Source organism: Sminthopsis crassicaudata, chromosome 3 (genome assembly GCF_048593235.1).
Source record: "Sminthopsis crassicaudata isolate SCR6 chromosome 3, ASM4859323v1, whole genome shotgun sequence".
Taxonomy (NCBI): domain Eukaryota; kingdom Metazoa; phylum Chordata; class Mammalia; order Dasyuromorphia; family Dasyuridae; genus Sminthopsis; species Sminthopsis crassicaudata.
Window position 1 is genome coordinate 556,122,423 of NC_133619.1, and position 72,089 is coordinate 556,194,511.

Sequence of the window (72,089 nt, forward strand, 5' to 3'; positions counted from 1 at the left end):
ACTAAGTCCATTCTTAGTCATCCTTGGAGCATCAGACTTTGTATTTGGTAGATGTTTAAAAATCTTTTTTGAATGACCTCAAACTCCATGGTAAAAGTCTTTAGTCGATGGACAGATGATTTCAATTTCTAGGCTAATAAAACTCAAGAATGGACTCAAAAGATCGTTATAATTGCTGATTATGTGCCCTTGTTAAAATCAGAATGAGAATGTGGCAGAATTATTTTTGTGCTTTATCTTCTCCAGTAGTTTCAGGATAAATACAATAGAACTACACATTCATTTGATTTATCTTGTCAGATAGCAGTGGACCACATTTTCTTAAGTGTGTCTGAACTAATCAAGAATCAGTGATTAAGATAAGGAGGATATTTTTGTAATTTTGTCCATGCTAAACTTTCTCAGTATCCATTTGTAGAAGATTTTTTCAAAGCAGTTAGGCAAACAGAAGAAAGCAACAGTAAGACCCTATAATACCATACTTACAAGGCAGTTGAACCATGGTGAATTATAATGATTGAAATGGACAATTTCAGTTCTTGAGAATTAAAGAAAACATCCATCTTCCTCTCAAAGAGGATGGAACTATGGATATTAGAACTTTATTTCATTTTTTTCTCTCTTGATTGGGTTCTGAAGGGTTTCTCCATCCCAGGCAGATGGAGAACAGTACCAAGGGGTTCAGCATTCCTGGCACCATGGTGGGCAGCAGGGGGAACTTATATAGAGCCCATCCTTTTAAGTAGCTGGCTCTGCTCAAGGAGAAGCTTCATTTTAGCTTAGAGTGATAGATATTTACTAAATCCCCATTTCTGCCAGCCAAATCATAACCAAGGATTATTTGTTCAATCATCAAAACAGTTCTGGAGTTCAAGATTCCCCATTTATTAATTTCCAAGGCTCTTCTGTTGGTTATATGCAGTTGAGCAGCTAGAAAATAGTCAAGTGCCCTGAGTAAACACATTGACTCTATCTATAGTCAGCGCTTAATGTTTTTCATACATATATAGTTTGATTTTGTCTTTGAAGGTTGTTCAGTCAGCAGAATTATTAAAGCCTGTCAAAACTTTTACACAATACATCGAAAAATAGAAAGTTGGCAACTTAAGGGAAATGACTAATATAAAAACAAATCAGCAACAAGTCAATAAGCATTTAGTAAGCTCCTACTATGTACCAGGAACTCTGCTAACCCCTGGGATATAAAGAGAGATAAAAACAGCCTCTACTCTCAAGAAGTTCACAATCTAATAGGGTAGGCAAAATGTGAACATCATTTACAAATAAGATATATGCAGAATAAATTAAGGAGGACTTAGAAAAGGTGTTTTGTTGTTGTTGTTTGGCAGAAGGTAGAATTTTAGTTGAGAATTGAAAGAAAGTAGGCAATCCAGAAGACAAAGATGAGAAAGGATATTATTCCAGGACTAGGGATGTAGTCTTCTGTAGGAAGAGAGGTTTATGCCTAAGATAATTACTGAGAAAGTTTAGCAAAGACTTTTCCAAATGAAGCAGCTATTACTTTGCTTAACACTATATAAGTCTAAATACTTTTTTCAGATGTTAGGAAACAAATTTATAATGATGATAAAAACTTTTCATATGCTTTAGGGCCTGGTAAATTTTCTCTATATTAGGTCTTATCTATCACTTTTGAAAAAGACAAATTGAGAATTATCACTGTTAGAAAATCAATAAGATCTCCTTTTTGTAATCTAAAATCAAAAATTCTCTAATAGAAAAAAAATGTACTATTCTTGACTTACTTTTGTTCTTTCTCTCTTTACTTTTCTTGGTAGACACACATATGCCTATGGATCACTGTATTTGGGAACAACTTCAGCTTTATGTGGATTATTTGCAAACCACCTTTTCAGGCATTGTATGAAGGTTAAACAGCATCCTTTTAAAACTTTTGTGCCGTTGTCTGCAATTCCATTTTTGACCACTGTAGTGACTTATAAGTTTCTTGTAACAGATCCCATAAGTTCTGGTGAGTATACATTTAGGAATGCTTAATTTGAGAGCTACCATCCCAAACAAAGTTATGTAAGTAGAATGCCAAAATTTTATGCATTCGGGGCATTTAGCTTAATATACATATAGGGTATCCAAAAATACCTTTAAATAAGCTATTAAAGCTTAACACAGTACTTCAAATTTTGAAATATCTTGAATGGATGGATGGCTGGATGCACTTATCCCTGTACCTGAGCCTTTAAATTTTTATCAGTTTCAGAGTGTGTTGGTCAGCTAATACATAAAACTTCCAAATTATATAAGTGACTGGCAAAAATCATGAATTCCATGTAATTGTGGTCATTTTATATGCTAAGGAAATTGCCTGCCTAGAGCAGGACTTTTAAAAAGTTTTTCCACTTGGAATCTTTTTTTGCTTGAAAAAATTTTATTTGATTCCAGATATATAAATATATAAAATAGGTATCCAAATCAGAAACTTACTAATAATATGTCATAATTTTGTGGACCCCCCCACATGGGATAGAGAGCAATAATAAAAGAAGCTAGGAAATAAAGGACAGTATGAAGTAGAGTTGAGACTTAGAAGGTTTAGGAAAGGAAAAAAAAAAAAAGCTCCTTTTGGTCTGCTGAATCTTTTATGTGTTTGTAAAAATGCAGTTATACAGCTGCTCTTTAATGGGAATGTGATCTATTCCATGAGTCCTGCCCCTGCTTCCCTAGGTCTCTACACTCATACTCCCCATCTCAAGCTGGACCTCATTATGCCCAGTGTATTTTTGTGTGAATTCAGCTTTTAGGATCATTTCTACCTTGCCTTAGACATTTAGCCTTAGGCTATTCTTGTCATGGTGCCAGCCTGTACCAGTTTAATAAAGTCTTCCCAGGAAAGTGATCATCCCTTTAGGGTATTTATTTAACCTCAGCTATACATTTAATAGAGGAATGGAAGATGGAGATATCTCTCAATACAGGTAACTAAAACTCATTGCACACGACTTTGCTGATGTATACATTGTTATATTCCAGGTGATTTAACCGTGGACATGAGTATCTTGAGAGGTGCTTTTGTTTCTGCATTATGTGGTATCTTTCATCCCTCTGCTATGGCCTTTTTAAAAAATGGGCGTCTGGCAGTCAAGTAAGTCTCTTTTTTCATTTTGTTTTCTATCTGTCCTCATTCTCTAACAACCAATTACATCATCTTTAATGAAAGGAAAATATTTTTGCATTATAAATTGTTAAATTTAATTTACATGATATACATATATACTAAAAATAAGCCACATGAAGAAACTGAACACTGAATGGATGCCCATCAATTGGAAAATGGCTGAATAAATTATAGTATATGAATATTATGGAACATTATTGTTCTGTAAGAAACGACCAGCAGGATGATTTCAGAGAGGCCTGGAGAGACTTACATGAACAGATGCGAAGTGAAATGAGCAAAATCAGGAGATTATTATACATAGCAACAAGACTATACGACACTCAATTCTAATAGACATGACTCTCCTCAACAATGAGATGATTCAGACCAGTTCCACTTGTTCAGTGATGAAAAGAGCCAATCACACCCAGAGAGAGAACCATGGGAAATGAGTGTAGATCACAACATAGCATTCTCACTCTCTCTGTTATTATTTGCTTGCATTTTGCTTTCTCAGTTTTTCTTTTTCTTCCTTCTTGATCTGATTTTTCTTGTGCAGCAAGTATGTATACATATATTGGATTTAACATATTTAACATGTATTAGACTACCTGCCATCTAGGGGAAGGGATGGCGATAGGAGGGGAAAATTTGGAACAAAAGGATTTGCAAGGGTCAATGTTGAAAAATTAACCATGCATAAAATTTTGTAAATTAAAAAAAATTTTTAATAATAATTAAAAAATAATAATAAGCCACATGGTAGGAGTAAGCTATTTTGACAAGCTATTTGTCTTATATGTTTACAGGGAAACTGATCAGTTTTTTTTTTTTCTTTAGGTTTGAAACTGTTCCATTACCTCCAAGAGGAAGGCATCTATACCACTGGACTTTACTTTGTCAATCAGCTGCAAAGCTAATGGTTATTCCTATGATCCTGCAGATTGTGTTTGGAGCACATCTTGCTTCCCTGCAACATAGAATATGTGACAGAGTACTTGAATTGCTTGAACAGGACTGATTTAAAAATTAAACTTATAATGTATATGATTTGGTTTGGAGTATTTCATGAAGAGCTAAATATAAATCATAAGCAACATAATGTGTAATAGATGTTCAAATAAAAATTATGTGATGTTCCCTGACTAAAATACAGACTCCATGAAAGGACTAAAAATGATAATAATAAAAGCAACAATATGTCGCTCTTGAGTTTTACAAAAAGTTTTGCAAATATCTCATTTCATTTTCACAATAAACCCATGAGATAGGTGCTATTTTTATCCCCATTTTACACATGAAGAAACTGAAGGTGAGAGAAGTTAAGTGACACGTCCAAAGTCACATCTATTAAGTGTCTGAGTCTAGATTTCCATTCATATGGTTCTTGACCCTAAGCTTATCACCCTATCCACTGTATTGCTTTTTCATGTATTTGTTCTCTTTGATGCCTAGAATAACTAGCTAGGAGAAAATGCTGTTGAGTTTTGGGATGTTTTTAGTTAATAATTTTTTCAATTATCTAATTTTCTCTCTCACAGCTACCTCCCATTAAAAAGAATAAATAAAACTTTTATAACAAATATGCATAGTCAAGCAAAACAAATTGCCATATTTACCATATTCAAAATATACACACACTCTTACAATATGTCTCATTCTGTTCTGTAAGTCCATTATTTTTTTGTCAAGAGCTAAGTAGCAAGTTTCATCCTGTCTTCTAGAATCATGGTTCATCATTACTTTGATCATAATTCTTAAGTCTTTCAGAGCTGCTTATTTTTATAGTATTGTTATTTATAAATTGTCCTCCTTTTTCCTGTTTATTTTTCATTAGCTTATACAAGACTTACCAGTTTTTGTTGAAACCATCCTTTGAAGTCCAGCAATTGGGGAATGGCTGCACAAGTAGTACATGATTGTGTTAAAATACTATAGTGCTATGAGATATGGCCAGCATGATAACTTCGGGAAAACTTAGAAAGATTTTAGTGTGAACTGTTGCAAAGTGCAGTGAGCAGAACCAGAAGAACAATGTACACAGTAATTGTAATCTTGTAAGGATGATCACCTATGAAACACTTAAGTCTTTAAATCTACTCTAATAAATACAGTGATCTAAGACAATTTAGGACTCATGATGAAAAATACTGTCCACCTCCCAGAGAGAGAGCTGATAAACTCTTAAGTACATATTCAGACATCCTGTTTTTCTACTTTATTTTTATTGGGTTGGTTTTAAAGGTTTTTTTGCAATATGATTTATATAGAAAAAATTTTTGCATGACTTTCATATGTATAATGGGTATCATATTGCTTGCCTTCCCAGTGGGAAGGGCAAAGACTGCAGGAAAAAAAAAATAGGATTAAAACAATTTTTAAATGATTGTCAAAATTAAATATTTTTAAAGCATCTTCATTTCTTATTACATAATAGTATTCCATTTACATTCATATACTATAATTTAACAATCCCCAATTAATGGGTACTCCTGTAGCTTCCAGTTCTTTGCTACTACTAAAAGAACATCTATAAATATTCATGTACATGTGGACCTTTTTTTCTTTCTTCTTTTTCTCTTTGAGGGATAGACCTAAAAGTGATATAGCTAGGTACAAGAGTATGCACAGGCTAATAACTTTTGGGACATAGTTCCAAATTGCCTGCCAAAATGACTGTACCAGTCAGTTCATAGCTCCACCAGTAAAATATTAGCATGACTGTTTGGAGATAATGTTAATAAATATTTGCTAACTATAGACTATTCTAACATTTCTGAAATGCATAACTATTGTAAAGCACTAAAAATTTAACCAGTTTTTAAAATGAAAATAACAAGGTTTTAAAATTGTCAACTTTAGAATGCATGCCATTAAAAAAAAAAAGTCTAAATGCTATCTTTAATATTCAAGACATAATAACATATAGCACCTTTAGGTTATATAACAGTGTCAGAAATAAATGTATCTTCTCTGTTATGAGAAAGGAAAATTGTTAAGAAATATTGATTGAAAGAGGAATTCCACGGAGAAAAAGTAGGAAAACTAACTTAGCAGGGTTATTATGATCTGTTGGAGATGGTCCACTGAAAATTAGGCAAGGTCACCTCCCACTCAGGCTGTTGCTCCCTGAAACTTCATCCTATAAAGCTAGAAAAATTCGGGAACAGAACCAAAGGCAATTAAAATATATATGTCAAACCTATTGTCATATATTTCTAAGATGTGATTTCTGTTCCATTGTAAATGCCACCAGAATCATAAATTCATGAGGAATTATATAAAAGATAAGAATTCTAGAAGGAAGAGGCACAGCATTTGTAGAAAAGAACCCTGGTTTTAGGGTCAAATGGACTAAATTCAAATGTCAAATCTGTCAAATATCTACCCCTCCCTTGTTAGCTCTCTTCCTTACCTTCACCTTCCTTCTAAAATCACACAGTTTAGGGGGACTAGATGTCTATGGTCCCTTCCAACTCTAAATCTATTATTATTGAAATGTAAAGTAGGAAGTCTAGCCATTTTAAACACTTGATTGAAGGGAAGTGTGTGTATATATGTGTGTAAATATAGGAAGGTAGGGAATAAGAGGATCTAATATGGTTCCTTTTGCTACTTTGGATAAGTAGGGCTTTAATATATGGGTCACTATGATTAAAAAAAAAAAAAAAAAAAAAAACAGGATCCAAAAAAATGAATATATTACTTTTAAATGTTATGTTTTGCTTAACATTTGACCTGTCACTTTATCCATGTGCCCGAAATGATTCATAGCCCAAACATATTTCCAAAGAAGAAAAGGCTAATCTAGATAGAAAAAGTAAATTGAAATGGATACTTTTTATATTTTAACCCAATTTCATTTATACATGTAAATAGTGTTAATATACTTCTGAATGAAAAATTTGGTTCAATAGTAAAAAAATATGTACATATACCAAAAGTACACAGAAAATTGATAAGTTTTTGTAAGAACTTATTCTACTTTATTCCACATGATCCTTCTTCATAAAACAGTGCATGTCTATATTCAGTGTTCCTGGCTCTTAGAAAAGTTGGACACTATAGCTGTCAGTCTGAGTGAAAACTAGGAGAGCCAAAATGAGGGAGGCAGCAAAGCCCTACACTGTAATCCAGACCTCTGACTTCTTTTCATCTTCTTAGGTTATATTTCATCTTATACTTGTTCTTCAGTCATGTATTAGAATTTTCCTGGCATACATACTGCCATTTTCTTCTCCACCTCACTTTACAGATGAGGAAATTAAGGCAAACATGGGTAAGTGACTTGCCCAAGAGCACACAGATAATAAGTGTCTGAGGTTAGATTTGAACTCAGGATCTAGTGCTCTATCCACTATGCTACCTAGCAGCCCTAACATTATATAGTATGCCTGAGCCTAAAGGTATGTAAAAGGGCCTTATATCAAAAGTAATATTGACCATGCATGCTATCTTCTATGAACTAGTAGCTCTCTCTAGTTTCTTTTTCTCTTAAATTTATTTGTCCGTTCAAAAATTTACCATCAAAAGTGCTGTTGCACTTATATTTCCTTTTACTTTTTCCATCCATCTTCTCTCCTTTTTCCAATTTTGGTACATTCAATATTCAGTTTTTGGAATGACCAAATTTAGCCAATTTAAACCAAAATTATTTGGCCTGGTGAGATAGCGTGGAGTAGTGGATAGAAACCTGGCAGATTTGGCTTTAAAATCCCACCTCCAACTAAACTGTAATTTTGGGCATGTCATTTAATTTTGACTTTGTGATGCCCTCAGAAAACAGTCTATGTCAGTTAAACCATATTCATAGAGGGAGCTTCCGCATTAGAACTCCCTCTACTGGTAAAATCATACCTGTAATCCAAAAACCAAAAGTTAATAATGAAAATCTTGTGCAGATCATCAGATCTTTAAAGATGGAAGGGACCTCCAAGCAGTAAAGTACTATAGTAGAAGGAATCGTAGATACTACTCAGAATTATCAAATTGAAAGGGATCTCAGGTCAGCTAGGTCAAGCCTATTTCAAAGTATGAATCCCTTCTACAATATCCCTCCTATAAGTAGTCATCTGATTCCCTGAAGACCTCTAGAGACAGAACTCACTAAACTTTGATGAAACCCATTACATTTAAGCTCTTAATAATAAGACTTCCTGACAAGACTTGACAACTCCAACCAAGAAATTCTCTTTTATAGTAAGTCAAAAATCTGCTTCCTTCTAATCTCTATTTTCAAAATATATGCAAAGATAATTTTCAACATTCACCCTTGCAAAACCTTGTGTTACAAAATTTTTCTCCCTCCCTTTCCCCCATTCCCTCCCTTAGCAAGTAATCCAATAAATGTTAAACATGTGCAATTCTTCTATACATTTTTCCACAATTATGCTGCACAAGAAAAATCAAATCAAAAAGGAAAAAAAATGAAAGAAAACAAAACTCAAGGAAAACACCAACAAAAAAGGTGAAAATACAATGTTGTGATCCACATTCAGCCCCAAAATACTCTTTCTGGATGCAGATAGGTCTGTCCATCACAAGTCTATTGGAATTGCCCTGAATCACCTCATTGTTGAAAAGAGCCACATTCATCAGAATTGATCATCACATAATTTTGTTGGTATGTCCAATGTTCTCTTGGTTTTACTTACTTAAGTATCAATTCATGTAAGTCTCTCCAGGCCTTTCTGAAATCATCCTGCTAATCGTTTCTTACAGAAAATAATATAACATTCATATACCATAATTTATTCAGCCATTCTCCAATTGATGGGCATCCATTCAGTTTCTAGTTCTTTGCCACTACAAAAAGGGCTGCTACAAACGTTTCTGCACATGTAGGTTCCTATTTTTCCCTTTTTTATGATCTCTTTGGGATATGGAACTAGTAGAGACACTGAAAGTTTGATAGCCCTTTGGGCATAATTTCATATTGCTCTCCAGAACAGTTGAGTAAGTTTACAACTCCACCAACAGTGTATTACTGTCCCAATTTTCCCACATCCCCTCCAACATTTATCATTATCCTTTCATGCATCTTAGACAATCTGAGAGGTATGTAGTGGTACTTCAGAGTTGTCTTAATTTGCATTTCTCTGATCAATAGTGATTTGGAGCATTTTTTCATATGACTAGTAATGGTTTTAATTTTTTCATCTGAAAATTATCTATTAATATCGTTTGATCATTTACCAATGAGAGATTGGCTTATATTCTTATAAATTTGAGTCAATTATCAATATATTTTGAAAATAAGGCCTTTTTCAGAACCCTTAGATGTAAAAAAATTTTCCCAATTTTCTGCTTCCCTTCTAATCTTGTCTGCATTGGTTTTGTTTGTACAAATTTTGAATTTCATAATTCAATAATACTCTAGTTCTTCTTTGGCCATAAATATCTTTCTTCACAGACCTGAGAGACTTTCTTTGTTCTTCTAATTTGCTTATAGTATAGTATACTATAGTATAGTAATACTATAAGCATTACTCTTTATGTCTAAATCCTGAACCCATTATAACCTTACCTTGGTGTAGGTTGTTAGTTTTGGTCAATGCCTGGTTTCTGCCATACTATTTTCCAATTTTCCCAGCAATTTTTGTCAAATAGTAAATTTTTATCCCAGAAGCTAGATTCTTTGAATTTACCAAACACTAGATTACTATAGTCATTGACTATTGTGTCTTATGAATCTAACCTATTCCACTAATCTACTACTCTATTCATTAACCAGTACCAAATAGTTTTGATAACCACTGCTTTATAATATAGTTTTAGGTCTGGTATAGCTAGGACACCTTCATTTGCATTTTTTTCATTAACTCCTTTGGAATTCTTGACCTTTTGCTCTTCCAGATTAATTTTGTTATTTTTTATAGCTCCATAAAATAATTTCTTGGCAGTCTTATTGGTATGGGATTGAATAAATAGATTAATTAGGTAGAATTGTCATTTCAGCCTAACCATGAGCACTTGATATTCTTCCAATTCCTTAACAATCTTACTTTATTTGTGGGGAATCAAATTAACTAAAGTTTTATCTATTTTTATTTTCATAAAATTAACTCTTTAAGTTTAGCATATTCAATAGTTTTCTTACTTTCAAGTTTATATTAGTCTCCCCTTTTATTTTCAGAATTTCAAATTTGGTATTTAACTGGAGGGGGGTGGGGTTGATTTGTTCTTGTTCTAGCTTTTTTAGTAGCATACCCAAGACATTGATCTTCTCTTTCTCTGTTTTATTCAAGTAAGGATCTGGAGATATGGCTACACCTCATAAATTTTGGTTATTGTCTCATTATTGTCATTCTCTTGGATGAAGTTATTGTGTCTATGATTTGTTGTTTCACCCACTCACTCTTTCAAATTAGTTTATTTAGTTTCCAATTGATTTTTGAATTATTTTTAACTGGCTCTTTATTATATGTAATTTTTTACAGAATCATGATTTTGAAAAGATGCATTTACTATTGCTGTCTTTCTTCATTTGATTTTGAGGATTTTATGCCCTAATACATGTTCAATTTTTGTGTGGATTCCACATGCTGCCAAGACTTTCTGTTCCTCTTCAGTTTTCTCCAAAAGTCTATCATACCTAATTTTTCTAAAATTGTATTTACCTCCTTAACTTCTTTCTTATTTGTTTTGTGGTTTGATTTATCTAGTTCTGATAGAGTGAAGTTGAATATAGTTTTGCTATCTAGTATAGTATAGTTTTGTTATATATTTCTTCTTGCATCTCTTTTAACTTCTTTTTTTTTTTTTTTTTTTTTTTTTTTTTTTGCTTTTGCTTGATCTGAAACAGGATAGCTACCCCTGTTGGGTTTTGTTGTTGTTGTTGTTGTTGTTGTTTTACTTCCCCTGAAGCATAATAGATTCTGCTCCAGTCTTTTACCTTTATTCTGTATGTATCTTTAAATGTGTTTCTTGAAAACAACATATTGTATTATTCTGGTTTTTAATCCAGTCTGCTATCAACTTCCATTTTGGGGGAGAGTTCAAACCATTAATATTTACACTTAATTACTTACTGTATTTCCCACAATCTTATTTTCCCCAAGTTATACTTTTCTCTTTCCCCCTTCCCTCCTCTCCATTCTTTTGCTTCTGACCACCACCTCCCTCAATCTCCCCTCCCTTTCTACAGTCACTCCCCCTTTTCTTATCCCTTTCCCTTTCTACTTCTATTCTCCTTTCTATTAACCTCCCCCTTTCCTTTCCCCTTTCCCCTTCTACTTCCTGATAGGGTGAGACTATTAAATTATATATGTCTGATATTCTCTCTTTGAGCCAAATCTGATGAGATTAAGGTTCAAACAATGCTCATCACTATCCCATCTTTCCCTCAATTTATAGGTCTTTTTTGCCTCTTCATGTGATGTAATTTACCTCTTTTTAACCTCTCCTTCCCTCTTCTTCCCATACAATCCCTTTTCTACCCCTATATCATCACAATGAAGTCAAATTATATCTACACCCTCTAAACATACCCCTAACAAAAATGCAGTTTTCAAGAGTTAAACATATTATCTTCCCATATAGGGATGTAAATATTTTAACCTTTAAAAATCTTTTTCTTCCCTATTTTACCTCTTTGTGCTTCTCTTGAGTTCTATATATGAAGATCAAATTTTCTGTTCAGCTCTGCTCTTTTCATCATAAATAAATGAACATCCCCTATTTCATTGAATATCCATTTTTCCCCTGAAAGATAATGCTTAATTTTGCTAAATAATTGATTCTTGGCTAACGTCCAAGTTCCTCTACCCTCTGAAATATCATATTCCAGGTTCTGTCGGATCTATTTTCCAGGTCAGTTGGTTTTTCAATGAGGTTTTCTTCCATTTTTTTTTTTCATTTTGGGAGGGGTTTTATTTGACTAATTCTTGATTTGTCATTGAGTCATTCACTTCCATTTCTGTTCAATTATAATTTTAATGAATTATTTTATTCATTTAGCTTTTTTACTTCCTTTTGCATTTGGCCAATTGAACTTTTAAATGAGTTGTTTTGTTCATTGGACTTTTTCCCCATTTCACCAAATTTTTTTTTTTTAGAAAACTGTTTAGAGAACTGTTCTCAGTTTCTATTTCAACAATTCGGTTTTTCAAGGAATTGTTTTTTGTTTTTTTTTATTTCATTAAAACTATTTTTAAGAAGTGATTTTTTTCCAGATGATTTCTTTTTCCTTTTCCAAAGCTCTCAATTCTTTTGCCCATTTTTCTTCTCTTTTAAGATCCTTTTTGAATTCTTTTTTTTTTTTTAAGTTGGACCTTTAAAGTTGGAGAGCAACTTATTTCACCCTTTGAGGTTTCATCTAGAGACATTTTGCCTCAGAGTTTGAGGTCTGTTCTTCCTTGTCTCCTAGCTATCTAAGGTCAAAGTTCTTGCTTTTTTGCTCATTTTTAAAATTGAGGTCTGTTCTTAGGGCAAATGGGAGATTGTCCCAAACTTTCTCCACAGGTGAACCAGGTTTCATACTGCCCTGGAGTCAGTGTTATTGCCTTCTTTCCTCTGCTGGGTGGGCGTGGTCAAGTCCAACTTGCTATGCTGGGGTTCAGAGATTCACTATTTGCCTTTTGTAGTTGTATCAGAGTTTTCACAGCTAGTGTGCTGATCCACTGGCTTTGAAACTAGGACAGAGTAGCCAATACTAATGTATTTTGGCTAAAAGCTCTCACTAGATTCCCCTTGCCCTCTGACCTCTCCACCCTTGACTACCCTGGGCTTCTTTACACTGAGTCACCTTCCCCCCTGCCTGACTAAACAGACCTTTCCTGAAGTTCTTCCAAAAAAAGCTTCTGGGAATTTGTTGTACGCCAAATATTTGTGAGTTCTGTCACTCCAAAATTCATTCAGAGACTTGATTTGGTATTGATTCTAAGGGAAGCCAGGAAGAGCTCAAACCCTGTCTACCCTTCCAACTTAGCTCCACTCCCTCTCCTAATCTCAATCCATAGGTTTCAGCATTGTTTTAGGGGGACCAAACAAAATAAATATAGCTCCTTCTGCATGTGGCACCCCTCTAAATGCTTGAAAACAACTATCATTCTATTACATGCAAAGACTTTTCCAGGAGAAACATCTTCTGATGCCTTCATTTCTTCTCTGTACTTACTCAAAGCTTTCAAAATCCTTCTTAAAATAGGGTGCTCAGACCTGACTGAAATACCAGAGGCAACCTCTCCAAAGCTAGCTATATGTGATCTAGTGCAGAGCACAGGAAGCTTCATATCTGCATGGACATTTGTGTTTTGTTTTGTTTAATGCAACCTAAATCATTGTCATCTTTATCATTAGTTATATATGAGAAAAAGCATTATTAATAATTACTAATATGAAGATTCCAAGTTTTTTTTCCATTTCTATGTCCTCATTTGTTATTATTTGTTCTTCATTCATGAAGATGACCATGACAAGATAGTTGATGCCATGAAATGCAAATGAATTGGATTTGAGAGAGGGAGTGCTGTTCAAATAACCAATCTTACTTTTTCCTCAAGAACCATCTGGATCTAGTGACCAAATATAGAACAGGACAACTCAAGATGACCCTAGTTGCAGTGGGAGACCTTAGGCTTTTTAAACTATAGTCTTTAAAAAGTTTCAATTTGACTGAGGCAACTGTCTATTCAGTGATTAAGGATAGGTAAGAAAAAAATGAAACACTGAAGCAAAAGAATAGCCTTTGTTCCTTAGATTAAAAAAAATAATAATAATAATCAATCTAGGAGAAGACCCTCTTGATTTCTGTCCAAAACAATGATTGCTATTTTCATTCACTCTGAAGCAATCAGGACCAAAACAAAGACCGAATAGGATTGGCCTAAGACTTCTTTTAATGACTAGATCTATGCACTCTCTGAAGGACTAGGATGATGATGACACTGGGTTCAGTCTTAGACAGGATTCCACACATTGGGAAACTTTAGCTAGACTGCCACCCTGACCCACCCCAAAAAGGGGCGATCTGGGTAGAGACTAGTCTCTTTGTCCAAGAGTGATGTAATTAAAGGCAGGTACCCCACTCGGCCACTTATTAGAATAAGCCCATCTTCATTATAATATTCATTCTCTCATTAATTCTTAATCAATCCAAGTTGATGTCTACCTGCCAGGAACACCTCTTCTTCCAAGAGTATTTAAACTCTCAGTGGCACTCCCAAGATTTGACTTTGGCTTCTAAGAGTGCTCCTAATCTAATTTTATTATTTGCCAGTCATAATCAATTGATTGTTAATTACCCAAAAACTATGTCTCTCAGATTTTTCATTTATAACACATAACACTATTGTTTTACACTGGCTAGTGTTGAATTTTAAGTCAACTAAAAGTCACATAAAGTGCTAAATTTCTTTCTCGGAATACATGAGGTTATTTGTCTCAACCTAAGTACATGATTTTGTATTTATATAATAGAGTTCCTAATGAAATATCATCTGATTAAGAGTAAAGACAATTTCATTTTTATGGTCCCCCCCTCTGCAAGGCAGGCACAGGACCCATAGTAGGTACTTAATAAAATACGTGATTAGATTACTCACCTTTGAATGACCTATGAGTGTGTCATTTCCTTTCAATACAGAACTTAGACTACCAGGGCACTGGACCCAGAATATGTGCCTTATCTTTAAAACAATTGCTGATGCTTTAAATATCCTTTAAATATCATTTTAATATCCTGTTTGACACAGGATATTAACAACCCAGTAACATTCTGTGATTCACTACAGTCAATAAAATGCAATCTGTAGGCAGAAACATCAGTCTTTTCTAAGGCTAAAGTTAAAATGATGAAATATAATAGCAGCAGTCATTCAATCAATAAGCATTCATTAAGCAGGCCCATGTGTGTATATTGGCAGGTGAAAATAGATCTTGAGTTGGCTCCAGAATTAAAGAGATTGGGCTAGATTATGTTACCGGTATTGTGCACTGTTATCAATGATTCCTAAGCTACTAACTGCTAGAAGAGTCCTAATTTTTAATACTGATCTCCTAATGATGCTAAAATGGCTACACATCATTAAACGCCTTGATCAAAAGAATCAGAAACAATCAAAATTTCAGGTGGCCTAAAGGAAGTAGAAATCTAGATGGTAGGTAAAAGCAGGTTGCAGCATATTAGCAACAATGACTTGAATGTGATTAGGGTATAAATATTATCATCCTCGTCATCTTTGAACAAAAAAGAAGGATTCATCATTAGATAGCCAGAATCAAGGGTAAAGTGGATAATTCATGAGCTGTAGCGATATCTAATGAGGAAGAATCCCAGAACACTCTGAGGAATTTATAGCTAGGATTGCACAGGATGAGAAAGAATAGATGGCACTGCTGTCTGTAAAGCATGTACATATTAATGAGATCATAGATTCATCAGAGTAGCAAAGTGATTTTCAGGCTATCTTTATTTCCTGGCAAGAACTTTTTAATTCCAGGTTCTGTCACCTTGCATATTACTGACATTTTTTAGCTTTCTGTCTACTGTCAATATAATAAACATGCTTTTTATATCTTTGTCCATCAAGTTACTGATAAAAATGTGAGTATACAAGGACCCTATTAATTCAAGAGACTTTCCTTCCCTTTAGCACTGATTGATGAATCAAAACAATACAATTGTCCAACCAAGTCTAAACCACCTATCTATGTTATCACCCAGGCTCCATTTTTTCATCATGTCCATAGAAATATCAAGGGAGTTTAACTCAAATACTTCCTATTATATATATGGCATTTTCATGACCTACTCTGTATAATTCTATATAAAAACTTCTAGAGCAATCTCTTGAATTCAACTGTGCCCCTATTGCTACATGATCCCTGTTTCCTTCCCAAAAATTTTGAAATGTGATTATTTGATTGAGGTATGAAGCTAGAAGGTATCTGGTACAAGATCAAGAATTAGCCCAAATGAGGGCTATGTGGGTGAGTATGATTAAAAAAAAATTTTTTAATTAAAAAATATGCTAGGTAGAGGTTGACAAGAATTACTCTGTATTGGAATAGGAGACAATTTCATCAAAATATTTAAAGATGCTTAAGGGAGATCATCAGTTTTTATGAAAATATGCTCCAAATAAAGAAAACAGAGAAAGTTATAGTTGCCTTGAAGAAAATAGCACATAATTGTTTTGGCAGCAAACAGTTAATGGTAAAAAGCATCATCTGATTTCATTCAGCTCTTTGAATGATGATGTCCATATCCATGCCAGCAGCACTCTAAGTCCTGTCTCCATTGCCAACTTTTTCTCTTATCAAGGCAATGTTTCAATTGTACAATCATATTTAGATCAGAGGCTGTCAGCCAGCCATTGTTGTCTCCAGGATTTCTCCATCTTTCCCTTCCAAATCTCTGTTTCTCCTGGCTTTGGACTCTAAATCCCTGAAAATAAACTTATGGGGTTGGATGACAATGCCTGCTTTCTCTTCCATGGAAGTAGAAAATGTATATACTTCTGGAAATGATTTCTGGACTTTTTAACAATGCACTATCATAGGTCTTCTAGTCTGGCTCAACAAAAATTAAATTTATTGGCATTAATGGTCCCCTGACCATTCATTGAGAGTTCCCCCTTCATTTCTCCTCACATCATTAAAATACCTTCCCAACTATATCTTCCTTTACCCTGTCTTATGTGAATTTGTCAAGGCAAATCCCTCTGCATGAAGAAATAATTCCATTCTATCCTATCTTCTTCAGCAGATTACTGCTCTTTCATCCTCACTCTCATGAGTCTTCAATATCTCTCCATCTAGCAGTCTAATCACTTTCCTGAAGTCATCCATTTTCTTCAAGAACCAAGGACAAACAGCAATAATCCCTGCTACTTATAAACATGCCCATATCTTCCCTATTGTCAAAAAACCCTAACTTATTCCATCTATCCCCACTAGTTATCATCCTATATGGGGTCTTTCTTTTTGGCTAGAGTGCAATCTAACAATATCACTCCCCTTTATCAAGTAAACTCCAACAGCTCCCCATTGCTTCCAGGATCAAATACAGAATCTTCTATTTGGTTTCTAAAGTCCTTCCTACATTTGTAGTCTTTTTTTCAATTTAGTCATTCTCTATATACTCTCTGATCTAATAACATTGGCAGTCTTGCCATTTCTTGCACAAGATATTCAATCTCTTGACTGATCATTTTCCACTCTGCCAAGGAGAGCTAAGAAGGCTCTCCCTCCTTATTCTTCCCTTCTGGATTCCCTAGCTTCTTTCAAATATCAGCTAAAATCTAAACTTTCTACAATAAGTTTTTTTTTTGCATTAATGCCTTCCCATTGTCAACCAGGCAAAGCTCCTCCTCTTAAAAGGTAGAGAACTCCAAGCTGAGTTGAAAGTAGAAAAAATTTTATTAGGAGGAAAATCAGACACGAACCCAGAGGCACCTCAATAACAATGTACAAGGGAACTCATAGCCCAGGAGAGGCAGGGGAGATTTACGCTTGAAAACCACAAAGAAGGGATTTGAACAGGGGTGGGTAAAAAGAATGACAATTTTTCAGGAATGGATGAGACACAGAAGCAGGATGTTTTGCAGAAACAGTTGACCACAAGGCTGTTTGGGTCAGTTTTGGGGGGCAAAACTCAGCAAAGAAAACCATGTAGCACCAGCAAAGATATCTGGGCATGAGCAAGACCAACTCATTGCAAGCTCCTGATTGGGTCCTTTTGGCAAACAAGCTTAAGCTGTGTCCAGTATATCTGCTCAGTTATAGAAAATAGAAATTATATAATAAGACACTGTGTCCCCCTAATCTTTGGGGGTTGGACTTGGATTAGAAAAACCATCTCCAGAAGCATTTAGTACAGTTCCTGATATATAGGAATATTTAATATATGTTTGTTAACTTGCAAAGCATAATTTTCTGACTATCAGCTTCTTTTGCTCTTCTTCCTGTTCCAATACTATAAAGCAAAGGTTCTCAATCTTTTCATGTATTTTGGGCTCCTTTAATAGATAAGTCCTGTGAAACCCATGGTCCATTTTTTAAAATACTGTTTTTAAAAACATAAAATAAAATATATAGGATTGATGGGGTAAACCCTGAAACTGTGTCCCCTTTAGTCTGTAAAAGAAGGGAGATTCAGGGTCTCGGGCTCTCCCCTGGGAAAAACATATCCTTCCCAGACAAGCCCTTCTCAAGTTAAGTGGCTTCATCCAATCGGAGATCTTGGTCAAAATCACCCTCCATTGAAACTGAGATCTTTTGGGGATGGCTCAGATCCCCTTCAAGGAATACCCAGACTGGGAAAAAGCCTTTAAACTCCCAGTTAAGTGATTTTATTCAATTGGAGATCTCTGTCTGATGGTCTTTTATTGATTAGTCCAGACAGCTAGCAGTCCCAAGCTTCAGAAGGCTAATAAAAGACAACTCTGAACCCCAAATATTTGCAGAAGTCTGAAACAAGATTATGATTGCTAAGGAAGCTCTCTTCTTGGCAAAGCTGCCTGCCAGGACTTTTGCCCACTATGAAGATATTCTCTTCTCAGTACTAACCTTTGTTATTTCCCTAACAGGACCTTACTCACTGAGAAGTCTGTCTTCCTAGCAAAGCTGGCTTCTCAGTGCCAATGAAATTCCCTTTTGCCTCAGATTTTCAGGTTTATGAATTCTTTAGAATTGGACCTCTGCCGAGAACTAAAGATCATTATCGATCAGAAAATAGAAGATTTTGATTACATCAAACTAAAAAGTTTCTGTACAAACAATACTAATGCAAACAAGATTAGAAGGGAAGTAACAAATTGGGAAAATATTTTTAAAGTTAAGGATTATGACAAAGGTCTCATTTCCAAAATATATAGAGAACTGACCCTAATTTATAAGAAATCAAACCATTCTCTAATTGATAAATGGTCAAAGGATATGAACAGACAATTTTCAGATGATGAAATTGAAACTATATCCACTCATATGAAAGAGTGTTCCAAATCACTACTGATCAGAGAAATGCAAATTGAGACAACTCTGAGATACCACTACACACCTGTCAGAATGGCTAAGATGACAGGAACAAATAATGATGAATGTTGGAGGGGATGTGGGAAAACTGGGACACTAATACATTGTTGGTGGAGTTGTGAAAGAATCCAACAATCTGGAGAGCAATCTGGAATTATGCCCCCAAAGTTATCAAACTGTGCATACCCTTTGATCCAGCATTGCTGCTATTGGGCTTATATCCCAAAGAAATACTAAGAAGGGGAAAGGGACCTGTGTGTGCCAAAATGTTTGTGGCAGCTCTTTTCATAGTGGCTAGAAACTGGAAGATGAATGGATGTCCATCAATTGGAGAATGGTTGGGTAAATTATGGTATATGAAGGTTATGGAATATTACTGCTCTGTAAGAAATGACCAGCAGGAGGAATACAGAGAGGCTTGGAGAGACTTAAATCAACTGATGCTAAGTGAAACGAGCAGAACCAGAAGATCATTATACACTTCAACAATGATACTGTACGAGGATGTATTCTGATGGAAGTGGAAATCTTCAACATAAAGAAGATCCAACCCACTTCCAGCTGATCAATGATGGACAGAGGTAGCTACACCCAGAGAAGAAACACTGGGAAGTGAATGTAAATTGTTAGCACTACTGTCTATCTACCCAGGTTACTTATACCTTCGGAATCTAATACTTACCGTGCAACAAGAAAATGGGATTTACACACATATATTGTATCTAGGTTATAATGTAAACATAAAATGTATGGGATTGCCTGTCATCAAGGAGAGGGAGTAGAGGGAAGGAGGGGATAATTTGGAAAAATGAATACAAGGGATAATATTATAAAAAAAAATTACTCATGCATATATACTGTGAAAAAAAATATAAAAAATAAATAAATAAAAATGGAAAAAAAAAAAGAATATTTCAAAAAAAAAAAAAAAAAGAATTGGACCTCTGCCTACCAGAGGGGATTCCCCACTCCAATTATCACACCTCTTCACTACCACTAGCACCTCATCGGGATTATAAAGGAAATAAACTATATTGAAAATACATTTATCAAAATATTTTAAACCAAGCATTATGGTACATGAATATGATGGAATGTTACAGTGCTGTTAAGAAATCATAAATGTGTACAGAGAAAGCTCTACATGAAATAATGCTGAGTGAAGTATATAGAGCCAAGAATGTATGTATGTATATACAGCCATATACATATAACTGCCTGCCTTCCTTCTTCTTTTCCTTCATTCTCTCCCTTCTTCCCTCCTTTCCTCCCTCTTTCCACATAGGGTATCATACTCTTACCTACTGATGCTCTTAAATACATTTTTTTTCTCTTTTGCACCTCAGAAGCCTTCCAAGATATCTTGGGGTTTAGTGGCTAGATTTCTTTCTTAAGGATCATTCCTTAAACCAAAACCAATCTGATTTTAATTGGCCACTAATAGATCCTAGGCCAAGCCCAGTCATTGTTTGGGTCCTGATTGATTCAAATTGAATGTAAATAGCAGTCATTTCTGCTCTGGCCAGAAATCTAGAAGGCTTTCCCCTTCCAATTTCATTCATTCATTCATTCATTCATTTATTTAGACTGTTTTCTTTTTTCGGGACTCCATGAAAGAGAAATTCTTTGCCTCAATTGCAACCCAGCCTTATTCACTGAATGGATGCTGCCTCAGACAAAGGGAGATTGGTGAAGACCTTATCTTAAAAAGGCCAATCTCCCATTTCATTTAGGACCATCTCTAGATCTCTATCTGGCCCTAGACCCAGATACCACCACTGGAGGGGAAAGTGAGGCAGGTAACCTTGTACAGCCCTTCCTCACTTAAATCCAATTTAATTGCATGTCATGGTGTCACCTCCCTGCTGTCATGATCCTCTCTTTGAGGACGAAGGTCAAACAACTACATACAATAACTACAATAATGTAAACAGAAAGGACTATACACTGGGAAGAAAAAAATCAAAAGTGAATATTGTAACTCTAAAGAAGAATCAGGGTTTAAAAGAAGAGACATGAGAAGACATTCCCACTGCACCCTTTTGCAGAAATGGAAAGTCCACAAGAATTGTATATTATACATATTTTCAGACTTGACATCTGATCAGATGATGATTTTTTTCTGAGTTTCCTTTTTCTTTTCTTTTAAAAATATTGTTTATTATATAGATAGCTCTCTATGAGGACAGGGAGAGATGTTAAAAAAAATCCTTGGTGATATTAAAAAAAAAACAAAAAACCATGAATAAAAACATTATCAAAAAAAAAAAAAACATTCAGGAACTCTAGGTTAGGAATCCCTGACCTAAATAACATCTCTAAGATTCTGTCCTTGATCTTTTTGTCACTCTCGATTGCTTCTGATGAGGTTTAGAATTGGGGTACTTAAATGAAATTAGGGTTTAATTGAGGTCTACTGGCAGATTGGGGTACAGGGAGTCAAATAGAGCTCCCCTGCAACCCCTTTGGATTCAGTGCAAGGATATGGAGTTAAATGAGGTCTAATAGCAGCGCAAGAGTCCCCTGTTAAAGGAACTTACAGGCCTGAAAATCTAGATTGATAAAAGAGGTTTATTATGGGCCTTTAAAGTCTAGTTAGTAAAAGGTGTTAAGTAAAGAGAAGAGGGCACTGGAAACAGTGTTCCAGTGGGCAGAGATCCTTGGCAGCCAGGCGTAAGGCTGCCATGTTTGGGACCTCTGCAAAGAGAGGGCTCCAGTCTGGCACTTTTATAATGAGATTTAGCTAAAGGGGCCCATGGGTGGAGTCCCAAGTTGGCTCAAATCCAGTGAGGGCTGGGAGAGCCCAGATTTTCGATTGGAATTCAAAAGGGTGCTTTTGACCAGGATTTGCGAATCAAAGGTCCTAGCTTCTGGAATTGTTAATGCATCAGCTGGGAGAGGCTGGAATCCGAAAGGAATAAATCAATCTGAAAGGGCGAGTTTCTTAAAGGGACCAAAACCCACATCCCTTCCATTAGAAATCATATAATCATAAGATTGAGAGTTGAATAGGATTGTAGAAATTAACTAATCCCACACTCTAATCTTTCAGATGAGACTGAAACCCAGAAACGAAGAAGTAACTCACCCAGGATCAGAGGCATCCTAAGTAAGAAACAGAACTTTAATTTGAGTTACAGTGGTTCTCAAACTTTTTTTTCCTACTATTTTTGATGAGGTCTTCACTGTTAGGTAGGTTAGCAGAGGACTTGATAAAAACGGATCTCTGAGACATCAGAGAAGGCTCTGAAAGAGATCAGGCTCTATGAGCTCACCCTCTGAGAAGGTCTTCCAGTCAGAAATCCAAGTTAGTCCAACCCCTGAGACCCGTCCTCAGTAGGAGTTTAGAGCAGTGTCACTTTACCATGCCCTGTCAGAAATCCCAATCATGTCCCTGAGGTAAAATCTTCCTTATAAAATCTACTAATAGGCCATCCCATGGCTGTTGCCTGATCACCAGCACACACCGTGGGGGGGGGGGGGGGGGTGTCTTTTTCCTTACCCCTCTCCCCACAAGACGTAGTATGTAATATCTCCCCTTACTCCTCCCCCATGCCATGTGGTATTTCCCTTACCCCTCCCCCCATACCACGTGGTATCTCCCCTTACCCTTCCACCCCACACTACTTGGTATCTCCCTAACTCCGCTATGCTCCCCAACCCCTTCTCCTTATAGCTAACTTTTAAAGCGCTGTCCTTTGCAGTGTTTGGCCTGCCAGCTAAGGGCATGGCCCAACCTCAAGGGGCGCTCTCTTTCCACAGGGTAATTTTGAGTGCCACAGAGGAACATCTTTCATATGCTCTCCCGCTCTATTTCATCTTTACCATTCTGGGTGTCTATCACATCCCTTCGTTTTGTCTGCCCCTTCTTCCCTAACTAAATCTAAGGAGAATGGCGCTGTGAATTTTTCATGTGGCCAAACCCCAAGTTCGGGCGCCTGCCATCATGCAGTGTCTACATCACCACATCACTTTGGACAATGTTTCACCTGCGTGGACCAGTAGTAATAACAAGCTCACCTTTACATAGCGCCTGTAACAAACATCAGCTCACTTGAGCCTCACAAGACTGGGGGGAGGGGCGGGTAAGTGCTGTTATTTCCCCGTTTCACAGATGAGGAGACTTACACGCCCATGTCACACTACTAGTAATCGTGTAAAGTTACATTTGAACTTGAATCTTGCTCACTCTATTCATTACAAATGTCGTCTTCTTCACTTTACAGATCAGTAAACTTTAACACAAAGAGGGCGCGCTGAGTGTGATTCAGAGGCAGAGAACAAGGCATTGTCTCCCGCTACTGCACCTGCCCAATCAGCGCCGTCGCGGCGCGTCGGCGCCCTGCGGCTGTGCGGAGGTCACGTGAAGGGCAAATATGGCGGCGCCCATAGGATCCCCACCCACGTTGCGGTGAGCTGGAGCTGTAGTGGAGGCCGCTCCGCGACTTCTCCACCGCGGGATCGGAGCACCAGGTATCCACGCGGCTGGGGATAGGGAGGTGGCGCAGTTGCCCGGCTCGGGCCTCCGTGTGTCCTCAGACTCGGCCACCTTAGTCTCTGCAAGCCTGGCCTGGCCTGCAGCACTGATCTCCGGGGGAATGCAGACCGACCGAGGCCGAAGCCGGGTTAGGGTCCGAGGAAAAGCTGAGAGCTGGGAGTCTAGTCTCGGGCTGTCCTGGTTTTTCTCGGAGCTCGTTCTCCCGTCCCTTCTTTCCCCAGAGGTTTATGTACCCCCTACCGTCTATACTCATCCCCGCCCTCCCCCCCCCAGTAAAATATTTTTCTTTCTTCCAAGTTCTACTGGGGTATCAGTCCCCCGAGCCTTTCCTGGTGATTCCCTTCATGTGCTCATCTCCTGTAATTTGTTTTCTTCCCTGCTAGATTCTAAGCTCTCGGACTTTTTGTATCTTCTCAGTCTTGGCCCTTGTACTTGTGTGCTTCCTCATAGACGAGTAGTGTCTCGTTAAGTTCTGTTCTTCAGTTAGCTCGACACAAGTCCCGTGATGCATTCGGACAGTAAGTCAGCAAGTATTTATTAATCCCCTGCCAGGTGCCAGGTGCCAGGCGCTGTGATGAATACAAGTGCAAAGAAGGAAGCAATCTCGCAGCTCAGTGTGCTTGCATCGCGTGAAATACCATGTCAAGTGCTACAGTGTAAATGTCAGCATTATTGTCATGAAAAATACGGGCACAAGAACTTAAGTTATGTACAGGATAAATGTGAAGTGAAATTCAAATACCTGCGTGGTACATTAGGAGGGCAGGCACTAGTGGCTGGGGTGATCAGAAAGGCTGAAAAAGGTTCCTAAACTGCCCCAGGAAAGAAAGGCAGGGTTTTGTGAGGTGGTGTAAGAGGAGAGACTCCGGGGCTTAGGGGATGGTTGGTGCTAAGGCTAGGAGATGTCATCTGGTTAGACAAGATTCCAGAGAGCAAAGGGAGAGTAATGCCCAATGAGGCCAGAAAGATATTTAGGAGCCAGGTCTATATAATGCATTGAAAGTTCAACCGGCTGGGTTTTTGTTTAATGTTATTCTAGAGACAATAGGAAGCCACTGGAATATGGGTAGGAGTCATATGGCCAAATTTATACTTAAGGAGAATTACTCTGTGCATCTGCATATAAACTGGACAGAAGGGGTTGGAGACCAATTATGAGGCTGTTGGCAGTTTTCTAAGAAATGATGAAGGCCCAAAGGTGGTAGCTGTGTGAACAGAAAGAATGGAGTACAAGTAACATCTTGTGAAAGTAGAAAAAGCGAACTTGGCAACCAGAGAGAATGAGGCATACATGGTAATTCTGGTGCTTTCTTAAGATACTTTCTCCAAGGTGGGAGTCTTGCTTCTTGCTTTCCTTTAAAATTGAGACCAGTGGATATGACTCCCTTTCTTAAATTCTTAATCACTCTTCAATTCCCTCGGTTTGGCATCTCTTTCAAGCAGGCATGGAAAAGCAAAGAAAGTTGGATTAGTTTCTTTTTATAGTAAAATAAGGAATCAAAAGGACTTTGGCTATGGAGAACGTGTGACATGCTTAGCATACTTGTTAGACTTCCTCCACCTTCATTCATCAGCTTGTAATTTTAAATGATGGGTAAAGATGGGAGTAATCCAAGGCTTAGGTTTGGCAAAAGAATCCCAATATTAAGAGGAGAATAAAAAAATTAAAATTATTGGGTTGAGGTTGGAAAGATAATGAAGTCAGTAGGGATGGTGACTTGAGAAATGGAAGGAAAAACTGGAAACTGAGTGGATGCCCATCAGTTGGAAAATGGCTGAATAAGTTGTGGTATATGAATGTTATGGAATAGTATTGTTCTATAAGAAATGACCAACAGGATGATTTCAGAGAGGCCTGGAGAGACTTATATGAACTGATTGAATCGAGCTAATTGAAATGAGCAAAACTAGGAGATTATTATAAATGGCAACAAGATTATGTGAACATCAATTTTGATGTTTGTGGCTCTTTCCAATAATAAGATGATTGAGGCCAGTTCCAATGATCTTGTGATGAAGAGACTCAGAGTCTGTGGAAATCGAGTGTGTATCACGTTATGTTTTCACTTTTTTCTTGTTCACTTACATTTTGTTTTCTTACTCCTTTTCTTTCTTTTTTGATCATTCTTGTGCAGCAAGATAATTGTATAAAGTTTACATATATTGGATTTAATATACATTTTGACATGTATAACAACATATATTGGATTGCTTGCCGTGTAGGGAATGGGATAGGAGGAAGGAGGGGAAAATTTGTAACACAAGCTTATACAAGGGTCAATGTTGAAAAATTATCTATGCATGCTTTGAAAATAAAAAGTTTTAATTAAAAATATATATACGTACATTTATATATTATGGTATATGGTAGTGAAGCATAGGAAAGTTGGATTTTTAGAATTTGAATATTTTACATTTTTGTAATCATTTTAACTTTAAAAGTTTCAGTTTTGCTAACAATGCTTCTCAAAACATTTTTGGTCCTAGGCCCCTTTTACTCTTAAAAACTGAGGATTCTCCAAAGACATTTTGTTTTTGTGTTATATCAGTATTTACCATTTTAGAAATTAAAAATGTCTTCAGTATCTCAAAAATTTCATGCCTTAATCCTCTTCTATATTTGTTATTTTCAGAGGTAAATTTCCCCGCCCCCTGAGGACAGCTTTAGCTGTGTACCCAAAATTTTGGTAGGTTACTATTCTAGTTGTTGTTGGCTTGTTCTTTAACCAACCTATTTTCTAGAATGTCATTCAGCCTTTTTATCTTTTATTGTATTATGACCTATAAAGAATGTATCTAAAATTTTACATTCATTTATAATTTTTCTTTGCCTTACCTGTTATTTCTGTGAAATATATGTGTGTGTGTGTATAATATATAATCTCCACATATATATATATATAATCATATAATCCTGACAAATGTATATATTCCTTAAAGTTACTATTCAGAAAACAACTTTTCAAATCCAATTTTTCCAAATCATTTGTTTTCATATTTTCTTTTCAGTTTATTTCTAGATTTATGAAAGAGCAATATTGAAATCTCCTTCAATTTTTATATTACTGTGTTTTCAATTCAATTAGCTTTTCCTTTAAGAATTTAGATGCCATGGGCAGCTAGGCGGTGCAGTGGATAGAACACCAGCCCAGAAGTTAGGAGAACCTGAGTTCAAATGTGGCCTCACACTTAATACTTCCTAGCTATGTGACCTTAGGCAAGTCACTTGGCCCCAATTGCTGAGGGGAGGCGGGGATTTAAATGCTGTATATTTGGTATATATATTCATTGTATAATCATATTATCTCTGATCTTTAATGTAGTTTCCTTCTCTTGTGAATTTTTATTTTTGAGTATGATTGTAATTTCTTTTTGAAAACATCAGACCCAGTCAATTTTATTCTAGGCTTCCATTCCAACACTGCTTATTTATGCAATTACTGCTTCTAATTGATTTATTAGATTGTCTAATTTAGTCAAATTTAAGGGTAGATAAAATGGTTAACTTTTCTTTTTTACTCTCTTCCCTTCTAAATGGGGCAGCTGGGTGGTACAGTGGAAAATGAGCTGGGCCTGGAGTCAGTTAAATCTGAGTTTAAAGTTGGCCCCAGGTATTAATTAACTGTATGGCTCCTAAGTTAGTCAGTTATCCTTTTTTGCCTCATTTTTCTCATCTAAAATGGGCCATAGAAGGAAATGGCAAACCATTCCAGTATTTTTTATCTTGCTAAGAAAACCCCAAATGGGGTCACAAAGTTGGACATGACTAAAATAAATTCCCTTTGAAATATAATTCTCTGTCCCTGGGTTTAATTATGCTTACATTAATTTAATCTTAGTATTTTCCCATAGGCTTCCCTTACTTGCCTATTGCAAATTCTTTGGATTTACTTTTATCTTTAATTTCTCCTTCTTTGACCCATGTGTCTTAGATGTGATAGTATAACCATCCATCTGGGTAGTTAGGAAGTAAAGATGTTGAGGCAATATCATGTTGAGTATTAAAGTGTCTTAGATCCTTATTACCTTCCCTCCTATTTACTATTTATCCTCATCTTTGAGGATAGAGCTTTATTGTGTTTAACAAAGAAGAGATGGCATAAGATGGAAGGTTACTTTCCTCCATTTTTGGAAAAACTCCCACCAATTTGCAAATTATTGATCATAACAAGTTAAGAAGAGCATATATATATATATATATATATATATATATATCAGCTAATATTTATATAGTACTTTAAGGATGCAAAATGCTTTTTAAAATCTCATTTTATCCTCACTCTGAGATGGATGACAATTTTCAGAGGGAAACTAAAGTTACAAGAGCTTACCTAAATGGCTTGGTCAGGTAGTGTCCAAGGCTGGATTTGAAACTCATCCCCTATACCACCTAGCCAGCTCTAGGTCTAAAGTTTGCGATCTGAACCATCAGTGTGGGGGTTCATGGTTGTGCCCCATTAAAATGTGCATTGCTTTACAACAGAACCTCTTGCTTTTGCTTGTGAGCCTCAATAGTTGACACTTTTGTTTGATGTATAGCTCTTGTTCACACATCAGATGGTCAGTATTATACTAGCTGCTATTGAATATTGTGAAAAGATCAGTGGATTTAAGAGTCAGAATATTTAGGTTAAAATCTACCCAGCTGTTAACTTTGATATAAATGAAGCCAACAGCTCAGATAGCAGACAGCTTTAGATAGGGTCCGAATTCAAATTCTACCTCAAATATTTACTCTCTGTGATCCTTAGGAAGTCAAGTTAATCTTGCCAACAAAGTTTAACTTCTCAGTCTCCTCAGCTGGAAAATGAGGATTATAACAGCAGGGTCTCAGGATCTTGAGGATAAAATGAGATGTTTATATAGCATTTTTGCAAGTCTTAAAGTATCATGTAGATGCCAGCTATTATTATAAATTTTAGGAAGTCAATCATCATCCTCCTGTTTCCTCCTTTATAAAAGGCAGTAATACTTATACTGCAAATCTGACAGTTTTTGTCAAATGACATTTGATACATAAACACTTATCAATGGCATCTATACATAAGTATTTTTAAAGAATTCCTAAAAATTCACTTTTTACATCTACAACTGTTTAAGTTAGGCCAAAAGGGTAGACGCAATTTTCTTTGAAAGCTAGTTGAGCTTGCATTCAATTTCCAACATGATTTCAAACATAAAATGTTTCACTTCCATTTTTAACAATACGTATGGTTTCCAACATAATACATTTGACAATGTCAAATGATGAACCAATGTTTACACAACTTTACACAAAATCTCAGAAGGGCATAGCTAACTATTATCCCTAAGGCTGAATAGTACCCTAGTCAATACAGTAAGGAAATTAATTCCAAGTGCAGTACTCTCCTCAGTATGCCACAATGCTCCAAAAATTAGCACCTCTGCAGGTTTGATTAGCATTGTATCCAGAAAAGGGAAACATGATCCTACAAGGCCACTTTAGCCTACATGTCAGGTATTTCAGTTCTAGAAGCTTTACTGTAGGACAGAGTCCCAGAGTCTAGAATGTGATGATTGGAGATTTTTAGCCTCAAGAAGAACTGAAAGATGGTCATATAGAATTCAAGTTTAGTCTTAATTGACAAAAGAAGTAATAGATGGAAGGTATAGAGTTTCAGGTTGTTATAGCAATACATTTTCTGAAGGTTAGAAGTATGAGGAGACAGAATATGCATCCTGGAAGACATCGAGTTCTTCATCACTAGAAATCTTGCCCCTCAAATTGTCACGTGTATATATCATGTGTAAAAAGGATTACCTGGAGGAATTGTAGGGTTAGACTGGTTAGGGACTGGTTAGACTACAACCAAACAATAGGATTGGTTGAGATCCTTTCAAATGAAGTTTCTGAGATTCAATGATCAGTTATTTTCCCCCCTTCACTTGTAAGTCACATCCATTCTATGATTTTTAATTCTGAAAGGAAAGACTTTGAAGCCTAGTAGATTTTGGGCAAATTTTTCAGACATTTAAACTACAATATTTATTTTACCTGGGGTCCTAGATTAGAAGCTATTGAGAAATAATCTTCTGATTTCTACATTTTAAGGCCTCAAGATGGAACATAATCAAGAGAATACGGACAGAAGATTAAGAGTCAATGAAATCATAGCCAGAAAAGTGAAACAACTTCCAGAATCGGATCAGTAAGATATCCTTATTTGATGTGCACATATTATAACCAGATTTTCATTTTCATGATTGTTCAGTTTTGAATATAGACAGTCTGTCAACTTTCTACTTACCTTAGCAGCATATCCAACAGATATAATAAAAAGGAAGTTTGATTTAACCTGAAGCAGTTTTTTAGAGAGACTTATCATAATTGTTGGTCAGATTAAGTTTACCAATATCCTTATGATCTTTTGTGGGGCGGGGGAGGGTTTCGGATATAAGTAAGCAGCTTGACAAGTGAGTTCCTTTTTTCTTCATGCTCATTCTCTTGCACAGTAGTAGACCACTATAGATGTTTGTGAAGTACAGTGAGGTAGTACTGAACAGTTTTTTATTTTCTAAATAATCTTTTGTATCTTAAGATTCTAGTTTATGTAATAATTTTAGATGTAATATGCATGTGACAAAATAAGCAGTATTATTTGGGGCACAAACAAAATTAAATTTCAGCTGACTACATAAGATTAATATCATGTTGAATAAAGGCTCAAGTTATTAAAATTCTTCACTATCACATCCCAAATTTATATTTGATACTTAAAAGAATTTTAGAATAGTCAGTAGAGTTGAAACCTGTCATAACTTTGCATAATTGTTCACTGATGAGCTAAGATTAAGAGCTTTCAAAACGGTTACGTCATTCAAGAAACCTAGTGCTTTTGGTTACTGGTAGCTTCATGTTAATGTAAATATCAATTCTAATTTCTCTGTTCTAAATCATATTTTTGGTTAAGTTTCTTTAGCAACAAATGTGTACATTTCTATAGTTTTACAGAAGTAATTTTAGCTGTTTGAATCTTCCTCTTTAGCAACATACATGAGACATCAAGGAGCTAGAAAAAGGAGTAGCTTGATCACATAGGAAGAATAAAGAATAATATTGAATAACTTGGGTATTATTACACTGATATCTATAAAACATCAAGGTGAATCCTGCATAAGGGCAGGCTTATTAAATGAACTATTTATATATAAAAAGGACATGGACAAGAATTACCTGAGGTTAGATGAATTGTATTCTTCACCCAGTGACAGGAATACAAAAACCCAATTAAAAAAACACATCTCTTAATTCTTAAGTAAATGTAAATAATCATAGAATGGCATACCAATAATTTTTAATGTTATCTAAAACCCAATTTTTTTCTATCTCCATTATACCACAATCTATTGAGATAGAAGAAAAAAAAAAGGTAACACAAAAAAATACAAAAAGCATTAAAGGTAAAAGAATATATTCAACCTTTGAACAGACTTCATCCTCTTTTAGAATATGATATCAAGAAGGCAAAGAAAAGAGCAGCACTTGAATTCTTTACCCTCATTTAGTTGGATGGCAAAGGTTAGCCTGGGTACTCCAGGAATCAACTATTGGTAATCAGAATTTGCCTTAAACATTCCAGAGCCATCACTGAAATCAAAGTGAGAAAAGTCAGTTCTGGTATGGCAGCACTAGGCTAAGAAAAAAAATTGTTAATTAGTACTGTGATGTTGAACAAGTCGACTTCATCATTTCTCCAGCAAGATGGGCCTAAGGAGAGGGAAGGAGTGAGGAGACAATGAGAAGGGAAATGTTTAAACTAAAATATTTTAAAATTCTACTTAACAGAAAAATTATTCTTTGTATAAATATTTCATATTTTGAAATAGAAGTTTCTATATGGAGACCTATTGGTTCTTATTTGTGAAATGATCCATCCCCCCCACAACTCCCCCAATAAAATGTTTTTCATTTAGGGCTATAACGTGTGACGTTTGGGCTCCTAAGTCCAGTTGCTTTAAGTCATTTCAGTCATGCCCAACTCTTCATAATCCCATTTTATGTTCTTAGCAAAGACACTAGATACCATTCCCTTCTCCAGCTCACTTTTATAGGTTTAAAAAAAAAAAAAAAGTTAAGTGATATACTCAGATTCAGTCATACAGCTAGTAAGTGTCTTAGGCCATATTTCAACTCAGAAGATGAATCTTTCTGACTCCAAGCCTAACCCATCTACTGTACCACCTAGTAGCCTAGTCAAGCCATTTTAATATATTTGCCTGCCTGTCCAGTCTTGTTCTTAGCCCTATCCACTTTATCAAATCTAGTTTCATTAAAGAATTACAAATTTGGCTTAAAGACCAGAAGTGGAAAGAAAGTACAAACAGAAGTTACACTGATTTTTCTAGATATCCTCTAAAAATGTTTTAATTTCTTACAATAGTATGTGGAGGGAAAGTTCCAACAGTTATTTCTGTTTCTTAGGAATTTACTTATGACTGGACCAGCATATGTTGGAGTAAATGCAGCTTTTTGCGGCCTAACAGCAAATAGTTTTTTCCGGCGCATCTTAAATGTAACACAGGCTCGCATATCGTCAGCTTTACCAATGGCTGTCCTCCCCTTTGTGTCAACCTATGTAATTTACAAAACTGCTGTGAGTTTACCTTTGAGTTCAGGTAAATTACATTTTAATATTTCTAAGAATTTTTTTAAATTGTGCCATAATTTTATAATAATGTAAATTGTAACAAACTCTGTAGAGTTCACTAAATTGTTACCTGACTCTTTGAAACTAGAAAACAACTTTGTTTCAAGTTACTGCTCCATACATAGTAAAAGGTTTTCATAGTCATAATTTAAACATTCCTTCTTGTATTTGACGTTTCAGATAAATGAAATTTATTTTAAAATTTTGACTTAGGGTACATGCTTGATCAAATCTCTTCTTAAACTAACGTTTAGTGCTTAAAAAGGGGGAAGGACATATCAGAGACAATTTGTCTTGAGCACACAGAAAACAAGTGAAATAAGACAATTTGCTCTCATAAATGTTACAAGTGTTTTCATAATAGCTGCCTAACTGTATCTCTACTTCTCTTCCTCCAATCCTTGAGTGTGCTAAGTAAAATACTGCATTTGCAACAACAACAACAAAAAAGCTTTTAAAAAATAGCACTTAGTAAATTAAAATATACTAAGTAAGATAATTATGGGCAACTAGTATAAGTGAAGAAAGTCCTGATTTGGCTATTTCTTCAGGTTGAATTCCAACTAGATCTCCATTTTATGTCAACAGATCACAGATGGACAATTTACAATTAATCGAGTTGAGCAAAGTTGTTTCCCACCTCAACAAGTGATCTGTTAATGATTAATAGAGATAATCAGAATCTTGAAGTACTGTTCAAATGTCAATAAAAGGGGAAGAAGTCAGTATTATCTGGAGTAGTTGTTGAAAACTTAATGATAGGCATTATCACTTTTATATTTGATGAAAACATTGAAAAATTCCAGTTGTGTTATTATAGTATCAACCACACCTTGCACATTGAAGCTGACTGATGTCTTGATGTATTGCTTTGAACTCCTCATTCCAGAAAACAAATAATTTTATTTTCTAGGTAAACTAAACTGTGAAGCCTGTACCGTAATAAGAGCAGGAATGGTTGGTCTGATAATCGGTGGTCTCTACCCTGTTATTTTGGCTATACCAATAAATGGTGCCCTAGCAGCCAGGTACGTCTACTGTATTCTTTCCACTATTTGTCAACTGATAGCTCAGCTCCCATCAAATTTAAGATGATAAACTGTCTCAATTCAAAATTAATATTCATTTGAAAAGTGCAATAAAAAAAAAATTCAGAATCAGGAGGACCTGGCTTTGCTAACTTTTTTCTTAAAAGGATTTAATATCCTTCACAGGTTGTTTGTTTGTTTTTTTTTTTTTTAACAACCTATTCATCTAATAGTCCTGTTAGGCAACTACTGGACTAGATAATCATTTAGTTGTCCAGAAACTAAAGTTTCCTTAAAGTGTATGCATCAATAATTTAAAATACTAACCAATTTGTAGACTACACTCTTTAAGTATAGCCCACGGCTCTCCAATCTGTCACTAAAATACATTCAGAATTGAAAAGTTTTTACATGATTTGGAATTCATGCACTAGGAGCATAGCTTTCAAGAAAGATCCAAAAGTCTACCCTTCAGAATAAGATTTTAGTTATATCTCTCCCCTTCCCCTCAAATTAACACATTTGCCAAAATTGTATAAATATTTGACTCCATTGTTCTCTTTTTAGGTACAACTCGTCTCCACTACCAGAGAGAGGAAATATTTGGACCTACTGGATCAGAGTCTCTCGACCTGTCTTTAGAAAGATGGTCTTTCCCATAATGCTGCAGACTGCATTTGCAGCTTATCTTGGATCTAAACAGTTTGAAGTACTCATTAAAGCATTTGAATTACCTGAACCTGGCTTTCAATTCGAGGATATTCAAAATAAATCAAGTACACAGCTAAAAGAATAAAATTATGTGAAAATAAGAAACTAACTCAACAGATATACAAATAAAATTATACTTATTGTAATTTTACTATGACTTATCTATTCCCTGAAACTAGCACATCAAAAACTGATTCTAGTCAAGAAACAGTATGGCTAAACAAAGAGTCTATGGTCCCTTTCAAAAATAGTGGATACAGACACATTAACTTTAGGGAGAAAAGCTGCTGAATTACTGCAGATGAAGAACTACCTTAACAATAAATCAAAAAAGTTTGAGGAATTAATGAGAAAACTGAATACAAGGATATTCTAGGTAGACAGTGTTAATATTTATAAAATCTATCTCCTTTCACCTACTCAAGTTGTTTCTATAGCTTTTAACAGTTTTTCTTCAAAAGCTGGAAGAAGTCTGGGAGATCCAATCTATTTAGTTTTATCTCTACCAAAGGAAAAAAAAAAAAAACCTACCTCTAATACTCCCAAAAGAATGTTTAATAACCATGGGAGCTAAGAGGCAGGCCACTAATTTAGATGGAAGCCAAAATGTGTTTTCTACACATTTATCTGTCCTCAGACTAGAAATCTATTCCACCTTTCTTATATAACACCCCCCAAATCTCAAGTTTTCACAGATCCACATCCTATTCACTCTGCTGAACATAAACAGTCATTACATTCACATTACTGGGACAACTCATCTATTTCCAACCAATCTCTTTTAAGTTCCGAGTTGCTAAATTTTCTAGCCCCTCAGCATATTGTAAAAGAGGGACAGCTCTAATAACTACATAGTAAGATTTAAGGCTCAAATAAGATAAAGTACTTTGCAAGTTTTCTTCTGTACTAATGCTGATAACAGAACATTAATGTAAATTTTTAAGGAAATTAGCTGCAAGGGGATCCTGTCATGCCTGTTTATTCAATCCCTCTTCATGCTGGAGCAGAATTTTCAAAAACCATTCAAATAAAAAGAGGGAAAGAAACCAGAATTCTAGTGAAAACAAAAATTGCTACCAGTCAAAAGAATGCAGAATAATTTGATTTTTTAAAAAGGCATTTTTTTTTTTTTTAAAGAAAAGAGATTACTGAAAACTAATTCTTTTTTGGTTTTATTTTTTTTTTTTTTTTAAACAAACACCTCCATGACATTAAGGTCAAATCAAGAATCCATGAATCATATCTTTAAAGCCCATTTTTTTTTTTTTGGTCACATTCTCAAAAACATAGGCATAATACTATTTAATGTCTAAAACCATCATTGACAAATTATGAAACTGGCTGAATTGTTAAATAATTTAAAACTATCTTGAAAACTATTCAAATTATTTAGAAACCTTTACTACATATGCTGCCTTCTTGTGTCTTAGACATAATCTGTCTTTCCCCATCATGGTGCCAACAATGCACATAATCAGTGCTCAATAAATGTTTCAACGAATTTAAATTACATAAAGTGTGTCTTCTGTTTCACATATAGTAAATGTTGGTTCAAAACTTTAATATTTTGAACGGTTTTCAACTTTTTTTAAATTTACACAATAAACATTTACAATTTCCCAATATTTTCTTAAATGGTCATCTATTTTCTAATATTTATTTTCCGATGTTTCTTACAACATATTACTTTACAATTAATGATATGAAAATTATCACTGCTGCCTTAACAAAATCGATCAAATTGTATTATACTCTATTTACCATAATATGCTAACTTCATAACTCAAGTTACTTAATTCTAAAAACCAGGGAAAGGTGCAATATCTAGAAGTGTCATACCCTGGTTGAAATTATTTTATTGCTTTGAGACTACCAATAACTTGCACCCTACAATTAGGTAAAACATGTAAGAGCCCAAATATGATTTTACAATTTACAGTTTAGACTCTTCAAAACATCCCCAGTGACCAGAGTATGTTTGCAATTGATTTCATTGTAATTTATGAAAAGATCCAATAGAATTTCAGTTAAAAACAAAGCACAAAATATTCTGTCAATTTTATATGCTTAGTTCTATATCTGCTCAAACTGAATAATGAATGATTTAAAAATACTTCTCAGTGGAAGGGTTGGGGGGAAGCTAGTGTTAAACAAAAATTCCAGCTCAGAGAAATCCATCAGGTGGCAATAATTTAAGGGTTTACAGCAAAGCAAAAAAAAAAAAAAAAAAAAAAAGAGAGACAGAGAAAGAAATATACATAGCAAAACTCAAATAACCAGATCACTTTTTCACAATATTGTTCATCAATAATTAATGCTCATAATGATGGCTCCCCTTAAAGTACAGAAGGATCCTTAAATATATTCTGAATGTTTTAAAGTATAGATCAATGTACTTTAAGGCATGAAAACAAAAACAAGGGACCTGGAATATGACAAATTTTCAAGATTCCTCAAACTTCAGATTCACAGTGAGCCTGCTTTAAAAAAAAAAAAAAAAAAACTTATTACTGATTCATAGATGTCAGTCCCCAGGATCTCTAGAGTCTTGTAGCCCTAAAATTCTGTAATACATATCAAATTGTTAAGTTAGCAGGGACCTGTTTCATAGCTCCAAAACATTAACCTGCACAATTCCTCATTATCAGTTTCATCTTGTATCCTGTCAAAAAGAATTCTCTAGCCACCAGAAGGAACAATACTAGTGTTTTACATAAAAGAAATCCATAACTCCATGAATAATGGTAGAGATGGCTTTGCTTTATCAACACTGTACCTGCACAGAGCCAGAAATGTTCAAAATTCCCTAGGCATCCAACTAATTTTTGGTAAGACTCTTCACTGCTATTAACAAAGGAATAAGTAGAGCAGACTTAAATTAAGTTTTAACTGCTTCCTTCAATAAATACCTATTCGTTGAATTTAATTTTGATGGAGAATAGAAACCTATCTCCTAAATCCAACCCATATTCATGCTATAACTTGAGATATCCAGTATGACAAAATCTGTTTTGAAATTAGAACTTGTACTTTAAAGTAACATTAGTCCCAAACATGGGGGGTTATAGGAGTGCCTGGAAGGGGCAGAGGACACTATCTAACAAGTAAAACTTATTGAAATCCAGAGTTCTATGAAACTCTATCACATGTTGTAGGCTAGGGGAAATATATGAGGCATAAAACCATTTGCTACAAAGAAATCACTTCTCAAATCCAGAATGCTCAAGCCATTACATAACAATAGACCATTTGACATGAAAGTGAATAAAAAACGAATACAAGAATTATTAGATACTTTAAATTATTCCCAACATTGTCAAATTAACCATAATAGGAAAAAAAGAAAATCCATCATTTCTTGCCTATGTAACTTCTCCATTTAATTAAGATAGTCCCACACATTTTACCAATCAAAATTCCTCCAAAATATGAAAACAAAACAATTGAACATCTGCCCTTTAAATACTGAACTTTGCATAATTTTACTAAGTTCAGCAAAGTTAATGCATCAGCTTCACAAACACTGCCAGGTTACATACAGTTAAGTGAGCACAAATTATGTACATCTTATAACCATTGATGGTCTGTTAATTCTATTTTTATGAAATGTAATTCACTAATCTATGTTTCTTGCTAAAGAAACTGAAAAATATTAGAAAAAATCATATAATTCTCTTGTCCAAGGGGCAGTTCCAATTTTAAAGGGTACTGCAAAGAACTGAATTATGACTCCTCTGAAAGACAAGAATATTTTATCCAAAAATTAACCCATTAGTCTCATGTGTTTCTATTAAGTCTTTCAAGGATTCCAGAGAATCTTTTCAAATCTCCACTTCAGGAAAGTGAAATCAGTATAGAAGTAATTTGGGGACTTGAAATGGCATTCATTTTTCAGCAGATGCCAAAATTTGTGACCGATATGGCTCCCACAACTACTTTGTTACCATCAGTCCAGTCAGTTACAGGTTGTAGGAAAAGATTCGTTTTTGCAGACTGCTAAGCTGTTTAAAGAGAAGAAAGAGAGATTAATTCAATGATTATAGAATGCACATTTAATTCAAAATATCTTAACAAGTTGGTTTGATTACACATGAGATTTCATCTGACTAGATTTTAACAGAGTTGTTTTGTTGTTTTTTTTTTAATTTGGTGATGGAGTTGTATATATGTAAAGCACTGTCTTATAATTCATTTAATAAATGCATGCTTGTCTCACTAAGATAAATTTCTAAAACTGAACACTGATTAGATTTTTTTCCTTTTTTTCAACAGAGAAAAATTCATTTCAACTAAGGTACTGCATTACTTTACTAAGTAAAACGTAGGAAATCCTAACCATCAAGAAAAAGTTCCTTTATCCCAAAATGTTAGATCATTTCACAATAAAACCAGACTTTAACTATTTCCCGAATCAATATTACTATATTCCAAAATGCCTTTTTTTAATCCAAACACTATTCCTTGACAGCACAACCTTATAGAAAAAGTAAGACAACAGCTTTATATTAATAATCATAACTGTTTTAATTAACAACAAGAAGAAGGGACATGTGTTAGGGTATTCTACTTACTACACATTGAAAGTAATCAGTTTGTTCTAAGTTTAAGAAGCCCAAAACATTTATAGTAAAATGTGTTTACATATAAATATGACCATATTTACTAACACCTTTGCTGGTTCTAAAAAAAAAACAAGTGATTACCATGTGAAAACAAGAACATGAAGCTGATGTAATAAAAGACACAAAAACACTTAGTCATCAAAATCAGGAAAAAGGAATGAAATGGAAACTAGTAAGGGACAGTTAATAGAACACAAGGAACCTAAAATAAGCAGCTTTTAAAACTATCTTCAACTTTTTCCCACATTTAAAGTTCTTTGTAAAACTATTTCCAAATACTGTCATTTGTAAAATGACATTTTTGCAAAGCAAAAATTCCAGTTGTGTGGTGATTCTAAACAAATAGCATCCCAGTTCTGAAAGCTTTAATCAATGTTTATCCTGCATAGTCCAGCCCCAAACTTCAAGTAATTCAAGAATTACATTGATGTCAACAAGATAAGAGGACATAGTATTGTTAGAAAAAACACCACACTTACTGTTTCCAGAACCCTTAACTGCTTAAGACCCAGAGCCAACTCTTAAAAAACATTTTCCTGATTTCCATTCCTGTTTCTTTCCAATATTAAGGTAAGAATAGAGATGAACAAATTCTTTGAGCCCATAACTGAAAGATCAACAAACCTGGTTTTATTATGACACCATATTCTTATTGTCATTGGTACTGCACAAAATTATATACAAAGAAATATATACAAAATATTCAAGTATTGTTAGTTAAAATTCCAATTCAAGGCTTCTGTTTCAAAGCTACATTTAACATATTCCATAAAGATATCACAAGTTAGTCACTGTTTCAAATAAATTTCCAACTAATTTTGGTTTATATATGTATGATTCAGTAGGCACTAAAAATCCATGCAGTTGCATTTTGGGGACTTAATCCTGCTCTTAAGTATAAGCAGAGTCATCATTTCATGTTGTAAGTGTAGCTATTGCCCATTCATGCTCAAGTGCAGTAGATGATTTTACAAAATATGTTGTGATGCATAATTGCAAACCAGAGACCAATATTAAGTCTCAAATACCTTATCTCCAGCAACAAAACATTTACAGTTGTGCAAAAAAGGATTCCATTTACAAAACAAAAACATGTTAAATGAGAGTTAACTACATCTTTGGACTGCTGGAATTAACTTTTTAATTATGCACAATTTTAAAATAAAAAGACAGCAGAAGCCCTGATATTACCTCTTTTTTCCTCATTTCTTATACTACCTTTTAAAATAAAGCAGGAAATGTGGCCAGCAGCTGGTCCCGTCTCTTCTGCCCCAACAGCTGTATCCACTTTAGCATAAAGAAAAACAAGGATGCTAAATACACGTATATTTTATCAAACAGTGATGTTTCACAAAGAATTTCTATCAGTCTCCAATTGAAGTATATATATCTACTAATAAGTATAGTGTCAAAGGATACGAGAGCAGTCCAACTATGGAAAAAGCTTCTCTACTATATATCAAATATTTTAAACCTTGTTGGTTACACCAAAATTTTTCATTTACTGAAAAGGAGACAAATATTTTAGCTTTTATATTTGGAGTTCATCCTTTGTGAAACCTCACTTTACATTTTTTCATTCATTTAACCATCTTTAAAATCTCTAATGGTACAGACACAAATTTTAACCTATAAATTTTAATACAACAAAATAAAGATATTCAACAACTCATTCATATTCAGTGACTGAATCACTGTGCTGGTCCTCAAGGAAACAACTTTATTTAAACATTATTACTCTTCTCAATGTCAGTTAACTAAATAAAGGAATCTGGTATGCATATTATTTCCAATTCTCTATTTAGATCTGTAATCTAATGAGCCTGTATAAGGTTATATATCTTATATAGGAAACTAAGAGGCATTCCTGAATATTCAAGAGATTTTACCATCTCTATTAGAACTACAGAATATTTGTTCATGCCCCAAATACTCAAAGCTGTTTGAAAAGTACAACAAAATTTAATCATAGCCAACCCCTGCAAAATTGCACTCCAACTGGAATTCCATTTGCACCTTGTACAACTGGAACTTCCATTCAACTTCACCTTTTTCACTGCGTCCAAACTGTATGGCTATAAGCAGGTTTCACTGCACAGTTGGAACGATGTCACCGAAGGCCATGTCCACACTGGGGACAGAACAGCTAGATACAAGTAAGTTTGAACAGGGCACACACATCAACAGCTGTTTCAATCAGAGGAAGCATCTTAAACACACTAGTGGCCAGCACAAGTCTGTTTCCAGGGTGGACAGGGCCCAAATTAGTTTTTTTTGTTTGTTTGTTTTGTTTTAAATCCCCCAATACAAACAATTGTGTATGTTTGCCCATTTAAGTAGACTAACCAGCAGTGCATGAGCTTTTAGGGGAAGAGATGGATCCTTACCAGGTTGTGAGGCTGGTACGACTGTTCTGTAACCCCTACAACGGAGCCTGGCAGGGAGGAAATCACCTAAAAAAGAAACTGTCAGAGAAATTTAATAGTCACATGTTATCATTAAGAGTCGGTAACTGTGTCACATTCATGCTTTTAGCTAAACACTTAATGATTCATTATTACTTTTCTTCTCTGAAATGTGTCCAGTGAAGATGTCCCACTAACGTGTTTTTACATGGTGTAAGGGAGCTGAAAGGGGTAAACACGGATAAAGAGCAGGTTACTTGACCCTACATTTTAAGAGAAGACGAGGCCTTCCTGGCACACGCCGAGCAGAACTCCACCGACACCTTATCCCTGTCCACGTGGAGACATACTCCGCCCGCTGGGTCCTCGTCGTCCGCAGCGTCCTGCCGCCGCTCGCCCAGGGGCAGGGCGTAGTCGTGGTCCCCCGGCGGGCGAGTCCCTGAAGAGGGAGGTGGTGAGTCGCAGTCCCCCCGCCGCTCAGCCGGCTCAGCAGCCGCGCCAGGCCCGTCTCGTTGGCCAACACGGCCCTCAAGTAGCGGCTCTCCTCCTGCAGTGCCTGCACGCGCTTGCCCAGCTCCCGGTTCTCGGCCCGCAGCTCCTGGTTCTCGGCGGCCAGGCCCCGGACGCGGCTCTCCAGCCCCATCACGTACTCCTTCTTCTTCAGCCGGTTGAGGCGAGCCGCGGCGGCGGCCGCTTTGCGGGGGGCTCTTGGCCGCTGCCGGGCCGTGGCTGCTGCCGCCGCTGCCCACCGTCTCCGCCTCCCGCTCCGGGGTTCTTCCGCCGCCGCCTCTCGCCGCCGCCTCCCGAGCCGCCACCGCCGCAAGCCCCGGTGCTGCTGCCTCCGCCGCCGCCGCCGCCGCTGCCGCCCCCCGCTGGAGCCCGAGCCCGACCCGCCCGACCCGCCGCCGTTCACCAATCTCTGCAGCAGGTCCGAGAAGCGCTGCATTTCGGCGGCCGCGGCCGCCATCTCGTCGTCGTCGTCCCCTCTCCATAGGCAGCCGCTGTCCGAGCCGCCTCCCGACGACAGCGGCCCCGGTGAGCTCAGACCCGGCTCCAGGTCCCAGTCGGGCTGCCGCGGGTCCAGCAAGTCGGCCAGCTCGAGGCCCGACAGAAAGTCCATGTCCTCCGGCTCCTCGGAGCGGGCGGCAGCTGCGGGCGGCTCCTCCTCCTCCTCCATCTTCTCCTCAGCAGGCGCGGCCTCCGGGGCGCCCTCCTGCCGCCGCGGAGGCCCGTCCCCTTCTTCCTCCTCCTCCTCGCCGCCGCCGCCGCCGCTGCCGCCCCTCCTCCCCGGCCACCGCCCGGGCCAGGCCCGGGGGGGCGCAGACAGCCCGAGACCGGGGAGGGCGCCGGCGCCGGGCTCCCGCTCCGGGCCGGAGAGCCGCTGCCCGAGGCCGCCAGCAGCTTCGTCAAGCTGTGCCTCATCGAGTCTCCGGGGGCCGAGGCAGGGACGGGGCCGCCCCCGGCCCCGCGGTGCAGACCCCGCAGGTCTCGCGGGCCCCGGGCCCCAGGGCGGGGGCCGCCGGAGCCGCAGCGCGGAGACTTTACGCAACGGAGAAAGACCGAGGGGGTGGGGAGCCGGGGAAAGTGGACACCGAGGCAGCCGGGAGGAAAGGATGACTGGACCGGACCGCCCGGGCGACTACTGACTGGAGCGAGCCGGAAGTCGGGAACTCTCGCTCGTCCGCTCCCCCCTCCTTCCTGCTGGACATCGCGAGACTTCAGGGAGCCGTAGCGAGGAGAGGAGGCAGACTGGAGAATTCTCGCTGTGACCCAGCACTCCTTTGTGTGCAGGATCCTTTAAGAGGGCGTCCTCCGTCTGACAGCTTTGTTTTATTTTCAGACCACGCGCTCCTTTGTGTACTGCAGCTTTTCTGAGGATCTAGGACTCCCCACCTCTCTGAGAGCTTTGTTTTGTTTCTCAAACCTTTAGATTGTGTATGACACTTCATTACAGAAAGCTGCCTCCTTTTTGCATCCTTCTTTAGAATCCCGCCCTAGGAGACGTCTCCTCCCCCCCGGGGGTTCAAGTGTCCACTGGGATTGAACAAAAACAAACATTTATTAAATATCCGCCCAGAGCCAGACGCCGGAGACACAAAGACAGTAAAAACAGGTCCTTCACTCCAGAACAGCTCCGAGTGTACCGAGAGGTGGAGAGATGGGAGAAACTTACTAATCAAATAACTATGGAAAACTGTACAAAAACACTCCAAGGAGACAAATCGCGCTAAGAAATTGGGAAATCGGGAAAGAGATTACCTTAAGGCAGCTGAGTGACACAACGAATGGCGTGCTGGAGCCAGTCAGGAAGACCCGAGTCCAAAATCTCCCTACTAGCTAACATAAAGTCTCTCCCAGGGTGGATGTGAGGATAAAATGAGATACTATATACAAAGAGCTCCATAAAGGATGAACATTTTATCATAAATGATAGCTGCCATTCTTAAGGGGTGGTGAGCGCTCATCTTCCCTTTAACACACTCTCCAGGGATATGGATTCACTAGCTTCCCCCAGGGATGACATTCTATCACTCATCTCAGTGCTTCTGCAAAAGCTGCAAAGTATGGATTCTAGGTGTATGGACAGAAATTCTGAGATGAACACTGAGATGTCATTCATGTGAAACAGTTAGCAGACCCATAGATTGGAAAGAAAGGAGTTTCCCAAGGAGAATAATAAAGCTAGCAAAGTGGGTGCACCTGGACCAGGGCTTGAGTCTCACGCTGGCAAGTTTGACTCATGAAGGCCATTCCCATAGCTATACATCTAACTCTAATCCTTGTCCTAAATTCTAATTCCAAATCACAAACTGCAGGCCGGACCTCACCTCGATGTTCCATAGGCATTTCAGAAAAACTCATCTTTTTTTTTTTTTTTTTTTTTTTTTTTTTTCCAGAAAAACCCACTCCCGTTTCATCCTTTCCTATTTCTGTTGAAGCCACTAGGATCCTTCTAGGTAGCTGAGTTCACTGACTGTGTTTCATCCTTGATTCTCATCTACCTCCACACTCAGTCAATTGCCATGTCTTGTCAGTTCTTAACATTTTTTGCACTTCTTCAACTTCTACCTTTTACTTGAACTATTTCAGTAGCCTGGACTCCTAGTTTCCACATGATCCCTTTTCCAACACATCAACCACCACTCAGCTGCCAAAACAATCTTCTAAAGCATAAGCCTAACCATGTCACTCTTAAGAATCATCAGTGATTTCCTATTGCCTTTGGTATAAAATATAAACTTCTCAGCTTGGTATCATAAACTAGTTTGGCATCTTTTAAAATATGACTCGCCTACCCTTCCTAACATTAGTACCACCAGCCGTCCTGAATTCTTCCTTTCAGACACACTGCCATATTGGCTATTTCCCAACTTGGCATTTCATGTTCTGCCTATGTGCTTTTGTATTGGGAAACTTCTATAACTTAAACACACCTTCATTTTTTAGAATTCTTAGCTTTCTTCAAGTTTCAGCTCAGATGTTACTTTCAATAGGGTGCTTTTTCTGATTTTTCAAAGTTTTTCTCAGTGCCTCTCCATTCTCAAAACATCCAGTATTTGCCTGTTTTCAGCTTGTATCCCCAAATAGAATGTAAGCTTCTTGAGGTTACGAACTTTTTTTGTCTTTATATGCTCTCATATATAGCTATGGTCTTTTCAGAAATTGCAAATGAATATTACAGAGAGAAGAGTGTGGAAAGGTTTGTGATGAATGTAAGAAGAATGGAACTTATAATGAATTTCAAAGAATTGAAGTAAAGGATATCATTAGGGAAATTTGTGAGTAAAAAAGATGAACTGGGTCATGTAGCAAGTATAAAGAAGACATCCCAAGCACTCAACTAGTATCCTTACAGCATGAGGAAAAATTAAGATCCACAGCATATTAGGTCTTCATGACAAACTTATTGGAATGCACAGGTAAAATCTGCACAAAATAAGCAGGCATAGATGGGGTAGCAATCTGCTTTTTTGGAGCATACATCAAAATTAATGAAATCTCAGTTCCACTTGAATATTGATTCTTCCTCATACCTAGCACAATGCAATAGGTAATTAGTAATATAAACTTGAAGTTCACAAGAAATTTAGGGTAGATATGTAGATTTAAGAGTCACTTGGAAAGAAATGAGAAAGGCATAAGGAATAATGAGCTTATGGGGAAAGTAGACATAAAGAAGGACAGAATCTTGAGTGATATATTTAAAGAGTAGGAACTAGTTTATAATGCAGTAAAAGACACTTAGAGAAGTCAAACAAGTAGAAGAACCAAGAAATGTCATGGAAGCAGTGGAAGAAAAGAGAATCCAGATGCAAGAGACCATTTTTCATTCTGTCAGTAAGAATTTATTAAGTGCCTCCTAAGTGCCAGGTACTGTGCTAAGCATTGTAGACACAGGAGCTTAGTATCATCTATTCCTAAGAGAGAGAAAATTTAAAAGTCATTAAGTCTGACCCAGTTCTGAGAAAAAGCCACCAGATTCAGCAATTGTGTGGTTGTTTGTAACAACAGAGAATGTGATCTCATCCTAGCAACAAGGTAGGAAGTCAGATTGCCAGGGACTGAAAAGTAAATTGGAGGTGAGGGAGTATATGATAAGTGTAGATGGCTTTGTCTTAAGTACTTGACTATAAAAGAGACATAAAAGAATGGCTTAAGGAGATGGCAGGATCACATAAAGATTTATTTGTTTTTAATTATGGAGATCTGAGCTTGTATATCAAGTTAAAAATCAGTAGATGAAAATTGAAGATTGGCTGTGGGAAGAGAACTAAGGTGTAAGTAAAGTTTGCAGGGCAAATACCAGAGTAAATGGGAGAGGATGAGATTAAGGATACAGGTAAATAGATTGATCTAGGCAAGGAGAAAATCTATTTCTTTGTTAGGGACTGGAGAAAAGGAGGGAAAAGGAGGTTGATATTTCAAGGGATTTGGGGGTATTAAATAGGAGAAACGAGGACATTTAAAACAAACAACCCCAGCATTATTAGGCAAGTTCTGCTGAGAAAAAGGAGGAAGAGAATGATGTAAGTGGCTTAAAATTTAGAAAATTTGCTGACATAGAGTCAATCAAGGAAAGTTAAAAGATATGCCATGCAGCAGTGAGAGACCAATTGAAATGAACATAAAATTGTATTGGACTAAGCTAGATAGTTGTACTTCTTCAGCAATGGACAGCGGCAATACAAAAGCAAATAATAGGGGATAAACTAGGATTAGCTTTTGGCAAGGCATGAGCAAAAATAAGGTAAGAAAGTTCCATAATCAAAGAGAGGGGACAATACAAGTTAAAGTATCAAGATTGTCCAAAGAGGAGAGAAAAGATGAAGTGATTGGCAGCTGTCTCAGTAGTTAGTGGATAATTCCCCCCAAAAAAATTATCCCTGTTCTTCAAGTGAAATGTACATTATTGATGTATTAGAAGAGATACTGTTTAGACACAGGTAGGACATGAATGCTTCTAACAACAATCCAACTCTGAGATTCTCTGAAAGGACAAAAGCAGTTTTTAAGGAAGATTAATTTGGGAGAGGTACTCAGGACAAATTGAAGGAGAGAGTCATTGAAGGCAGGAGACCAGTATAAAAAGGCATTTGCAATAGTATAACTAAAAGTTAAAGATGGTGTAAGTCAGGGCTTCTTAAGTTTTTTGCATTTGCAACTCTTTTTTGCCCAAGAAATTAGATAGATAGATAGATAGATAGATAGATAGATAGATAGATAGATAGATAGATATAGATATATAAGTATGTAAAATAGGTATAAAAATCAAACATTTGCTGATAATAAATCATAATTTTTTGACCCTCACATTCCATTACAAGGTCTCATATGGGGTCAAGACCCACGTTTAAGAAGCTAGGGTCTAATGTATACATATATTGTATTTAACTTATACTTTAACATATTTAACATATATTGGTCAACCTGCCATCTGGGGGAGGGGGTGGGAGGAAGGAGGGGGAAAATTGGAACCAAAGGTTTTGTAATTGTCAATGCTGAAAAATCACCCATGCATATATCTTATAAATAAAAAAAGCTATAATAAAAAAAATAAGGACAAAAAAAGAAGCTGGGGTCTAGGTAATAGTGATATCATTAGAAATAGATATTTTGAAGGAAGAAATAAAGAAATTTGTTGACTAAGTAAGGTGGAGGGAAGGGTTAAAGATGATTCTAGTATCTGGAGTCTGACTGGCTAAGAGAATGATGATATCATTGATAAAAATAGGAAAATTGGGAAGGCTGCCAAGTTTTGTTTTGGAGGAGGGTAATGTTGATATTATTACTACATTGAGCCAAATATAGACTAAATGTCTTCTCTTCAAATCTAGCTTGTGCAAAATTTGAGTGGGGCTCACAACTGTGCTTTGTCAAGAGAATGATGACAATAATTACAAAGATAAATGGAGCCATCAGAATGAAAATGAGTCTCTGAGCTGAAAGTGTTCTATAAAAGCCTTCATGTAAACTATATACTTGATGTAGTAATTCTGTGTAAAAGAATATCAAATAAAAATATGTAATACTTATAACAATTTTCCTTTCAAAATCAACTCAGTTTAGGGTTTCAAAGTTCCATTGAAAAAACTAAGTATCAAAAGTCAGAAGACCTGGGTTAAACTTATTTCAAATTAGAACTCTTCTACTTACTTTCTGACTTTGAGTCTCTCTGGTCTACCTCTGGGGACTTCTGTTTCCTTATTTAAAGGAAGTATGGATGGCTTCTATTTATAGAGGAGAGAGCTGGACTAAGTCCCTTCTAGTTCTAACTCTATGATCCTATAATTTTATAAATTGAAGAGTCCATGTATAAATATACTTTTTTTCCCCTCCAGGAACAAATGTATATCATTCTGTAGCATTAATAATAATATGAATAGTGTGAAGGAGAGATCCAAAGTGGAATGCAAGATTGATGATAACAAAGAATAAATAGCTAATAATCTGTTATCAATGGGGATTAATGAAGCTGTTGGCCACAAAAATCCAATCCACAACAAAAGACAAATGAGGGAGAGGTCTGAGCACCATCAATTTATTAGAGAGACCAATGGTCCCTAAGCAATTGAATCCAAGACCTTCCTTGTAATCAAGGATCTGTTGGCTTATGTTTTATAGACCTTGGGAGGTCACTAATAAAGCATTTCACTATATGATTGGTCATCTTCAGAAATGGCAGAAGTCCTATGATTGGCTAAAGGAAATAAGCAATTCTGGGGCTTTCTACAGATCATTAAGACTTAGAGAAGAGTATCTCAGGGCTGTAAGAACATTATAACAAGAACAAGGCAAAAAAAAGTCTGGATTTCTGTAGTTCACTTATAGGATTCACAGGAATAGAGTGGGGGGGGGAGGGTTAATGCTAATACAGCAAATTCCTAACACAAGTTACTATATATATTACAAAATGGACCTAATAAAGCAATAGATCTATCTGATAAATCAATTAGAAGTAAAACTATCATCAGTACATGGTGAGTTGATTGTAACCCACATGATTCCCATTCTAAAAGCATTAATTAAATCAAAACTTAATTCTATTCTGCTTAACTCACCAGTATAATCACTGGTATCCATTAAATCACAATGACTGAATAAATACTGATTAAATTGAATAGTCATATCTTTTACAAACCTACATTTCCTTTGGGAATCTATCATCTACAGATGTTTAGACATTTCCCTAACTTAAGAGAGATGGTAAATAGAATTTCTGACAAGATCATTAGCCCATTATATCCCAAAGAGATCTTAAAGAAGAGAAAGGGATCTGTATGTGCAAGAATGTTTGTGGCAGCCCTCTTTGTAGTGGCCAGAAACTGGAAACTGAGTGGATGCCCATCAATTGGAGAATGACTGAATAAATTGTGGTATATGAATATTATAGAATATTATTGTTCTGTAAGAAATGACCAGCAGGATGATTTCAGAAAGGCCTGGAGAGACTTACATGAACTGATGCTGAGTGAAGTGAGCAGGACAGGAGATCATTATATACTTCAACAACAATACTATATGATGATCAATTCTGATGTACATGGCCATCCTCAACAACGAGATGAACCAAATCAGTTCCAATAGAGCAGTAATGAATTGAACCAGTTATGCCCAGTCAAAGAACTCTGGGACATGACTATGAAACACTCCATGGAATTCCCAGTCCCTTTGTTTTTGTCCGATTGCATTTTTTATTTCCTTCACAGGCTAATTGTACACTATTTCAAAGTCCAATTCTTTTTGTACAGCAAAATAACTGTTTGGACATGTATACACATATTGTATTTAATTTATACTTTAACATATGTAACATGTATTGGTCAACCTGCCATCTGGGGGAGGGGGTGGGGAGAAAGAGGGAAAAATTGGAACAAAAGGCGTGGCAGTTGTAAAATTGCCCATGCAAATATCTTGTAAATAAAAAGCTATAATAAAAAAAAGATAATTAGCCCATAGGATATAGTAACTAATTAAGGGTAATGGACAACTTTATGATCAAGATTGTAAAAGGAAGGGAAGTGAGGCTGAGGGGTAAGAGGTTGAGATGATAGCAATAGATGGAGGTCTAAGTGTCATGAAAATGAAAAAATAGATTTACAAAAAGTAAGGCAGAAGGGAAGATGAATGAATAGGAGGCTATGACCAGAGAGGGAAGTTTCAGAATTCCAGATAAGCTGTAAGTGATGGTGAGGTCAAGGGTGTTATCATCCTTCTGTATGGCACAGATGAAACAAAAGGATAAGTCATAGAAATTGCAAAAGTTTATGAGTTGGAAGAATGTTTGAGGGGGTCATCAATGTCTATATGGAAGTCCCTAAGCATGGAGAATAGATTTAGACAATGGAAAGATTGGTGGTGATAATCAGGAAATATCAGGATTCAGAATCATGGAGAGAACCTGATTTCAGTTTATGCTAAGATCTAATATGTGATCATCCCTGAAGGTGGCCTAATAGAAAGTGATATTTGTTGTTGTTTTTCAGTTGTTTCAATTGTGTCCCACTCTTCATGACCCATTTGGGATTGTCTTGGCCTCAGACTCCTACTAGCTATGTAACCCTAGGCAAGTCACTTAACTCTATTTGTCTCAGTTTCCTAATCTATAAACTAATCTGGAAAAGGAAATGGCAAACCACTCCAGTATTTTTGCCAAGAAAATTTCAAATGGTGTCACAGAGTCAAACATGACTGAAAAAAAGACTGAACAACAACAAAAATTTGTCTCCCACCCTCATCTTTCCTCTATCTAATGCATCCTCCTTATGGCTTCCAAAATCATGTTCTGAAAACTTTGAACTGTCTTTGGTCATTCCTCTTCTCAGAAGCCTTTAGTGACTCCCTATTGTCTCTAATCCTCATTTTGGCATTTAAAACCCTTTACGTCCTAGCTTAAGCCTTCTTCTCTAGACTTATCACATATCACTTCCCTTCATACACTCTTGTGTTCCAACTGGCTTACCATCTGTTCTTTATAGACAACATTTCATCGTTCATCTATGGGCTTTTCACAAAATTCTTCTATGTCCTCCTCAATCCTGCCTCAGAATTTGCATATTCTCTTCAAAACCCAGTTCAGATGAGACCTCTTAAAAAAGATTTTTTTTTCTGAAGGCCCTTAACATCCTCTTCCAAAAGAAAATCACTTTTCTATTCCTTCATATATGCTTTGAATTTACCTATGTGAATATATTATTTTTCTTGGAAAGAATACAGTTTCCTTCAGGGCAGGAACTATTTTATTCCTGATTTGGTATGCCCAGTGCATAGAATTGTTGATGTTATTGTTGTTCTTCAGTTATTTTGGTCATGTCCAACTTTTTGTGACTCTATTTGGAGTTTTCTTGACAAAGGTATTGGACTGATTTATCATTCCCTTCTCCAGCTTGTTTTATAAACGAGGCAAATAGGGTTAAGTAATTTGCCCAGGGTCACACAACTATTAAGTGTCTGAGGACAGATTTGAACTCAGGAAGATGAGTTTTCCCAATTTCCAGACTTCCTGACACTCTACCCACTGTGACACCTAGCTGTCCTGTAGAACATGGAGTAATGCCTAGTATATTTTTTTTGTTTCAGAGGACATTTTTTTCTCATTTTTCCAAATTATTTTCCTGGCCTAGCTTCTGGAGGTTCTTTGGACAGGCCTTGGGCTTTAAGTAAGTAAAAGTAATGAAGACATGGCAGTCACCATGAGGCTGGTCAAAGATAGAATGTCTATCATCCAGTCCTTGTTAGCTCTTATATATCTTATTGTAATTATATCATTACAGCATACTGATTATGTGTGAATTAGAGAACCATTATATCACCATGCTAAGTACTAAATATACGTATAATAGAGAACCATTATCTCATCAATTCCACTGAATTAACACCTTGTTTCAAGTATACTTCTCCAAAGTTCCATCTTATACATCTCCCCCTTTCTTTTGTTTTAGAACACAGGTGGTCACGCCCTCTCTGACTTCTCAGGAAAGTGAAAATGCCAATCCAGATATTGTTGCAGGTTTCCTCTGGACTGAAGGGTGTTACTTGAAACAGGTATACATAAGTCCATCAGCATGGGAAGTATATTATACAAGTACATAGTAATATAACACAGGCTAGTAACAAACAATATGAATCAACATGAGAAATTATGCATGTCCATAAGTACTAGAAATAGTCCAAAACCAATCTATTGTCCATTACTTCATGTGTCAGGGAATCTAAAGATTCTTGTGGGTTTTGAAGTCCTGCAGTAGTCTTATCAACAATTTTGATGTACATGAGTCAATTGTCATCTAATGTTTCTTGGGTCTTCTCCTTTTCTTTCTGATGGACAAGGAGAATATGGTTCAATGGCACCATCTGATTCTTTCTCCATCTGTAGAGATACAAGCAAACCCTCTCCACCAAGCAGCTAACCTATCTGTTCCCTTCCATTCACCACTTTCTGGATCTCTCCACATCACCTGGCAATATCTAAAGATAGTGAAGTTGCTCACACTGGACACTGCCTTTCCAGTGGGTTATAAAACCTGTCTGCTGGAGCCAGTGCATCTTTGTCAAAAATCAAGAAGTTAATTGTATAAAGAGCTAAATTTAGAAGCTCTCTAGGGTTACATGTGGTTCCCCTTTCTTTTGTTTTTGGAGAAGTGTCTTAATGTCTGTTTCTCCCTTCTGCTATTGCCTGTCCTTGAGGATTAAAGGATATGCCAGTGGTGTGTAAAATCTTATACTGTACACAAAAGTGTGCAAAATGTTTAGAAGTATATGCAGATCCATTATCTGTTTTTATTGCTTGTGGCACACCCATAATTGCAAATGCTTGTATAAGGAATTCAGTGATCACTTGGGCTATCTCTTTTGCTGCTGGTATTGCAAAAGTGAATCCTGAAAAGGTGTCTACCACAACATGGATAAAAGATAGAAACCAAAAGATTTATAATGGGTCACATCCATTTGCCAAATTTCATTGGGTCTCAAACCATAAGGGTTCTTGCCTGGAGAGAGTGTAGGAGCATGGAAAAGAAGGCAAGCTGTACAGACTTTTACTATGCTCCTAGCTTCCTCTTTTATTATCCTAAATAGCAAACATAAAGCTCTAGCAACCTTAGAATGAGATTCTTTGGGTGCCTGAAATAAAGGAATGTTGATTAACATGCTTAGAAGGCTATCTGCCTTTAAATTTCCATGAAAAATAAGACCTGGAAGTCCACTATGAGAGTGAATATGCAAAATATAAACCTTACCTGGATGCTTTCTCACTTGCTCTTGAAGTTTCTTAAAGAGCTGATATATATTGGAAGCTACAAATTTTATTTGGGCTGTGGCAATTCTTTGTACCACACCTACTGAATAGGCCAAATCAGATATATATCTCCTAGATAATAAGTAAGAGCTAGAATGATTGCATACAATTCATTCATGACTGAAAAGGAGTTCTGACTACTCTCTTTATAGTTAAGTCATGAGAGTATACAGCACAAATGTTATGTTTGGATACATCTGTAAAAATAGTTGGTCCTTTAAGAGGAACTTTAGAAACTTTTTCTTTAAGAATCCATCACCAATTATGTAATAATCAGGTTATCTTTAATGGAGACCTCTGTGTAAAATTTGGAGCTGTGGCCAATAAAATTTGTCACTCTGGGATGGTTTCACAGAATACATTAATTTGTGCATTGGTATAAAAGTTGTATATTTTGTCAGATCTTATCCTAGATAATTGTATTGCTCATTTAATGGCCTTTAATAAAATTCTAGCCACAAGCACTGGGTAAGGAGCAAGGCTTTGTTCTGGTTTTTCTGGGAGGTTTACCCACTCTATCACACTGTCTCCTTGATCAAGGATTGCTGTGGGTGCCTCTTTTATAGCAAAAACTGATATTTCCTAGGGTTTTTGAGTGACTCTTTCAACCACATTGGATAAAGCCAATTCAACTTCTCTGAAAAATCTCTTTTTCTGTGACCTGGAATGGTGAATTTAAAGCAGTCTCCCCTTAAAATGTCATATAATGGTTGTAATTGATAGGTAATTAAGCCTAACACTGGATGCATTCATTAGATATCTCCTATCAATTTCTGAAAGTCATTTAAGGTGTTCAGCCTCTCTGTTCTTAAGGAAAGTTTTTGTACTGTAAGCACCTTAGGATACACTTTATATCCTAAATATTGAAAAGTAGTGTGTCTTTGAATTTTTTCTGGAGTTGTATGCAATTTATAGTTCCTTAGTGTTTCTATGGTCTTTTGTAGACATGCTTCTAACATTTACTCCTTAGTACATCCCAATATATCATCCATGTAGTATAATGACATTATTTTTGAAAATGTTTTTCTTAGATATTGAAATGATATCCTAGCGTCTTTTGAAGATTTAACAAAGAACGTTACTTTTGCTGGATTTATTCAAAATATTTTAAATTGAAATATGCTAAGAATCTCTTCCTAAAAAAAAAAAAAAAAAAAAAAGAAAATGTTTTTCTTATTGGAGTAAGAGCAGCAGCAACATACATTTGACACTTAGTAAGGCTATTTTTCATTCCCTGTGGCAAAACTGTCCATTCATATCTTTTATAAGGCTCAGCTAAGTTAATGCTGGGCACTGAAAAGGCAAATCTTTTCATATCCTCCTTATTTAGAGGGATAGAATAGAAACAATCCTTAATGTCTATAACCCAAAGAGGGCACTCTCTCGGCAACTGAGTAAGAGAAAGAATGGGAATAGGTAAGAGTGCAAGCAGGCCTTCAATAACAGCCCTGCCTAAAAAACCTAAGTACTTATTTGTAATCCTAACTGTTGTAAGATGTCTCTTCCCCATAGATTGATGGAGAATTTTTCAACTACAAAAGGAGTAAAAACTCCTGTTTCACCTTCAAAAGTCCATCTCAAAGGAGTAGCACTAATTTCAGATGCTATTGATCCTCCTATGCCAGATATGTGGGTGTCTGCCTTAACCTTTGACCAGTGACTGGGCCAGTTGGCACCTCTAATGACTGTTCACTTTGTACCTGTGTCTTCCAATCCTTCTAATGGTATGCCATTTATATAGATAGTGAGCATAAATCAGTCAGCTGTCACAGCTGCAGTCAAGAATATTCCTGGATTCTGTTGCTGGGAGTCAAAATCTGGGCAAATATCACCAGATTGCCTATCAGGAGTCTGTATCAGTAAACCTGATGCTACTACATTGTCTACCTGTATTAGTGACTGGGATATTATTATTGTAATCCTTCATTATTAGCCATGGAATATTCAGGTCTCATCACCATATTTTAATAAAGACATTCATAAGCTGGAGAATAATCAAAATAATTACCAGAAAGAATTAAAGCTCATAAATTTAGAATTGGGTGGGATATTGCAGAAGTCATTGAGTCCAACCTCTAGTTTTACAGGCAAAGAGATATTAAATGATTCACTTAAGAAAACACAACTAATAAGTATCTGAGGCACAGTCTGACTCAGATCTTCCTATTTCCAAGCTCAGTGCTCTATTCCCAATGCCATCCATCTAACTTCCTTGAGAACAGGTCATATGATGATCAATAAAAGGCATTGGGAATATTTATCCTGGAGATTTATTTCGGTGAGGTAAAAAGGCAGTTGAGGGTGATAACTTTCTCCAAGGATTTGATGAGCTCTCCTGGAGGAGAAGTAACCTTGTTCTAGATTGTTTTATAGATAGAACCAAAAACACTGTGAATAAGAATAAGCAGATTTAAACTTCATGGCAGGTATGATTTATTAATAATTTGGTTACAGAAAAGTGGAATGGGTTTTCCTTCCTGGTGGGAGTATTTTGCATCAAAGGCTGCATGACCATTCCTTAGAGGCTTATCTATCTCCTTGATTCCTGAGAGCTCTTGTACAAATGTCTCCAGCCAGCACAAACGTGGAATTGGGAATTAATCAGATTCCTCCTCCCAGAGAGTAAATCTCCCGGAAGTCAATCCTAGTTGTGAATCTCCTAGAAGTCCATGAACAGCCTTTTCCTTTAGACTTGTGAATCTCCTGGACTTGTGAATCTCCCCACTTAATCCTGGCTCTGAATCTTCCCTTAGAGAGTGGGCTTGTTCTTTTATATGCTCTCTAAAGGTATGAAGTCTAATGTGTGAACCAATGAGCAAACTCCTTTAAAGGTGTGAACTAAGTACATAAGTACCTTCTTTCAAGTTCTGGCCCATAACATCTCCTTGTAGGATCAGATCAATCATACTGAACCATTAGATAATTATATCCATTCCAGTGATTTAGCACTTTGTAAGAATCCTAGCAATCTACACATCAGTTTCCCACATCAGTGTATGGATAAACACTATTTTGTAAGCACTCTCAGGAGGTAAAATGGTCAAGCCTATTGCGCCTGGAGGCAAAGGATCCATGGACTGGACAGGGACAGATTTCACCTCTCCAGGGGATATCTCAGTAGTCCCAGCTGCATATAACTCTATTCTCTCCAATTGTAATCCCTTTTTCCCATCAGGTTGCTTTTTGGCTGATTGGTCATGTTTGAGTACTGAACTTCTAAAAACTCTGTATACAGCACTGGCTGCCATCATGCCCCAAGTGTTTTTTGCCTGGGGCCCTAGCGCTGGGCCTTGCTTCCCATTTTCCTGACTCAATCTACATTTGGATGCCCAATGAAAGCCTCTGTTGAATTTTGGACATGGGGTTTTGGGTCTTCTTCTCCCACCTTATTTTCTCACTCTTTCTCTATGCCAACATTGAGCTTTCAAATGCCCTACTTTACCACATTGAAAGCATTCACGAGTCTCTCTGGAAGTCCCTTGCTGAAAAATACCCTGTCTTCCCATGTTCAGATCTTGAGAAGTCTGCATCATAGCCTGGGTATTTGTGCCCACTGTGGCACAGTGTCTTATGATCTTCTCTAAAGAAGCATCCTTGTGTAGTCCTAGTATAATTCTTCTACCAACCTCATTAGCATTCTATTTAGCAAGTTACCTTATAATTTCTGTTGCTCCATTTTCATTGATAGTTCATATGACAGTTGTCTGCAGATGTTCCATGAAATCAGCAAAAGGTTCAGTTGGACTTTGTGCTATTTTCATGAAGACTTCCCCTCTATCTTGCCTTCTTGGGAGGGTGCCTCATGCTTTGATAGCAGCAGCAGCAGCAATTTGTTCATATGCTGCTATAGGGAAATTAATCTGTGCTAAAGTGTCTGCATAAAAACCTAAACCTGCTAGTTGGTCAGAGGTGACTGATATATTAACTCCAGGTTGCCTATTTCGTTGGACTTGTATTCTACAGAGTTCATTATACTTAGAAAGCCACAACAAGCTTTGTCCAGGTTCTAAGCATGTCCTTGCTATAGATTTCCAATCATTAGGAGTTAAAACTTCAAAAGTCAAATTCTCTAGTAACATCTTAATCTTAACTTAAGATGGTGTAGTTCCATAAAGAGGGCAAGCCTTTTTCAAATCTTTGATAATTTCCAAATTAAATGGAGTGTATTTTCTTTTTTCTTGACCTGAAGAGTCAAACTCTTCAAATACAGAAATGATTTTAAAATCAGATGTATCTTTTTTAGCTTTAATTAGTGCCCTTTGTAATTGTATCATAGGATGTGGACAAAGCTGCTGCATGATGTCACTGCCCTTCCTGCCCTTCCTCCTCCCTCCACCCAGCAGGGCAAAATGGAGGGAAGATAGTCAAGAGATGGGAAATGACTTAATGGTGCCTACTAGAATGTAAGTGAGCTGAGAAAGTGAGAAGTACCACACCTCTTAAGTTCATCAGCCCTGCTCTTGTCCAATTCTCCATGCCTTTCAGCTATTTTGTCAGTACCATCCCCCTCCTGCTCTTTCTCCTTCTTTATTTTAAAACTTGTGGGATTCCTTAAACCCAATTGTATTATGTTGTATACATAGAATGTTCCTTAGGAATTTATTCAGGACCATTATTATTGTAATATTCAATTAGTTGCTCTCCCACTAGTTTCCATATATCTGGCTCTAATTTTCCTTCTTTAGAGAACCAAGGAGACGTGTATTCTAATTTATCTAAAAGTCCAATGATCTGCTCCCAAGTTTCAATCAAGCCTTGCCATTTTATTAATCTAACTATGCTTTCTACACACTTCCCTTAGAGTGAGGAAGGCTCTTTTCTTAGTATTTGCCCCATTTTAGTTGAAAAATGAAAGTGACTAGTTTACTCATTCCATTTCCTGGTCACAGTGACTTCTCTACTGAACTTATGATCATATCAGTTAAACTGCTGAGTGTAGGACCTCATGTCCACAACCTCAAAATATAGTGTGTTTCTTTCAATGCCTCACATTGGGCGCCAAATTTTCCCATCTTATTTTTCTACATACTTCTAAAGATAGTTTTTCAACATTCATTTTTGTAAGCCTTCTGTTCTAAATTTTTCTCCCTCCCTCTGTTACTTTCCTTCTCCCCAAGACAGCAAGCAATCTGACATAGATTAAATATGAATAACATATTTCCATATTTGTCATGTTGTGCAAGAAAAAAATCAGATCAAAAGGGGAAAAAAAAAACCAAGCAAACAAGAAGATGAAAATATGCTTTGAAGCACATTCAGTTTCCATAGTTCTCTCTCTGGATAGAGTTGGCATTTTCCATCCTAAGTCTATTGGAATTGCCTTGAATCACCACATTATTTAAAGGAGACAAATCCATCACAGTTAACCATCACATAATCTTGTTACTGTGTACAATGTTCTTCTGGCCCTGCTCACTTTACTCAACATCAATTCATGTAAGTCTTTCCAGGTTTTTCTGAAATCAACTTGCTCATAGTTTTTAATAGAACAATAATATTCCATTACATTTATATATCATAACTTATTCAGCCATTTCTCAACTAATGAGTATCCACTCAATTTCCATTTTTTTTGCCATATCTATAAAAAGAGCTGCTAAAAACATTTTTGCACATGTGAGACCTTTCACCTCTTTTATGATCTCTTTGGAACACAGATCCAGTAATGACACTGCTGACTCAAAGAGTGTACAAAATATGTTTTACCTTTATTGGATTGCTTGCTGTCTTGGGGAGAAGGGGAGGAGAGCGGAACAGAGAGGAGAAAAATTTGGAACACAGGGTTTGAAAAGATGAGTATTAAAAACTATCTTTGATTATATTTGCAAAAATAAAATTTTTAAAAGTCCAAATAGTTCCATTTTGCTCTCCAGAATGGTTGGATCATTTCACAATTTCACAATTCACAATTTGCATTAATGTCCCAGTTTTACTATCTTCCCTCCAACATTTATCATTATCTTTTTCTGTCATTTCAGCTAATCTGAGACATGTGAACTGGTACCCTCAGAGTTGCTTCTCCTTACACCCCAAAGATCCCTCAGATAGTCTGGGTTTTTTAAAAGGCTTTCTTTTTCCTATCTTATAAAAGATACAGAGGCTGTGATTTTCCTATTTTTTTTTTTCTTCCTGAGGCTGGGGTTAAGTGACTCCTCCAGGGTCACACAGCTAAGAAGTGTCTGAGACCAGATTTGAACTCAGGTCCTCCTGAATTTAAGGTTGGTGCTCTATCCACTGCACCACCTAGCTGCCCCTTCCTATTTTTAAAAAGTTATTGATATTCTCTCTTACTAAAATGATCATGGAAAAATTTTTGAAGATAGAGTAATAGTCTAAAGAGTAACATCTGAATATTGAAAATGGCCTCATTTTGCACATATATGGGGATCATTAGGAGGACTAGAAAAGTGACTATGAAGATGACATGAAGATCTTTTTGAAAGCCTCATTGTTTTCTTCCCTGGAAAGGGGAGTCTACCTGAAAGGGATAGACCCTATAAACCCCTAGAAATACCTTGAAGATAGTGAATAAATTGACAATTCTGAAACCCAACTGTACTCTAGATAAAAATGGGATTAAGAGAAACTCATTCTCCCCAAATGATGAAAAATCTATGTGTAATCAATTTCCTGACTGGGATCTGACACAAAACAAATGACAAAAATATCCCCACAAACTATTGTTCCTTTCTCTGTAAAATTCATTGAATCACATGGTTGAAAGGTCATCTAACCCAACATGTGCCTTCTATTCATTCCACTTTTGGATAGCTCTAAGTATTAGGAAGATTTTTTCTTACATTCAGGCTAAATTTCTCTTTATAATTCCCACCCAATTCTCCTAGTTCTACTTTCTCAAAGTAATAAATTTAATACTTTTTCTGGATAGCAACCTTTCAATACTTGCAAATAGCTGCCACATCTTCCTTGAGTCTTTTCTTTTCCAGGCTAACCATCCCCAATTCTAATTTCATATCCTTTCCTATCCTGGTTGCCTTCTCTGGATGCTTCCCAACTCATTAAAATCCTTTCTTAAACTGTGTCACCCAGAACTGAAGACAATACTTCCTATGTAGTCTGGTGTTGGCAAAAGAAAGTAAGACTATTTTTTTCTTATTTCTGGAATTTATATCTCTCAGTTTAATTATGCTATCAACATTTTTGACTGCCACATCACTCTGCTGACTTATGTTGTTTGTCCTTAGTTCTCAAAGAGAACCATGACTTCAGAGAGCTGATGCCATGACTTGCAAATGAATTGGACTTAAGTGAGAGTGGGCTTATCGGTCACCTGCCTCATTTTTTTCCTCCAGGGTCATCTCAATCCAGTGGGGCAAGATAGATCAAGACAACTAGAGATGGCCCTGGGATGCAGTGGAAAACCTTGGCCTTTTTAGGCTAAAGTCTTGAGTTTGTAGCCAATGGAAACACTTTGAGGTACTTAGGAAGTTAGGTGGTGCAAAGTGTATAGAATACCATGGCCAGGAATCAGAAAGATCGTTTTTCAAATCCTGCCTCAGATAATTCCTACCTGTATGACCCTAGGCAAGTCACATATCCTGTTTGCCTCAGTTTTCTCATCTTTAAAGAGAAGGAAAAGGCAAACCACTCCAATATCTCTGCCCCCCCAAAAAAAACCCAAATGGGGTCATGAAGAGCTAAACATGACTGAAACAACAACAAAACACCTAGATCTTAAAAAAAAAAATTACTATTCAGTTACATTTTTCCCATTTCATACTTGTGAACTATTTTTTTTTAAATCCCTCTCAAGTAAAAGTTTGCCTTTATCCCTAGTAAGTTTCATCTTACTGACTTCAGCCCAGTGTTCTATGTTCTCAAAATCTTTTATAAATTCTGAGGCTGTTATCAATTGGATTAGCTTCTCCTATTTTTGATAAACATATTTGATGAACATTATCATTTACACCTCTATTCCAATCATTGATAAAATTATTAAATGGTCCAAAGATACTTAACTGCTCTACAAAGATGATTTTTTGTGAGCTAGCTAACACTAGTTATTGATATTGTTGCTGTTTTCTGTTCATTGGCTAGTTAGTAATAATTGAGCTAATAAATTGAAAAGAAACAAATGTTTACAAAGTCAAACTGGAACAAAGAGAGATAGAACAAAGAACCCTTCCTAAAACATATCATGGGAATGACTGAAAATGCTACCTATGGATATACTTCAGGTATAATACTTGTAGGACCTATAATTTTTATCAATGTGAATGCTCCCTTCTCTAATAGACTTCAGCTCTTTATAATTTAGTCTCTGAATTCCTGTGGCCAAAAAAATTCATCATCCAGATGGGGTTGACGTATCACCAAATGTTATTTAGGTACCAGATGATGTATTGGGGTTCAGCTTTGTGAAGAATTCACAATGACCATTCTCTATGGCAAAAAGTAGGTTTATTTAGAAGAGGTTACAGACAAAATGAAGAGGTACAATAGACACGAGGAATGGTAAATATGAAAGTGTTGGGAGAGCATAGAAAGGGGTTTTAATAATTAATAATGTTCCCTAGTGGAACTGGCCATTTACCAGGAGAAAGGAAACATCCCAAGAGGTTGGAGCATGCTCTTAACTGGCAGGCTAAATCCTACAAGGGACTTAGTACCCTAAAAGGAGAAATGGGATCAGGAAAAGAAAGACCATCAGGCATAGTGCAATTAGGAGAGATACTATGGGGAGGAGGGGAAAGGGGAAAAGACACCACGAAAAAGAGTACCATGACAGACTGATCTGAAAAGGTTCAGCAGTAAAGACATGGGCCATAAACTGATTTAGAGAAAAAATTTAGCCCCAGGAACTAACTTAACATGGATTTCTGACTGGATGACCTCCAGAGGGTAGGACCACAGAGTTTAACTAAGGTCTATCAGTCTTCTTCCTGCCTGCCCTATTTATCAATACTTCAGTTTCTCTCCGTCAACCACACCCACCATTAAGGATCTCTTCAATCCTAGGATTAATTTGGTGATAAAATATATTCTTAATCTTGAAAAATATGTTAAAAACTCTACCTCTTTTTTCCTGTTTCTTGAGGTTTTATTTTAAGAAATATGATTTTGAGTTTCACTTTTTTTTTTTTTTTTTATTGGCTTGGAAAGAATCTGTAAGAACATTTGCTCTCTCCCCCTTAGTAGAAATGGTATTTATGCTAATTTTATTTTAGAAAAGATATTTTCTCCCCCTTTCTCATTCTCTCCTTTTCTCTTCATTTTCATTCTACCTCTTTCTCTTCTCTCTCCTTTTTCATTCTCAGAACTGTGATCTCAGCTTTCTCCTCTCTTTACTTTCTCTCCAAGGACCGAAACTCTCTGATTCTTTCTTTCTAGTATGGGGTCTATATACTCTCCAGAGAATCAATGTCCAAAGAGTGTGAAGAGATTTTTTTTTTCAGTTTCATGTACAATCATATTGTTTATTTATTTTTTAAAAAACTGGATATTGGACTTCATTGATTTATTTCTTTTTTTAAAAAAATAATAGCCATTTTTCCAGATACCTGCAAAGATAGCTTTCAACATTCACCTTTGTTTGCATAAACTTGTATTCCAAATTCTCTCCTTCTTCCCCTCTCCCCTACCCCTCTATCCCCTAGATAGCAAGGAATCAAATAAAGGTGTGCAATTTGAAGAGTGAATTTTTGAAGAACACAATATAAGCTGTTAATAATCACATGAAAACAAAGAAAAATGTACCAAACAAACATCAATATGCCAATAGAATCAGTACCCAATGCACTAGCAAACAAATTTTTACAAATAATAAATTTTTCAAAAGTAAAATATTATATGTCTTGGGAAATAGGCACTGAGAAATTGTTAGTAAAATTTTTAGGTTGATACATTCTTCTAAATATAGAGTTGAAAGACATATCATAAACCACTATTGCCTAATCTAGGACTTCCTATTTGTGAAGAAACTGAGGCCTGAGAGATTAAATGATTTGTCTACAGTCACAGAGGTAGTAAGTAGACAGAATTTGAATCCAGGTTCTCCAGTTCCAAATCCAGAACTTTTTTCCATTTACGATGTTGTGAAAGCATGCAATACAATTCACAAAATTCATAATTATTTTTAACCCAGAAATTTCTTTACTAAGATATTATTATTAAAATATAGGATTAACAAAGATATCATGAAAAGGGGGAAAAGGCAGATTAGATTTAAAATGTTCATGTATAAAAATATTCATTCACTCTATTAGTAATTATTAAAAAAGAAGAAAAATAAAATAGAAAGAAAGGAAAGGAAAGGAAATAAAGAAAGCAACCTACCTGTCCAACAACAAGAATGGTAGAATAAATTGTAATATGTCAATCTTGTACAATATTATCATCTATTTTAAAAAATATCCCTAGATTTACAAATATAAGAAAATAGCAAAAGGTATGATTGTTGTAAAGCAGTAATGAGAATGAGAATAGAACCAGGTCTATATACATATAAAATTATGTGTCAAAAAAAGGAAAATAAAATCAGAGATAGAACTTTAAGGGCACCCAAAAAACGAGAGGAAGAGTTTATAAAAAATGCTTGCTTATCCTTTGACCTAATAATACCATTACTAGGGATGAATCCCCAAAGAGATTTTTTTTTCTATTATTTAATAGTTTTTATTTACCAGATATATGCCTGGGTAATTTTACAACATTGACAATTGCCAAACCTTTTGTTCTAATTTTTCCCCTTCTCCCTGCCCCCAGATGGAAGGTTGACCAATACATGTCAAATATGTTAAAGTATAAATGAAATATATGTATACATGTCCAAACAGTTGTTTTGCTGTACAAAAAGAATTGGACTTTGAAATAGAGTACATTTAGCCTGTGAAGGAAAAAATGCAGGTGGACAAAAACAGAGGGACTAGGAATTCCATATAGTGGTTCATAGTCATCTCCCAGAGTTCTTTTGCTGGATGTAGCTGGTTCAATCAAAGAGATTTTTTTTCCCCCCTGAGGCTGGGGTTAAGTGACTTGCCCAGGGTCACACAGCTAGGAAGTGTTAAGTGTCTGAGATCAAATTTGAACTCGGGTCCTCCTGAATTCAAGGCTGGTGCTCTATCCACTGCGCCACCTAGCTGCCCCTCAAAGAGATTTTTTAAAAGGGAAAAGGACCTATATACATAAAAACTATTTATAGCAGCTCTCTTCTCAGCAAAAAAAAAAATTGGAAAATGAAGAGATGTCCATCTATTGGACATTGCCTGAATAAATTGTAGTATATGATTATGAAGGAATATTATTGCTCTATGGGAAATGATGAGCAGGATGCTTTCAGAAAAATCTTGAAAATCCTCCATGAACTCAAGCAAAGTGAAATGCCAATAACACAAAATAATACCAATGTTGTAGGATGATCAGCTGTAAATGACTTTGCTATTCTCAGCAGTACAACTGGTCCATGATTACTCTGAAGGACTTATGACTTATGATTAAAAAAAATAATGCTATCCTTACCCAAAGAACTGATTGTGTCTAAATACAGGTTGAAGCATTTAAAAAAGAAAATGACTCTTTTGATCTTGTTTTCTGTTCATTGGCTAGTTACTGTCATTCATATAACACTTCAAGGCTACCAAAGCATATTCCAGGAATTTTCTCATTTGATTTTCCCAATAATCTTGTCCCCGCCTTACAGATTAAAAAAAAAAAAAGAGGTTGAATAACTTACTCAGTATCATACAGCTAATATTCTAAATGGTCAAGGCCCTAATGGTACCTTTTTGATAATAAATTCACTCAGGCTACTGAATCACACTGCCTTTGGTTCTGCATCATTACATGACAAGCATTTTATGTTAAGATTCTAATTCTAACTTTCTATATTTATTTGATATTGACATTAGCTTTTTTCCCAGTTGTGTTCACTTCTCTGTGACCCCTTTGGAAGTTTTCTTGACAAAAGTACTGAAGTGGTTTGCCAGAAGGAAATCCTTCTTCAGCTCATTTTAGATGGAAACTGAAGCAGACTGAGTATAGTGACATACCCAGGGTCAGAAGGTATCTGAGGTCAAATTTGAACTCAAGTCTTAACTCCAGTGGTCTATCCATTGTGCAATCTACCTCTCCTTACTGGCCATTAAATTTATAATAAAAAGTTTAAAAATAATAAATCTAAGTTCTTTAGCGTAACAGCTAGGTGACTAATTGCATTTGTAAGCTAAAATATTTTGTGTGATCAAAATGTAATTTCATCAGTCTATTCATATTTATAGTCTTCTTTTCTAAGAACAATTTTTAAGAATTGGAGTTATTGGCTCCAATCTGCTAAGCTATACATTCATTGCCAAAGCTTAATGATTCTAAGTAAAGATTCTTGGAACTTGTGTAAAAGAAGCACATGTCAATGGGAGAGGTTACTCTAATTGTTTTGATGAAAATAATGGTACAGAATTTGAAAATAAATGCATTAGTTGATAAGTAGATAGAGAAGTTCATAGGGAAGTAGATTGACAGAGCTGTCATTTCATTGGGTAATGCCTTCCTTTATTGTAAAATACCTCACCTACAATACAGTTCTATATAGTTCTTAAAACTGTGGGCTGTGACCCCATATGGGGTCTTGTTACTGAAACTGATTGTAAAATTATAACTTATCAGTAAATGCTCAATTTCATACTTTTTTAATATCTAAATTCCTGGATCACATAATAATTTCTTGAGTGAAAAGGGTCATGAGTGGGAAAAGTTTAAGAAGCCCTAATCTAAGGCATTGAGGAGCTCAATGACTTGTCCATGGTCATATAACTAGTACATATCAAAGTCAAGATTTGAACTGAAATCTTTTCAGTTCAGAGAACATAGAATATAAACTATTTAAAAAGTACAAATTCCCATCATAAAGTTAAACCCCATCTCCCTATGTACACATCTAAACTGTTAGTAAACTCTGAAATGCCAAATTTGTTTCTGTCCTTTGAAATTCAACCTTGTATTTGTTCCTTTATTAGTCAACTGTAATTCTACTTCAACTATGTTTTATCTTACCATTTAGAGATGTGCAAAGTTAAACATTGACCCTCCAAATGTTCATAAGGACTATTTGTGCCCAACCTTTGACAAGCCTTCTGAGCTCTTGTTGGTCACATCACAGGTAGATATGCTATACCTCGATCCCAATAGAGATATATCATTTTGATCCTCTTTAAGAACAAAAGACATCAACCATCATAAGATAATGGAATAGCCCCCAAATATTGAATTCTCAAATTCTCTTGGCTGTAATCTGAAACCTTTCCTACTCTTGATTCCTCTTCAAACTTGCTCTGTGATCTAATTGTGACACCCTATCCCTCAACTCCTTTTCTAACCTTTCACTTATATTCTGGCTTCTCATTTTCCTTCCTGCCATCTATCTTTTAATGACATATTTGCCCCACCTTTACAATCTCTTTCCTTCACTCTCCAATCTCTCATTCCTGCTAGACTTTTCCTTTGTCACATTCTACTTATCCAGCACTTAGGTAGCACAATGGATAATTGTGACCCTGGGCAAGTCACTTAACCCTGTTTGTCAGAGATTATCTGTAAAATGAGCTAGAGAAGGAAATGGCAAGCCACTTTTTTTTTTTTTGCCAAAAAAAGCCCAAATGGGGTCACAAAGAATTGGACACTATACTAAACAAGAACTCTTTTTGCACGCTGATATTGAGTGTTGTAAAGACTCATGAAGCCATATTGATTTAGCCCATTAAAAATTTGGACTATTATTGGATAACTTTTGGAATTCTTGGACATTTTGGAATTATTGGAACTTTTGAAATTCTTGAACACTTCTTGACATTTTTAATTCATTTTGTTCAAAACTAAGTCATTCATCTTTCACCTCAAATCCTCCTCTTTTATTGCTATTGGGAATACCACCATTCTGTTAGTCAACCAAATTGTCAACATAGATGTTATCTTTGACTCCTCACTTTTACCTTCCATATTCAATCTGCTACTGAGGCTTGTCTGAGTTGCTCAGAATCTCTCACATATGCTTCCTGATGCCTCCTTTGGATTATCACAATATCGCTAATTTGTCTCCTTGCCACAAATCTTTCTCCATTCTAGTTTGTCTTCCACTCAGTAGTAACCAAAATTATTTTCCTATTTCAAATCCCATTTATCCCTCTCCATCTCAATGAATTCCAGTGGTTCACCTCACTTCTTAGATTCAATTTAAAATATTCTGTTTGATATTCAAAGTCCTTCATAATCTGTCCCAACACATACCTTTCCAGCATTCTTACACCTAACACCTCAATTACATACTCTGACTTATGATTTCCTTAATGTTTCTCACACAAGACATGTCTCCCAATTTTAGGCATTTTCACTGACCCTCCTACTGGAATGGTCTCCCCTTCTTATCTGCTCTTCCTGACTTCCTTTCCTTCTTTCAAAGTTTCAGCTAAAATTCTTCCTCCTACAGGAAGTCTTTTAAGATCCCTCTCAAAGCTAGTACCTTCCTTCTGGGAGTTTCTGTTACATATCATTAATATGTAATATGCTTGTATATATGTACAAATATTTGTATATTACTAATTATCAACACGCAAGCTATAACTATCTTTGAGAGAACTGTGCTTATCTATACATTTGTATTTATGTCCTTTTTTGTTAGCATATTCTCCATTAGAATGTAAGTTCTTTCAGGGCAGGGACTTTTCTTTTTCTGCATCCCCAGCATTTGGCACAGTGACAGACACATAGTAGGCACTTAATATTTTTGACCAGCTATGTAACTTCAGCTAGGTCCTTACTGCTGCTCTGCAATCCTTATAGTTCTATTGACTCTCCATCATGTTTCCCAAAGTTACTGTACCAACCTTCCTGTAAACATCAGGTCTCATCTATTTTTTTTAGCTGCCAACTCCCAATTTCCTTATGTATCCGTGTTTAAGAAGTTCTACTTTAAGGCATCTAGGAGTTGCAATATGTATCAGTGGAGAGTATCCATGCCTGAAGAAATTATGGCTATTAAAATGTAACATAAGCGAGGATGTATTCTGATGGAAGTGGATATCTTCAACATAAAGAAGATCCAACTCACTTCCAGTTGATCAATGATGGACAGAAATAACTACACCCAGAGAAGGAACACTGGGAAGTGAATGTAAATTGTTAGCACTACTGTCTTATCTACCCAGGTTACTTATACCTTCGGAAGCTAATAATTAATGTGCAACAAGAAAATGGTATTTACACACATATATTGTATCTAGGTTATATTGTAACACATGTAAAATGTATAGGATTGCCTGTCATGGGGGGAGGGAGTGGAGGGAGGGAGGGGATAATTTGGAAAAATGAATAAAATAAAAAATATATATATAACATAAGCTAAGCATTTCAGGGCATTTCTATATGGTATTATATAACAACTACTTGGGAAAAGAAAAAAGTTTCTCTTGACTGCAGCCAACCAGGATCTGAATAAGGTCTCTTTCTGGAACTCTCTTACTCTGTGGAAATGAGGGGTTAAGAGTGAGAGGGGGCTAATTTTGACATATAAAAAAGCCACCAAAGTGGCTTAGGAATTAGCTTGATAATAACAAGTGTCCCTGAACAAGAGAAAAATGGTTCATATTTCTATAGCATTTTAAGGTGAAAGCTTCTTGTCTTTTTATTTCTAAAGCTTTATGTGGTCCCTAACACTTGATAAATGTTTAGTGTATCCAATATAAATATATGGTATGTCCTCAGGCGAATATAAATTATTTGGTTGTCTTATTTTTCATTTTCTTTGTATATCCTTGACAGCTAACCCAGAACTTTAAATATATTAAGCTCGTTAATTTTTTTTTTTGAGATTAGTTGCAATAATTCAGGTAATGAGATAATGATTTAAATAAGAACAGTGATAATTGGAATAGAAAGTGATCTATAAAAGGCATGAGAAATTAAGAGTAAGCTACCCAAGTAGATTTGGTTTTAGCATGATGATGATTTGGGTGTTGACTTATGTGATAGAAAAAGAAAAGGAAAAATGTTGGAGAGGATATGGGAAAACTGGGACACAAATAAATGCACTGTTGGTGGAATTGTGAACTGATTTAGCCACTCTGAAGAGCAATATGGAAGTATGCCCAAAGGATAATCAAACTGCATACTTTTTGATCCAGCAATACCACTAATACATCTGTATGCCAAAGAGGGATCCATAAAAAAAAAAAAAAGGAAAAGCACCTATATATATATATATAAATATTTATAGCAGCACTTTTTGTGAAGGCAAAGAACTTGAAATTGAGAGTATACCCATCAACTGGAAAATTGCTGAACAAATTGTGATATATTAATGTAATGGAAGACATATGCCATGACATATGACAGCAGGATTTCAGAAAAAATCTGGAAATACTTCAGTGAAGTGAGAACTAGAATATTGTACACATAAGAGCAATATCAACTATGACTTAGCTCTTCTAAGTAATACAATGATCCAAGACAATCCCAACAGACTCATGATGGAAAATACTACCCACATATAAAGAATTGAAGGAATCTGAATACAGATCAAAGCATACATGTCATGCTTTTTTTCCCCCCTTTTATGTCTGTTCCTTCTTTTACAACATGACTAATATGGAAATGCTTTACCATAGTTGAATATTTATAACCTATATTAAAATTGCTTACTGTTTTAGAAAGGGAGGTAGTAAGAAGAAGAGAGGAAATTTTCCAACATTGAGATGATTGAGGCCAGCTCCAATGATCTTGTGAAGAAGAGAGCTATCTATACCCAGAGAGAGAACTATGGGAATTGGGTTTGGATTACACCATAGTATTTTCACTCTTTTTGTTGGTTGCATTTTTCTTATTATTTTCCCTTTTTGATCTGATCTTCTTTGTGTATCAAGATAATTTTATAAATATAAATACATATATTGGACTTAACATGTATTTTAATACATTTAACCTATATTTATTACTTACCATCTAGGGGAGGAGGTGGGGGAAAGCAGGGAAAATTTTGTAACATAAGGTTTTGCAAGGGTCAATGTTGAAAAACTATGCATGCATGAGCTTTGAAAATAAAAAGCTTTAATTAAAAAATTATAAAAAAGGAGGAAATTTGAAACTAAATTTTTTAAAGGAATGTTAAAAATTGTCCTTATCTATAATTGGAAAAATATTTTAAAAAGGACAAAAACAGGTTAACAACAACAAAAATAATTTGGGTGTGATCTTGAGCAGATCATTTAACTCCTCTGAGCCTCAGTTTCCCTATAAAATAGGATGGATAAACTAAGAGCAGGGGTTGGCAAATTATAAATTACAATCAAAGGGCCAATTCCCAATGTTTCCTTTTTTAAAAAAATTACCTCAACTAAGAATGATTTTTTACATTTTAAACTAGAATAAAACTTTAAAATAAAAAAAAAACCAGCCTCTAACCTGGATGATTTTTAAGATCTTTTCCAGATCAAAAATTCTATAATTGGCAACAATTAAGGCTGTTTCCAAAGATGATGGACTGCTGTAAAATAGTAAACTTAGGGGCAGCTACATGGTACTGAGCCTACATGAGTACATAGAGCACTGGCCCTGAAGTCAGGAGAATCTGAGTTCAAAACCAACTTCAGATACTTAACAGTTACTATGTGACCCTAGTTAAGTCACTTAACCCAAAGTGCCTCATCCAAAAAAAGAAAAAGACAAAAAAAAAAAAAATTAGTGAGCTTCCTGGATCTGGTGGAGTTCAAGGGGAGGCAATATGATTGCTTGTTGATATAGAATTATATGTGAAGAGCTGGACTAAAGACTTTTGACAACCCTTTCAAACCCAAAATTCTAAGACTTTACTGATTTGTTTGTAGGATAAGAGAAAACGAAATTGCATATGACTAACTTTTCTATAATGGAAATGACTAATGAAGAGAATTCATAAAAACTTTCATAAGGAGAAATGGAGAGCCACATTGTATCTGGCATTATAGAGAAAATTTTTTTTTCTTCTGTAAGTCTTACCATTCCTTTTAGAGATGAAGCAACATGAGAGATTAATTTACTTCAACAAACATTAAATATATGCTATATTGTAAGACATTGTATTAAGCGCTAAGAAGAGATATGATTATATAATAATAGCATGCATTTATATACTACTTTAAGATTTACAAAGTGCTTTTCAAATATCTTATACTTGCAACAGCCCTAAAATGTGGGTGCTCTTATCTCAATTTTTACAACTGGGGGAATGGAGGAAGATAAAGTTTAATTGATTTGCCCAAGGCCTCACACAATTGATGAAGTGTCTTGAAGCTGGATTTGAACTCGGGATTTTCTGAATCCATGGCCATCACTCTATCCATTATGCCTTTTAGCTGCCTAATGAAGAAGAAATGATAGCGACTTTGCTTAAGGAATTTAGAAGCAAGAAGGGAATGATATTGTATAACTTATACATAGTAGATGATCAATAAAAACCTCTTGAATAAATGTATAACTGACTCTATGAATACCAATATCTCACACCAAGCAAACAACACATTGTATTTGCAGAGTGTTATAATGAACCACATTATTTTGGAGGTTAATTTTTCATTTATTAGGGAAGTTTTAGAGTTTTTGGATAAGGAGTGGGACTAATTGACCTTTAAGGTTTAATTACTTCTCTATTTATAATGTAATACTGGGAAGTTTTATGGAATATCAATCAAGGCAGAAGGAGGAAGATAGATTTGCTGGGGTAAACGGACAGACATGATAACTTGAACATGATAACTGTCAATTCCTTATGGCAGAGGATAAAACTAAAGGCTAGAGGGAAGGGTAAAATGGGCAGCAATCAGAAATATTAGGTAAATAGAATTCTCCAATCTTTTCTATTCACCTCTAACTTATTAATCCTAAAAACTTGCCACACTTGCCATTCCATCCTCCAAATAAGTATAATCAATGAATAGTTAGCATTCCCAACTAAGCAAAAAATCTTTTTTTTAATAAATTACTTAACTTAAAGAGATTGATTTGTGCTGTCTGCACATGAAACTCAAGAAGTTATTAAATAGATTTTGACAGACTTTGGGGGTCAGTTGATGGTGACTTTTAAACTAGCCACAAGTAAATGAGTACTAGTACTACTTAACCAGCCTGGTTCAAAGTTTCATGTAAAGTTTCAACAAAGAGCTACCTTTGTACTATTACCTCATTCTGGTTTCTGGCATTGTTATCCCATATAAAGTAAAAAGATAGCCAGGATGTCCCAGAAGTGGGACCTTGTAATAGACATATACCTCA

General features: G+C 36.1%; 3 protein-coding genes across 5 annotated transcripts in view; 2 read left to right on the forward strand and 1 right to left on the reverse strand.

The window, feature by feature from the left end:
* TMEM126B (transmembrane protein 126B) overlaps positions 1–4,279 on the forward strand; it is an 11,111-nt gene extending 6,832 nt beyond the window's left edge. For both annotated transcript variants that reach the window (XM_074304625.1, XM_074304624.1), the window contains exons 3-5: positions 1,800–1,993; positions 3,010–3,121; positions 3,977–4,279. In XM_074304625.1, coding sequence (XP_074160726.1) covers positions 1,800–1,993; positions 3,010–3,121; positions 3,977–4,157 — 487 coding nt within the window. In that variant the 3' untranslated portion in view covers positions 4,158–4,279. The remainder of the gene's footprint in view (positions 1–1,799; positions 1,994–3,009; positions 3,122–3,976) is intronic.
* A 19,151-nt stretch (positions 4,280–23,430) lies between these two features.
* On the forward strand, positions 23,431–34,168 carry TMEM126A (transmembrane protein 126A). Of its 2 annotated transcripts, XM_074304628.1 has the most exons (6): positions 23,446–23,584; positions 26,243–26,296; positions 29,683–29,779; positions 32,053–32,246; positions 33,192–33,306; positions 33,874–34,168. In XM_074304628.1, the coding sequence occupies exons 3-6, from the start codon at positions 29,691–29,693 to the stop codon at positions 34,100–34,102; spliced, it is 627 nt and encodes a 208-aa protein (XP_074160729.1). In that variant the 5' UTR covers positions 23,446–23,584; positions 26,243–26,296; positions 29,683–29,690; the 3' UTR covers positions 34,103–34,168. The 2 variants fall into 2 exon arrangements, with proteins under 2 accessions (XP_074160728.1, XP_074160729.1); XM_074304627.1 differs by lacking the exon at positions 26,243–26,296 and having other exon boundaries at positions 23,431–23,584.
* Positions 34,169–40,954: 6,786 nt separating this feature from the next.
* Positions 40,955–43,550, reverse strand: CREBZF (CREB/ATF bZIP transcription factor). Its single transcript, XM_074304626.1, is given in 9 exon segments — positions 40,955–41,104; positions 41,312–41,469; positions 41,471–41,515; positions 41,517–41,747; positions 41,749–41,784; positions 41,786–41,917; positions 41,919–42,321; positions 42,323–42,360; positions 42,362–43,550. Coding segments are annotated over 9 exon segments (1,164 nt in total). The 5' UTR covers positions 42,467–43,550; the 3' UTR covers positions 40,955–41,088.
* Positions 43,551–72,089: the final 28,539 nt, after the last annotated feature.

What these genes read in the sequence shown, in the direction of transcription:
- TMEM126A (XM_074304627.1), top strand. Translation starts at nt 29,691, where the DNA reads ATGGAACATAATCAAGAGAATACGGACAGAAGATTAAGAGTCAATGAA. An exon ending in GAGTTTACCTTTGAGTTCAG is followed by an intron (nt 32,247 to 33,191) that starts GTAAATTACATT and finishes TTTATTTTCTAG; the next exon opens with GTAAACTAAACTGTGAAGCC. An exon ending in AATGGTGCCCTAGCAGCCAG is followed by an intron (nt 33,307 to 33,873) that starts GTACGTCTACTG and finishes TTCTCTTTTTAG; the next exon opens with GTACAACTCGTCTCCACTAC.